Source organism: Xiphophorus maculatus, chromosome 20 (assembly GCF_002775205.1).
Source record: "Xiphophorus maculatus strain JP 163 A chromosome 20, X_maculatus-5.0-male, whole genome shotgun sequence".
Lineage (NCBI taxonomy): Eukaryota > Metazoa > Chordata > Actinopteri > Cyprinodontiformes > Poeciliidae > Xiphophorus > Xiphophorus maculatus.
This window is the reverse complement of record NC_036462.1, coordinates 28,646,890-28,700,671: the sequence shown is the minus strand read 5'-3', so window position 1 is coordinate 28,700,671 and position 53,782 is coordinate 28,646,890. Positions and strand designations below refer to the sequence as shown.

Here is a 53,782-nt window from a genome sequence, read left to right as displayed (position 1 = left end):
CTGCATCGACATGGCATTTTTTAGATTCCTAATACGCTGCTGCGATGAGAAACGCGTCTGGGCTCTAAGCTGGTCACAAAAGAAAATCCTGACCATTTTTCCTACTTGCGGCCCGGGCCAGGCATGTGGCTTTGATTCGGCCTGCGAAGGTTCCCGAGACATCGGCTGCAACTTGCGTGCACATTTCATGTCTGCGTTTGATCTGGTTTCTACCTCGCTCCCCGCAAAAGCAGGTTGTTGTGACAACGGTGGAGGGCGAGACACGCGTTAGGTTTAACATGAAGAGCAAAGGGGGAGATTTTCCAGGTTTTGCGTGTATCCGGTTGAAACCAACGTATCTTGTTTTGTCAGAATGAGAAAAAAGATTTTATGTTTATCATTTAGTAAATGAAAATCATTTTGACCGATCTAAAACAAGAGATTTAACTTGAGACTGGGGGAAAAAAACATCTTTATGTAAACTTTAGGTTCCAACTGTATGTTAAAATGTAGTTTCTTATTTACAAGTTATATATAAGCACTTGCTTTGTTTACGTTCCGTTTCTCCAAACTCTGATATTGCTTAGTTCAAAATAAGAGCAACAAATGTGTCCTGTGCGTCAGACGAAGGAAGGGGCGTGGTCACGTTTACATGCAGGGAGACGTTTTGGTGTTGGCGCCAGAGGTTTTTTTTTTCTGTCTTTCACGCGTCAGTGTACAGAAAACCAAAAGGACGTGAAAGACAATCAGAGCGTCACTGTGCTGCTGAGCAACAGTAGTCGGTGTGTGATTGGTGGAGGCCACAGCCTGGAGTCTGTCAATCACCTGGTGACAAATCATCCATCTGGAATGCACATCCTGAAGTCAACCTGCAGTCAAAAGCAGGAACGTCCAACAGGCCGCGGCTAGGACAGGGTACAAAAATAAAAAAAAAACACACAATGCCTGCTGTCTTTGGAGCTGCGAGGAGCCAGGAGACATTCCTGCTGGAGGTTCAGCTTTGTTTCATGTCGCAGCGAGCGCTTCATTTGAACTGATGACTTCTGCATCACCACCGCAACAGGAGGGAGGAGATCAGGACCAAACGCCAACTCAGCTCGAAACAGGGAAAAAAAACAGGCATGACACCGGCCATCATAGCAAAATGTGATTTTATTAGACACTTAGATGCCATGTTAGACACTTCACTGTTTTTTTTAATTATTATTTTAGCTTTGACATTGGTACAGACGCTTTGCTTCAATAAATTAGTCTCAGAACATGAACTGCACCTCGCTCTCTCTCTGTCTATCGTCCCTTTAGGGTGAAGGAGGGGGGAAAAATCTCTGAGTGGTCTCCGAGGTAAAGTCACCTCTGGTAGGTGTAACAGGAGGACGATGTCCTCCGCCTTACCTCTGGTACTGAAACCCAATGAAACTGCTCCGACTGAACGTGGCCCGGTGTGTTCAGGATCTGTGGGAGAAGGCGGTGGGTGCCTGAACGCATCGATCCGAGTTTGGTTAGAGTTCACAAGCTTCCCAGCGGTTCACAGCGTTTACCCTCAAGACATGACGCATATCTGAACTGCAGTGATGGAAGTGGGTGGAATACTGGCCTTTTTCTTTTTTTTTTTTGCTACAACAGGAAGATTACAGCAGTAACGTCATAAAATGAAGCCAAATTCGTGACCAAAGCACGATTGTAACTTTCCATTGTGAATGTGCCTTATGGGCTCGACGTACAGGGGGGTGAACCCAACACACGGGACGCTGCAGAGTGGACAGCGATAAAAACTGAAAACTTTTGGGGGGAAAGATGTAAAAAAATTTTGTCGCTGTCTACAAGCTCGAAATTTAAGCGACTGTCGCGTCACTACGCTGGCTCCATAGATAATGAATGGAGAGGGAAAGACGCCGCCTTCCCTGTGACGAGTAGCGATGCACCGATACGTCAGCTGGTGACTGGAATCGGCCGATTTTCATATTAGCCAATATTTCAAAATTGCCTTTGTTTTCCCTATTAATTAACAACAGGCTGTGCTGGCAACACTCCTTGGCATGGAAGTTGATACTGACATAAGACGCAAGACTGTTTATATATATAGGTGTAAAAACAGGGTGTTCGCTCACCTTCGGTAGGAAACCGAATGGAGTTCGCTGCTTTATGGAAATCTCAGAGTTTCGTCTTGGAACTCTAAAAATGTGCCAAATATTGGCCACTGATCGGTGCATCTCCATTTATATTCGGGGTCATTTTTGGCTTTTGCGGCTTCCAGGTGATGATAAAAGTTTCATGACATTTGTCACAATGTCACTAAATTCAACCACCCTGAGAGAACACATTAATCCTAGTAGGTTCAGAGCAGCTTTGTGGCAATCTGTAGCATAACGATATCAAACGGGTGGAAAAACATTAACGGCACATGTTCTGGTGACTCTGAAAAAAGTGCTCCACCCGGAGCAGGTTCCCCGTATTCCTATTGACAGATGATGTGCACGGTCTGTTTCTGAAGAATTTCAAAAGTGCTTGAGCTGACTGACTGACCCACAAACGTACCGAAACGGTTTCACATCAAAGCTCTTCCTTCATACCGCAACAACGCACAGGAATTGTGTTTCTGTAAGGCCATAGCTGGTGGCGCTTTACAAAAAACTAAAAACATACCGTCAAGTGCAACCAAGTGTTTTGTTTGCGATAAAGGGTGTACCTGTATTATTTTTTTTTAAAAAGTTTCTTTTAAAAAAAAAAATTAAAATTAAAATCACAGGTTGAATCTTTGATCATGCAATAAGGCACTGCAGCTGGATGTTGGTAAAAGCTGAAAAAGGCGGTTTTCTTTTTCCCCTAACAATAAAAATATCACTTCTTTCTTTGCCATGCACATATATTCAAACACTCTTTTGAAAAAGTTATATAATATATAAGAAAACTCTTATGTACAGTCAAAAGTCCCACTGTATATTTCTCTTTTTGCCCCCTCTACTGCACATAATTACACTGTACAAGATTCTCTCTGTTTGCATGCTTCAAATGCAAGTCACATTATTATTTTTTTGGGCGCTACAGTTCTTTCTTTAAACCGGTCACCTCCCAAATGAAGGTTTTAAACAATGTACAGCCGATACGCTCGGGCGGGACGCCACCCGCACAAGCTCCATCTTCAATCTCTGGACTCTCTCCCTATTGGTCCTCCCCGGAATCGCCGTGTCGGTCCTCGGATCCGGGAGGCTCGGGATCGTTCCCCTCGATGTGAGGTAGCAGTTTATTTCCCAGTGCAAAGAAAGATTTTTTTTTTTTTTCTTAAAAAAAAAAAAAGTCCACATTTTGGGGCTTGATTCAGTGTCTGCTAGTCGCTGGCTCTCCTTAGGGGGGCGCTCTCATTCTGAGAGGCTCTGAGGGCGTGTCCGTTAGGCAGCAGAGTCTGCCTGAGCACAGGCTCGCTGTCGGTGTCCGTGTGCGGGCGGCTCATCCCGCCGGGCAGCTTCACCGGCTCGTGGAAGGAGTCGTCCTGCGACGGCAGACCCGCCAACGTGTGACCCGCTCTGCTGGCTGCGAGACAAAGACACACGGGAGGGAAAACGTCACGTCAACGACATCGACGGTGGCAAAGGCCAAGACAGAAGTACTGCAAAGTAGACAAAATAGATTTGTAATTGTGTTTAGACTATTAACTACATATTTTGTAGAGACGCTTCATTTTTCTCCACTAAGTAACTCGAGAGCATCCGCAAACGCCAAAGTTCCGATTCTTAATTGGATTTAGGATGACAGGGCTTTGACTAGGCCACTCTAACACATAAATATGCTTTCATCTAAAGCTCCGAAGCCATTAGTGGCTTTCTAGATTTTCCACAATGGCTACACTTGATAAATGTGTTTTAAAATACTAAATACTGTAAAAAATAGTTTCACAGTTCTTTGTGGAGTAACTGAATTAGATTTTTACAGCAGAATGACACTACAAGTACTGACTTTTTAAAGTCTTTACTGGCAATTTAAAGACAAATTTCTTCTAGTCATCAGGTTGGAAATTATACATCTTCTCCAAATATCAAAACACCACAGATGGAAGTATATCCATCTATTTTTTTCTTCTTTTTTTTTTAACAAAAAGTTGAGGTTTTTCTTCATTTTACAATACAAAATAAAATGGCGGTTCTTTAAAAATGATAACGAATTTCCTGCAGTGGATTTACTGGTCGTCTCTTCCACATAATGATCCTGGGCTGTGGCAGGGCTTGTGCATAAACCAATCATTCAGCTTCAGGAAACTAAGGGAGTGGAATGTGAGCACAGAGCTGCGCCGACATGCAGAGGTGAGAATCGGCATTCGAAAGCCAATTCCAATCACATGACTCCCCGGCTAAATCCCAGCGCAGGCCTGCACACGCAGCCGCAGGAGTCTGGCGGCGCGGGAAGGTTTTTATTTCAGCGTTTTTTGGTTGTTTTTTTTTCTCTCATGTCCTGAGGGACTCTGGTCATGCAATAATAACTCACAACCAGATGCAATTTGACAAGGACTCCTGAGTTTCTCTTCAGTTCTCTATGAGCTCACCTGATGTAAGCGATATTCCTGTGAGAGAGTAAAGATTCAGGAATTCAGCTAAATTTATGGCTTACTGTTGACTTTTTTTTTTTCCTTTTGATTTTCCTCCAAGCAATGAGAACAACCCCCCCCCCCACCCCCAAAACCCATCCCAGATCTGCACACGAACCTTTTCGCTCGTCGTGACTCCTCTCTATCGTGTCGTGATTTTTGGGGAAAGTGGATCCTTGCGTGTCCTTTCGGTTTCCGCGGGGAGTTCCGTTGCAGAGCGGAGCGGCTGCGTGCGACCCCGTGCCCCTCGGTTCCCCCGGGTTACACTGAGAGTAGCGCGGGGGCCCCAGCAGCTGCAGCTGCTGGTACTCGGCGCTCCGAGCGAGGCCGTATCCGTGGGCCAGGTAGTCGGCGTCGTTGGAGTAGCTGTTGCCGGTCTCCATGCAGTCTGTGCACACCACCGCTCCGTCGAAACCTGCAGCCACGGAGGAGGGAGATAAATCATTTGAAGGCAGTAAATCGTGTTAAGAGTGTCTGTTGGTAGTTATTTACGACTCTGAGCAGGCTTTCAGAGACACCGGAGGCTGCTGGCAGAACAAATATTTGGGGTAGCGAGGCAGCGGTGGGGGGACTGATGGGTACCTGAGGCATCCACGACATGCCCGTTGGGCTGTGGTCCACCTCCGGCTTCCACGCGGATGCACACGTCCTGCCGCTCGGACAGCGTGCCCTGAGACGACAGGTAGCTGGGGACGTCCGGAGGGACGATCGTCTCGTCTGGAGCGAATAAACGGAGACGTTAGAAACCGGAATCAATCAGGGTCCTCTCTGGTTCTCGGTTCTGAACTCACCCGTGTTGGTCACGCTGCACTCTTCACTCTTCTTCCTCGTCTGGTAGATGATGCAGACCCACACCAGCGACGTGGCCACGATGCTCGTCACCACGGCGATGACGATGATGCCGATGGTGAACATGCTGAGGCCTGCCGGCTGCGCACACGCGCCCCTGCGCTGCGTCACCGCCAGCTGGCTGTGGGCGCGCTCCGTGCCCAGTGTGTTGGACATGAGGCAGGTGTAGCGTCCGGCGTCCTCCGCCACGGCGGCGCTGATGACCAGCAGCTGGTTGCCCGGGGTGAAGTAGTGCCGGTCGGAGGGTCGCAGCGGCTGGTCGTCACGCAGCCAGGTGATGCGCGGGGGCGGACTGCCAAGGGCTTTGCACTGCAGCGCCACCATGTCGCCCACCGCCACGCTGCGGTCCTCCATTTCCTGTGCCAGATGGGGAGTCTCTGGAGAACAAGGAAGGAGGAAAGGAGTTGGAATTTGATGCAGTTTTTTTTTCTCCAGTTACCAAATTATATATGACTCAGAATAGCAGGGTTAATTTTAAGACCTTAAGTTTCCTTGGGTGAGGGTGCCGCTGTCACAGATGACAAGATATTAGTCAGAAAGCAACACAGGAAGCGTCAACATTTAGTCTCTCAGCAACAAGAACATTGACTTAAACTCCAACTTGTGGCCTTTTGGACATTTCGCAGTGGCTCTCGTTGACTTAACTAAAAACCGTGAAGAATGAGTAAATAATTACACAAAATGTCCACCATAGAATGACTACAATCTACAATTCCTTAGATCTATTTTTCCTGTCATTAGGTTGGAGACTGCACCAGCATCAACCACAGATACTTTATTTTCTAATATTTTATTCTGGAACTGAGACATTCATAAATGTATAAACAACACTTTTTTATATTCTGACATATTTCAATTTCTTATTTACTTGTGTATGATTTTTTTTTAAACAAATCTGGCAAAAAAAATTTTGAAAAATGTTCCCACATTTTTCTTTCTGACAGGTTATATTTTCATATTTAACCTGTCAACTTTTGACTGCGTAACTTAATAATCTGTAGTAAACTGAATAATTGGCGCCCCAACTGAATAATCAGCACACCACATCTGGTTTTGTTACATTTATATCAGCATGCTGTAAATTAAACTGTACCCTTTATTATTTTTGTATATTTTACAACCCTAAAGTTTAGTTTTCTCAAAAGGTCATGTAGCGTTTTGCAGCTCTAAAAAGGTTTTCTGTAGCGTCACTGGGGGTAAAATGGCTCTTTGGGCTGTAACGTTTGCAGACTCCTGATCCAGACCCCAAGTCTGCTTGAATACTACTGGTCAACTGCAGAAACTCAGCTGATTTAAACAAACGCCACCATTACCGGTAAAACATTGTGCCAGGATTGTGCCTTATCCTGGCACAATTTCTGCAGAAATTGAGCTGAAAACATTCTAAGGTTTCTGCTCCATATTATTACAGTAGAATAGTGGCAGGATCCCAGAGAAAAGCCCCGTCTCATTCAACAACGTTCCTCCTGCATCTCATCGACTGTGGCATCAGTTAACGTTTTATCACAACACACTAACAAGATTTCCTCTGCGGGAGAATCCTCTGTGGAACAATGCAGCCAGTGTGTCTCTGAGTGACTTTTACATTCTGGAGAATGAGCTGCATTGAATTCGGTGCAAGAGAGAGAGTGAGTGAGTGAGTGTGTGTGTGTGTGTGTGTGTGTGTGTGTGTGTGTGTGTGTGTGCGCGCTTGTGGGCGTGGGTGCGTGTGAGAGGGTCAGCCTCTCAGACTCGACACTTCCCCTCACGGTGGGATATACAGATTAAGAGATCTCACTTAACCCACTTCAGCCTCCCCAATTTTTCTTCTATCTATACTTTCTCCATCTCCATCAATCCCCAGTCCTCTCTTTTTGTTTTTCCCCTCTAGTCCTCCCCTCCCCATACATACCAGTTCTCCTTTGCTTCACCCCTCCTCTCCTCCCCCCATCTTTCTTTTCCAGACAGGGGCCCCTCGACTGCAGCCACCATCCCCCTGCACCAACCCAAACATCACAGATTCGGCACACAGGCTCTGTTGATTCAGTGTTTTGCGTTGCCGGGTAGATTAGCAGAGAAGGCTAACCTAAATCTAAAAGTTTGAGAATAATAGTTTTTTTTTTTTTCTTTTTTGCTTCAGGGGGCTGTATTGCTCATCTAATCACAAAGATGTTGTGTGTGCGCTGCGCTGCTTACAGGAGTGAAGTCTGTTTTGTTTGCTGAGTAAAACAACCAATAAACTGGGAGCAGTGAGGCCTGCAGCGAGGTAGTCCCTCCCACTGAGAGGAGAGAAGGGGGTGGGAATGCCTAACAAACGCCCCTCTGTGAGAACCCCCCCCTATCACCATCCACACTCTGACCCCTATCCGCGACCTCTGCCCCCTGACCCGCAGCACGGCCGCAGCTGCCGAGAAAAGAAAAATAAAAAAGCTCCTCATTCTGACCGATTCCCAACCGAGCGCCCGGCTATTTCCACACGTCGCCGTGGGAACCTCTTACCCAGGACGGTGAGAGTGGCGTTGGCCGACACGGTGCCTGCTGTGTTCTTGGCCGTGCAGCTGTACACGCCCATGTCCTCGGGCTTCACGTCCGTGATGAAGAACACGTCGTCGTCGGGCATGACGTGCATCCGGCGCTCCCGGGCGGCGGGGAAGTCCGTGCCGCCATCTTTCTGCCAGGCGATCTGGGGCGCCGGGTGGCCCTCGGCGGCGCACTCCAACCTGGCGGTGTGGCCCGTGCGGATGGTGCTGTCCCTGGGAGTCTTCAGGAAAGACGGCAGGACTGTGGAGAAAGGAATAATCAATGCCGTTTTGTAGGTTTTCGTTCCGAGATCTACTCTGAGCAGAACTTTTACTTCAGAATTTAACGGCAGATGTTAAAGATTATCGAGCGATTCACTTCTTTTTCCAGATGTTCTTGGACTTTGTACCCAAAATCTTTTAGCGGAATTCTACAGGAAACTGTTTTTCTCCAAGATATTTGTACTAGAAATGCTCCGAACACTGATTTATGGTATATTAGTGTAATAAGAACAGCATTCAAAATATTTCTGTCTAGCCTTCCTCCTGGGATCTGTCATTAATTATTAATGTAAGAAGCAGAGGTGACATGAGATCAGTCACTGTAAAAGAGGATTATTTTACAACCAAGTGATGATGGAGATAACATTTTAAAGTGTCTTTAATACTAAACCACAAACACTAAAAGAGCACGATTAGCCCAGCTAGCATAGCAAGCTTCTACCCCCTAGAGATTGTGGCTCATTTTATTAAGTTAATTCTGCATGTTCCGTTTAAAGTTAAAAGTTGGAAAGAATAACTTTTATTATTAACTCTTATCTGCTAAAAGTCTTGCTCTCTCTTGCTTTTTGGCAGCCTAAGTAAACTGCAGACGTATTTGGAAATCTAATCCAATAATACTCTTTTTTTTTTTTGCTTCTGCTGACTTGATCTTAAACTCCTCACTTATACTGACAAGAGCTACTTTTAGGGTTTCTTCACACCTGATTCAAAAATGCAACATTTGTAGCATTTTCAGCTAGCGCGGTTCGCTTTCTCACTGCAACGAAAGACCTGTTCACCTCCTTCCCTGTGGTGGTGCTGCACCAGCAACTACTTAAGAAAGCAACAGCAACGCCTCTGAAAAAGACGTGGGCTCAAAATGGAGTAGCGTCAGATTTTAGCGGTTGCAGAAGATCATGAGCCAATTCTCCCGATAGTGTTTCAGACTCACACAATTGTTTTGGTTGTCTTTAACCAGACAGAAAAAAACAAGCTACATGTTCAGCGGATTTCTAGTTTGTACACAAAGACAAATAGTACAAATAAATACTAGTGCGGCAATTCTGTAACTCTTCATTTTCAGAAAGATGGTCAGGAACCTCCTATTCAAATACAGCCAAATTTATTGATTAGCAAGTTCATGCTAGAGTAGATGGTGGCCAAGGAAGAGACAATTAATTTGAGCGAAAGCTTACCAAACAAAGATTAAAAGTATTCTACAGTTTTTCTGTGTTCTAGAAATCATTTCCCTTCCGCGTGATTAATTCTGCAACAAAGACGTACCGTTGACGACAACTTGAGCCTTGCTGGAGTAGGTGGAGCCAAAGTGGTTGGTGATGATGCACTGGTAGCGGCCCTCATCGGTGAAGGTGGCACGCCGCAGGTGCAGGATGGTGGTGTACTCCATCACGCCTCCTGTGACGGCCACCGTGTCGGGGGTGTCGCCCTGAGTGCGGACATGCGCGAAGTTCTCCATCTCGCCGTGGCGGAGCAGCTCCTGGTCTTTGCGCCAGGCGAACGTCATGGGGGAGGAGCTGCTGCTCGCCGCCGTACAGGTGAGACGCAAGTCGCTGCCGAGCACCGTCACCGTGTTCTCCGGCTGGACTGTGATCTGAGGCTTGGGAAGGTCGTCTGGACAGAAGCGGTCGTTCAAAAAGCAGGTCAGGAAACATATGGCGGCATGTGGGAATGACCAAAAAAAGCGCACACTTGAAAAACCTAACTTACCACACACAAAGCTGTTTTGGGGCGCTTCAAATATGCTGATTCCCTGCAAGCTCACTGGGTGGGCACAGGTGGCGTTTACACCCGCCTGTAGGCCATGGATGTGCAGCCAGACAGGCAACCACTGGAGCTGGCAGTCACAGAGGAAACTGTTGCTCAGGATGAGACTAGAGGAGAGCAGAACACACTAAATCACCTTTAAGATTATCTACGCAAACATTTTAAAACCTTGTCATTTTCCTTCCTTTCCATAACTGTGCATGACTTTCCATTGGCAGGGTCTTCCCCAGTGCATTATAAGCCTGGCGGGCCACCAGGCTTCACTTGCTAAGCTTTGCTTGCTTTATTCATTTTAGGGTTTTTTAAGACTTTATAGTTGGTGTTTAGGTATTGTTGGTCAAGTCTTCCAATAGCACGTAGTTACATAATGATATTTTCAAATTTCTTCTCAACTTTATACAATTTTTAACTCAAAAACACGGAAAGTTGCAGGATGAGCTCAAGCTTCCCTACCACCAGGCTTAGCTAGTTTTATGGGCAAAACCCTGCATTGGTGTATCATTAAATCTTGATAAAACATCTTGAATTTTGTTGTAACATGCAAAAAAAAAGCTCAATTTGGGTGAATTGTATATAATGTGAAATTGTATAAAACATTGCTCCCACTCACAGGCTTTTGAGGTTCCTCATCTTGCTGAACGCATCAGGCTGGATAGAACGGATGGCGTTGTCACCCAAGTTCCTGTCAACACGGAGGAAATTGGCTAAATCAGGTGTATGACGGTTTTACGCTAAGGTGGAGATATTGAGGTTTTTTTCAAATGCAGGTTAACTCTGACATTCATTTAACAAAATCCTTAAAAAAAAATTTGATAGGGATTCTGTTTTTACAGCAGAGCTCACCATATGCTCAATAGCTTGTTCCCAGGCAAGGAGGGGGAAAAAAAACAGATCCAGGCAGAGATTGAGCTAGACTAACGAGACAGAGGCAGCTGGCTGCTCTGTCTTCTCCTTTTACAAAGACCCTATTAAATTGCTAGCAACCTTGCCTCTGCCAGCTACTTTTAGGCAATCTCTGCTCCCCCGCCCTCCCTCTGCTGGTCTTTACGCCCAGTCGTTCTGCTGTGGGGTACTCACAGGTGTTCCAGGGTCTCCAGGCCGGCGAAGGCTTTCTTGGCCACCGATTTGATCTTGTTTCTAAACAAAGTCCTGCCGTCGCAGAACACGCAGGGTGTCAATTGATGGAGGGAGGGGAAGAAGAGGTGGGAAGAGAGAGAGACGCACAATTAGAGAGGGTGGGTCTGATGAAAAGAGAAAGGACTGGGGGTGCTGGAAATGTGAACTGGGTAAAGCTTAGACAGGAGGAATTGCTTTTCAAAGACAACTTTTATCTGTTTTGTAGGTGAGACCATCTTTTAAATCGATAAATTGATTCTATCAATTAATAGTTTTCTGTTTATGAAGATTGAATTTTCGGAAAACTCCCAGGAAGGATGAATGAAATAAAAGCAAATTTTTTTTTAAATATTTTCTGCAATTTCCTAGAAGATAGAAAAAAAACCATCAGACATGTATTCGATCTAGTACCACAAGTGGAACAAATCTGCTATTTGCTTTTGTTTGTTTGCATGAAAAGATCAGAATTGAGCTGTTCAGACTGCCATGGAAAAGTTGGACATGCACCAGAATATATGGGAATATATAATGTAAACGTATCTTGCTTAAAATCAAAATAAATAAAAAAAAACAATGTTGAACATTATGCAAACCGAAAAACAGAAAATGTAGCCCTCACCGCTAATGAACAACTTTTTTTTGCAGACAAAAAAAGATAGGAAAAATAGAAAACCTGGCTAAAACGGTATGAAAAAACTGGCAATTTTATTTTTAAGCCATATCGACCAGCCCTACCATCTGTCCTTTTTCGTTCCACCACTGAGATACTGAGAAGTTTGTGGCTATTATAAGACAAAATGTGGAAAGGATCAAGAAGAAGGAAGGCATTTGCAAAGCACCATGTGCTGGACACTTTGAAGTCCTCTTCTTGTTCCCCTTCTACATTTTCTTTTTCCCATGGCTCGCTTTGACAGCTTTGGGACACAGAGGACTGCTTCCGCCAACGGTACGACAAAAAAAAACAAACAAAAAAAAGGGGGCAGGGTCAGAGGGCGGGGCAGGCGAGGCGTTTGATGTTTGATGACTGAATACGGCCCTCGATTTCACCCTCTCCCGGCTCCCAACAACAGACAGTGGGAATGAGGGGAGCAGAGGAACGGAGAGCCACAGAGCAGAAATAGAAATGAGCCTATTGGGGGAGTGAACCCCTGCCAGCTGGAAGAAAAGCCCTTTCTCTCCACATTTCTTGGGCTCTTTCTTTCGGCCGTGCTCACACTGGGAACCATCTTGGCTGGACGTCGTCTTTTCATCCTGCAGGTTGATGATTACTTGCCTAGCGCCACAAAGACTTCTGTCTCGCTCCAATTTCACAAATCACTAACTTGATATAGAACAGCTCAGTTATAGGCAAAGAAACTCACACAACTTTCACACTTAACTAGAGAGATGCACCTGAATGTTATGGCTAACTGAATTCCTCGGCATGCACTCGACATCTACAGCATCCTATCGACAATCTAATTATTCAACATCTCTTTGTTAAAACAGATTCACACCCAGAAGTTGCAGGACATGATCCCTCGAGGATTAGAGCTCCACAGGGCAGTCGCTGGCACTGAAGCCAAACATCAGTCAGCGGCCTTCTCCTGCGATTATACTGTTCCGCCATTATTACACCAAGGAGCTAATTACCAGAGGATACTCTGAAAGGAAGCTCTGGAGCATCATGATCCAAATTGTGGAGGATTACACTCTCGAAGTCCTGAACAAACCAGGAACCACTATCATCACTTGGATATCTCGTTTGTTTCCAGGTTTTGGTGATAGAATAAGGGTGTTTTCATACCTGATTGTCTGGTAGACTGAGTTCGATTGGGGACCAAAGTTGTTACATTTTCAGCTGGATTGAGTCAAACAATCCAACTGTCTACCCCCCGTCTGTGGTGGCACTGCACCGAGAACTTCTCGAACAAAACAAAACAAAAACCTCCAAAGAAGACATGAGCCAAAATCCTTCTTCACAAATTGTAAACAAAAATAAGAGTAGTGCCAAATTTTGGTGGTTGTAAGATTTCTGTTTTGTCTTTGGTAAAAGCCATTTCTCCCGCTAGCGCTTGATTCTTGCATTTGTTTTGGTTGTATTTACCCAGAATGCCTTGCACTAATGTGTACTTCCTGCTTTTTTTGCGTTCAAAAGAACCGAGACCTAGGTTTTTAGGTGAATCGGAGTTTGATTGTGCATTCACACCTCCCCAAAAAAACCAGACAAACAAACTAGAGTTCAGTTAAAGTGGACCAGACAGGGTTAGTGTGAATGCACTCTAACGTATGAGGGTTTTATAGTTCTAAAAAAAGTAGATGGAAGTGAAGAGTAAGTAAGGACTTGGATGGACACTTTCGATTTGAACAGAAACATTTTTTCTGTTCTCCTGTTTTCAAAGAAGAGCAGAGAAAGTCTCAGGACAATGGAGTGAAATGGAGGGGGTGGGAATGAATGTGGGGAAGCTACTCACAGCTTGTTGAGCTTGTCCAATCCAGTGAAGGCCCCGTTGGTGTCCTCTATTGTGCCAGAGATGTCGTTATGGTCCAACTCCCTGCAGAGAGAAGGAGAGAAGAGAGGGGGGTAAGAAGGACCAAAAGGAAATGGACGAGGATGGGGGTCTCTCTACAGGGAAGAGTTTCCCAGCCCTGAATGTTATGGTTGCCCGCTCACCCACGCTCCGACCCACCTCCCCCCCATCTGCACCTGGCCTGAAGAGCCCCTCTGCTGCTCTGCTCTGCCAACTGAGCAAATTCTTTCCTTCAAGAGGGATGGAGAAGTGCATGTAAGGACGCAAGCCCCCAATGCAAGGGAGCGTATGTTTAATTCATGATGGCATGGAGGGGACTGGCGAGAGCACAATGCCTTGTCGGAGGCGGGCAACTGGGAGTAATGGTGGCAGGTAGGGTATGACCAAGACTCTTAATGGCGGTAGGGGGTAAGCTTGGCCAGGGTCAGGCAGATAGACAATAGAATCAATAGAAAAGAGGGACTTCTTTTACAGCACATTGGGAGCTTGTGAATGCATCTGTGAGGTGCAACAAACTCAGATGAAGTCATCGCTGAGGAGAAGCCACGACTTGCCCCTTCCACATGACGATCAAGCACATCAAACTTGGAGAACTCCTCTGAGTCGACAAAGGCCTTCCTCCGACTTGAGAAACCCCTTTGAGGCTGATGGTCAGCTGCACCTCCTTCTCCCTTTACTATCCAAGCATCTTTTATTCATCCCTCTCCCCCCTCCGTTTCTTTTCAGCCTCCACTGGCTGCTGCCTTTGGTATGGGGCTCGACTAGGCCTGCCAATTTCCAACACTTTCTGGCTGGCTGGATCTGAATCGGCGTTGCCTTGTTAAAGCAAAGCCAGGGGTGGGTGGGTGAGCCGTCGCGGAACTGAGGGACCGGTAGAAAAAGGGGGTGGGCCCCAATGAGCCAGCGACCCCCGTGGCTGAATTAGAGGGCAGGCTGGCTTGTTCAGAGCTTTCACACCCCGATGTGGGCTCCAGCCCCATGCCAGCACAACCAGCAGCACATACCCAATTAAAGCTCCCCCAGCTCTTTTTCAGAGTCCTGCCTATGCCTGTCCTCCCCTGCACTGATTAGATTAGGCCTGTCTCAAGAGACAAAGAGGGCAGAGGTTTGGACAAGGAAAGGAGAGTCTTCAAAAACATCCTGCAAAATTAAAAATGGAACAGAAAAGTATTCGTAGCTTTGGTATTTTCTCCCACTTTTTCATGTTACGAGTGCAAACTTGTATTTCAATGGGAGGTTTTTGCGTAACACCTCTTTTTGCTGCATCAGCTCGTTTGGGGTATGTTTTCACAAGCTTTGCACAGCTATGTACTTTATGCCCATTCATCTTTGCAAAACAGCTGTAAACATCAATTCACATGTTTGCATAGAACTGTATTTAGGGGTATTGCATTAAAAAAAGGGACTAAATGTAGATTTTATACATATAACTTTTTTCTTACACTTCTGAATAATAGGTCTATAACAGGGGTCTGACACCTACGTGGCTTTTTAAACCCTCTAACTTTGGCTATTAGTAAATTTGGCCAAATTACTAAGTATTGAGTAACTTTTAAAAATGTATGGGCAATAAATATATGCCTTTGCAGGTTTTCAGATGCATCTCTAATACATCTCTTATATGTACTGAATGTTTATGTGAAGTAATTTTTTTTCCCTTTAGGTTGCAAAGTATAAGGAGTATTATTTTTAACATCTATTTGAAATTTGAAGGTTCTATGAAAAAATGCAATCGTTTACTTTTATGGAAACATTTGACAATTTGTAAAAACTGGTTATTTTGCTTTGAACGGTCAAATATGCAAATCGAATGCAAAAATGACTCAGTGTTGTAAAGGGTGCTGACCTCTGCCTGTCCTATGACGTAACACCCTCATAAAATATATTAAGATTTGTGGCTGTAATGTGGAAAAGTATATGGGGTAGGAATACTTTGGCAAAGCGCATTAAGTGTTTTTCATGAGATAACATGCAGGGATAATAGCACAAGCAGAAGATAAAAAAAACCCAGACAAATAAAGGAAAATATGGGTGATTAAACACCAGAAATAAAAACATGGGAAAAGAGCCTAGGGCTCATCAAAACTGCTCGTCTCTTCCCTCTGTGACCAGTAAACAAGCCCCCAGTGTGTCACAGAGAGAAAGAGAGAGAGACCAGTGTTTGGCAGATCGGCCTGCTGTGAGAGAGCTCATCTATGGGGATCTGGCTCTGCTTTTTGTGTTGTGTGTGTGTTTTTTTTTCCTAGCTTGGAAAGCAGCAGAGCCAAGTAAACTGTAGTTAAGAACCAAGACCCAAAAGGCTTTGAAGGATTTATCCATAGACTTTTTCTCACTTTGCTTCTCTCCCTTTATTTTATTTTGGCACCTTGTGCAAAAGGTGGAAGAAAAAGTCTTTATTCTCAAGTTCTAGACGCAGGGAGGCATATCAACAAAGCAACGCTTTCAAGTCCAAGCTTGTCCACCAAACCGGAGAAAAAGAGGAAAAGAAAGGCAGGAAAAAGCAACAAATGGGAACAGAAAATAAAAGAAACAGGCATGAATATACATGAATGCTAATCAGTCCTTCCAGGATGTCGCAGTGTTGTTTTGTGAGTATTGTGGTCGACTTTGTGTGCACCTTTTTCAAAAAGTTGCAGTTTTTCTTTTTACTTTATTTTTGTCATAACATTGTCTTCCAAAAAAGTTGAAATCGCTGCACGTAACCTTCCTGAAAAAGTCAGGATTTTTGTCAATATTAAAAGTGCAAAAAACATTTACAATACAAATAAAATCAAGTCCTGAGGAGGGTTCAAAGTGCAAAAGAAGAACTTCATATTGGTCATCCGAGGTAACATGAAGTGTTTAGACAGTATAAGCAAGTCCTACAAAATGTCTAAATGGATTTAGCAAAAAAAAAGTTTGAGTTTAGCATCACACATGCCTTATCTTGCAGGTTCGACTTTCAAAAAACGCCATGAAACAGGAAGTTAAATTGAAAGAGGGCCAAGGGGGATTGGTCAAAATTCAGCCCAGTTGCAGTGGTTGGTCAGAAAAAGTTCAGATTTGCAGAAAGGTTGTGCAGACTGTTGGACATTGCAAGTCTGCACAAAATTATCGAATCGTGAGTGAATTTGCATTAATATTTGCGATCGCAACTTCCTGGAGCGACTGACTGATAGGACGCTTTGTAAAGGGAATCCTTGAGCATAAATATCAAATATCACACAGGCAACACCGATATTTAACAGCTCAGCTTTCACTGCTCCCAAGTGGAACGTCTAACCTTATCTCTTCATGAGGGACGAGAAAAAGAGAGAGAGAGAGAGAGAGGGGGGTGGGGGGTTATTTGGGGTTTGGTAATAACGGGTGGTGCACTTACAGGACTCGTAGAGCCTTGAGACCCCTAAAGGCCCCCTCATTGATGTGACTGATGGAGTTGCGGCCCAGCCGCAGTGTGTGTAGATCCCCCAGCATGGCCAGACTCCCCTCGTCCAGACGGGTCAAGTTGTTGTACGACAGATTCCTGGACAGAAGAAGACGCAGACAGAAAAAGATGGGACAGACACAGACAGACAGGGGGAAGAAAAAAAAGTTTGCTGTGAGGTCTGGAAGGAGATGACAGGTTTACAGAACACAAAGACAGCTTGCAACATCATTAGACTTAAATTTCATGGCTGATTTGAAAGCGCTTTGCAAGCCTGTGATGTCTTTTTCCGTGGTGTAACAAGCTGCTAGCAGAATGGATTCAGCAGACATGGAAGCAAAGCTGAGATCCAAATCATTAAGCAGGGAGGAAACCGTCCTGGTTGGGACGTTATGTGTCTACAATCTACATTTACACACCAACAAGAGAATGTGGTAAACCGCAGAAAAAAAACCTCAGTCCTAAGAGTGGTACAGTTAATGTGCTATTTGTTTACTCGGAAGCCTGCAGAAAACACACACACACACCCACACCCACGCCCGCACACACACACCCCCATGAGATAAGAACGCTGAATGAATCAAAGTTGTTTCTGTTGGTTTTGGAAAAACTGGATCTGATTTCTGTGCATTTCAGAAACAGGCGCACCATTAAGCCGTGTCCTGGCTGACACAGTTTTCGTCTGAGAACATGAACTCATAAAAAAAAAAAACTGAGTTGGTGATTCTTTATTAGGATATTTAAACAGATTCCTCAGTCCTTTAAACTTAAATATTCTTAACCATACCTGACTCGCATCTCTAGTTGTTTTAATGGAATTTTTATGATAATCTGGATATATATGTACAGAAAAAACAACAAAAGTGCCAGTTAGGACTTTTACTAAAAAAAATGTAAATAAAAAACCTTTGCAGCACTTTTCAAAATGGTAGCTTTTCAACGATATTTAATCTCTTTTAACAATTGTTGCCCAAATGGAAATTATTGTGCTCAATGGAATATTTCAGGCAATTAATTGATTTCTCATTTTGACAGCCTTACTGGTGCTTCTTTTCAGGTTTTTTGGGGTGTATTTTTTTTAATTTTTTACATTTTGTCTGTTGGTAAAGTTGCATCTGAATTATCATCATGAATCCTCCAGCAGGAACCTTCCAACAGTCCCTCAAAGACATTATTGTGCATTTTATTGCCCTCTCTGTGGCCCTCTCTGTGGCCAGCCCTCAGGTCTGCTTGACCAGCCATGTGTGCAGAGATTCCCTCCACCGATGACCAGCTCAGCCAGGCACAGTGGGAATGCAATAACAGCCTCCTCATAAAGACGAGTCACTCGCATCTATCAGCTGTGAGGCTCATCGTAGCTCTATAGATAATAAAACTCATGCAATCTGGGGTGGGGAGTGCAGAGCACCGGGAGCAATCTACCATTCATAAGATGTGCACACAGGAAGCAGCCCCGAGATACACAGTGCAAACTCGAATGCATGCTGTCCACTACTTTATCCTCTCAGACCGCTCGGCGTAAACAACCCGCGGCGCCACGGACGGCTGAGGCTACCTCACGGTTCGCGACGCCCCGAGCCGAGCAAAGCACTTTAGAGCGGCGTTACGACACTCGTGTCAACAGCGCAGGGGAAAGAGAACGAGAGAGAGAGAGAGAGAGAGAGAGAGAGAGAGAGAGAGAAACCTGCGGATAACAACTCGGGAGACAAAAGGCTGTAGAGGCGATCCTCCAGCGTAATTACCACAACACAAACAACAGGGGATTACATGGCCATTTGCCGAAACCTCAAGCTTCAGAGACAAGCACAAAAACTCTTGTCGAAGGGCTTGTGTCCCGTTGAGCCCGGCTCTAATTATGGGATAAACAGGCTTATCCTGAGAACGACGTGGAGTATAGAGTGTTAAAGGAAAACGTTATCTAACCCTGGGCGAAGGCCTTGACAGTGAGCGTTGGGTTACTGAAAAAAAGAAAAAAACACTAAAGCACAACTCAATCTGTCCTCCAGGTATCCAGTTTTTTTGTTTTTTGGGGGGATTGTCTTTTTCTAAAGGTTCAGGCTCGTTAACCTGCGAGGACTTACAGTTCCCTCAGCCTCTGGCAGAACTTCCAGCCGTCGGGGTTGATGCGGGCTATCGAGTTGTTGCTGAGGAAGAGCTGTGTGAGGGAGCTCAGGCCGTACAGGGAGCCGCTGTTCACCTCCGTCAAGTTGTTGTACTCCAGGTGCCTGCAGGAAGTACATTTTAGGAGAAAACTGAAACAACAGCAGTAGGCATTTCCTCTCCAACAGGTTTGAGCATCCCTTGTCTCAAATTTAAGACGAGGAATGCAAATTTGTTTAACTTACAGGACTTTCATTTTGGACAGGTTCCAGAAGGCTCCGTCAGTCAGTTTGCTGATGCTGTTCCTCTGTAGTTTCAGCACCTCCAGACTGGACAGACCCTGGAAGGTCAGACCCTCGATCTGAAGGATCCGGTTCCTGTTCAGCTCCCTGCAGGGTGGACGGACAGACACGGCACCTCTAGTACATCACACACAGTAAATATTTTAAATCAGAGAAACAACTCCTTGTGTTTTCGTATTTCAGAGTGATGTCAGAAAAAAGGACAGCCATTGTGCTTGACAAGCATGTTTTACAACTTCTGTTTATTAGGTCATTGAATTCAGATCAACTCTATGTCAGAGTATTAGGGCCAGGCAACAAACTGATTCCTTATTACGAGATTAAAGCTGTAATATTAGTAAAACGAAGTAGTAATTTTATGAGAACTCCTACACAAATAATAACAAAAAGTTCAACAGAGGGATGTTGAGCATCTTGTGAAGTTAGTATGAGTTTTACAGATAATAGAAATAATTAATCTTTTGACACACCAGCATCAAATTATCATCAAAACTTTGAAACGATTGTGTGAACAAACGTCCATTTTGAAAAAAGAATCACACAGAATGGGCTATTCATGTCAGATTTTGATAGCAAAAAGCTTTTTCATTAAAATAACTTTTTTTCTCCTAATTTTAAAATGTTTTTCCTGGTAAAATTGTGTCTTTATTCTGAAAATGTTTTTATTTTATTTTCGCAATTAAACAAATATTTCCGTAGCCTGGCCATAATACTCCGTCGTATAACTCACAGAAGAGACGATTGAAATAAAAACAACTGTTTGAAAATATTTTCTGTCATTTGAAATTTTGTTTTTAGCAAAAACAGCACAAAAAACATCAGAAAATCAGATCTGGTGTATAAACAAAAAAATCATCAGATTTTATTTCTAAGCCATATCGCTCAGCCCAATAACAACTTTATTTTTCTTATTTTTTTTCTCCAACATGTGCTGTCTTTATTCTAAACAGACATTCAACACAACCAATTTGAACCACTGAATCCATCAAGGTACCAGACTTACTTTTGAACTTAGCTGTAATAAATAAAGTTAGCACAAACAAAAAACAGCATAAGATGCAGAAACTACACATAGTCTCCTCTTGTATGCAACATTAAACGGTGCAGCTGCTGTGTTTGAAGGCTTTAAAAGCCCCCAGAGCTTCCAGAGACAAACATCCATACAGGTTCTTTTATGTCTCGCATGCATCACCGCTAGCATCTGGAGATACAGTGTCATCCAGACCACCTGTCCAACAAAAGGCACCTGAGGAACCCCGGGGTGGGACTCCCATTACACGAGCGGCTCCAGTCTCCGGAGTGAAGGCGTTGAGCAACGAAATGGGGTCGTTACGCTGGAGGGAAGTCGGACGAAGATAATGGACCATGGCGCTGGGATTGAGCTAACCACTTTGGGGATATGGAGGAAGGCAGTAAATCACTAATAATACAACTCTGGTGTTTACCTTGTCAGGCCTTATCCACCCCTGGAGGTACAGCTCACACTAACAGCGTTCTAAATGTTAAACACACAGCGCTCAATCAACAGACACCAGGAAGCCACTCCTCGACCCAAACTCTTAAATCCTCTCGGTTCTCTTAAGTCTCCGAAGGATACACAAGGGAAGCCCCATTCGTTTCCCAGCCTGACTGTGGAGGTGAACTGGTCACGCAGATTTAAACCCAAAAGACCTTTCAACGCACAAACTGTGATTAAAAAAAAGAGAGAGAGAGAGCGGGACTCACAGCTGGGTGAGTCTCGGGAGCTGGAAGGCTCGGATCGGGATCTGGCTGATGCGGTTTCGGCTCAGTCTCAGAACCTGCAGCGTTGAACCCAGGTGATCCAGCGCTCCGAGTTGCAGCGTGCTGATCTTGTTGTTGCTCAAGTATCTGGAAAAAGAACAAAGATTTACAACAAGCAATGGCAGCAAGCAGTCTTCTGCATACCGATGAACACACAAACACACACACACACACCCACACAAAAGCAGAACCGTCATACTTACAGGTCTCTGATTTGAAGTCCGGCAGGAAAGCCGTCCCCTCGCAGGTCGGTAATGTCGTTATTGCTCAGGTCCAGCGTTTCCACGGAAACCAGCTCCGTGGTTCGGCTGCCATCGATAGTGAGGATCTTGTTATGATGTCTGAAAATAAATTAAAAAAAGGGAAAACCTTTAGCATAGGGTGTGTTATGAAAATGACTTTGCTTAACCCACGGCGTACAAATCAATCAAGGCACTCCAATCTGCTCCGAGTTCCTTAAGCCCACTTAGGCACGGCGAGAGCAGGGTACACAGAACCAAGTGGCCACAAACCGAGTCCTCTAAGAGCTTCCAAGCAGAAGCCGGCCTTCTGTAAACAACTCCAAGGACACAGAAGAGGCGGTCACCGGGCGTGTGTTGAAATGTACTGATGGCAGCATGTTTCTGGACGCAGGGAAGTATGAGGGCGGAGTCTGGCTTTTTAAAGTTGACCCCAAGAAATAGAAACTGAGAAGACAGGAAAACTAAAGCGAAGGACCACAGTGGAGATTAGCGACACGGAAACGTTCCGCCTGGCTTGCCGTATGTTTGGTCACGCCGCATGTGTCTAACGGAGACGTGTTTCAGCCATGTTCGGGGGTCTAGTAAAGAATGCTGGGGGTCATGTCTCAACAACTCAAATTTAAGAATTTAAAAAAACCATTATGAATGGAATTTGAGGCCAATATCCCAAGAAAAATGTACGAACTTTGTCCAGCCAAGTGGCGATAAATTTACAGTTACTGAAGATAAATGCAAAAAGCTAGCTAGCTAGCAAAGGTACGTCAGCAGTGAATGAACTCTGGCGTCAGTTACTTGCGCGGTCTTGTAGCATGAGTGTCCTGTTGAAAATCGCAAACCAAAGAAACGCAAGTTGAGTTATTCAAAATGAAGTGTTTTTGTTGTTAGTTTGCGCTTTTGATTTATAAAACTCCTAACTGACTGTTCTCCCTGTCTGAGACCATTGATTCATATTTTTGGAACAGCAATTTTCTGTTTACAGAGACTTCAAGATCCATTTTATGGTCTGTTTCGGTTGTCTTTAGGTTTTTATATCCGTTTAACTTATTGTCTTTGGCTGTTTTGCTTACGTCTCATGGCTATTTAAAAAGTCTCCCGTTTCCAGTGTTACATATTCTTTAAAAATTACGGTGGCATTATATGAGTCGGAAATCGTCTCAAGATGACAATATTATTGTTTATTGCTATAATTTCGGTGACAATTTGTCGTCAGGCGAGATTTGTTATTGTGACAAGCCTAGAAGAGTTGCAAATAGACTGCATTGAATATGTAACCAATTCCCATAATCTTTAGAGATATAAGTAATTACATAGTAAAGAATATATCTACTTGCAAACTTCATAATGATAATGGCTGCTGTGTGTAAGTTTGTGTGTGTCAAAATGCAACAGAGAGCAGGTGCTCCCTAAGGAAAACTCATAAAAACAAAGTTAGTCCCTACTTCCTCTCTGGCTCTCTACCAGCAGATGAACACACACCAACAGCCACACACACTTTCTGGTGTGCGTGAGTGTGTGTGTGTGGGCTACATCATAGTGGCCCACCTGAATAAACAGTGGCAGAAATAGTTAAGGATGAGCACCCATGTACACACACACACACACACGCACGCACGCACGCACGCACGCACGCACGCACGCACGCACGCACACACACACACACACACACACACACACACACACACACACACACACACACAGGGGACAGAGCTACAGACAGTGGCTACAGTGAGCCAAAGCCACAAAAAAAGGAGGGAAGGACTGGAGAAGAAGAAAAGGAGGGTGAGGGAGGAGGGGGGAGAGCGCTGACGGGTGAGGTGGGGTCAACAGCTGGTGACCTCTTGCTGGGAAAAACAGATCGGTCTCAAACTCTCATCTCTCTCTCCACATTAACCACATTCATTCCCAAAGCCGGGTTCCCAGCTGTGTGTTAGAGACAGATAGCGTTTGAAGTCCACGTCGCTACAATGGCGGCGTTTATAAAAAAAAACGGTTCTCATACGGCCGCTGACGTCTGCGATAAAAGAGGAAGCCCGGTTACCTCTTGTTCTCCTTTGATGTCCGAGGCTCTCATTCGCCCCAACTTCACTTAATACCAAATCTCATTATTGCCCTCTGACCGCCTGATTAACATTCGGCCGGATCATTTCGACACTCCTTTTGATGTGCGGAGAGTTACACTAGCAGGGCTGCCCTCCCACTCTCCAGCCACACCTTTGAGGTCCACCGTTTGGGCAGTAACGTTCGGTTTGATGCCGGCGCTCTGGACAAAAGGAGAATTATTTGAAAATCAGATCATCCGTTTGATTTTTATCCCAAACTGTTCTAAAGAGCCTCTTTGAAGCTGACTGCGGACAAAGAGAAAGTTTGTGCTGCTCCACTGTCACTTTGACACTGTGTTTTTAAAACTTTTTGTTGCTTTCCCTCCCCCCACACCCCCATGTCACCCTGCTGTGGCATTCTGGGAGTCTGCGGGACCTCAATAGGCCTGCCAAATGCATTGTGGGAACTGTGAGAGCCTGGCATCTGGTGTGTAGATGGCTCGGCGTTAGTTCCTCAGTCAAGTCAAGCTAACTTGTTTATTTTATGGATCTGTGCCCGGACAAGGTATGGGGTTGTTTACTAGCCTCGAGGTGAACCAGGGCTCTAAAAAGATCCGGTTTGGAAACTACAAAAAAATTTCACATCGTTCCAAATGTTCACTCTGAAGTTGGGGTGGGTGATATTTACAAGTAATATATTACTATAGTGCTAACAATAAAAACTACTTCTTACTTCTTTTTTATGTCTCCATTTTAGAGAGCTAATCTGACTCCACACTGCTTGGTAACCAGACCCAACAGGCTTTCTGTCAAAGCTGCCAAATTAGGACACAAAAATGAAAAAGGTATTTACACCGTGTTCCAAATTATTATGCAAGTGATATTTTCTCAGATTTTCTTAAATGCAAATGATGATCAGTATAATTTTCAAGTCATGAACAATTACAGTATAAATAAAATTTTACTGAACAAAGCTCCCCATGAGAACAGTATTTTTTTTTCAAAAATAAAAAACTCAAAATGCACTGTTCCAAATTATTATGCACAGCAGATTTTCTAAACATTTTATGGATTATAAAGAACTGCAAACGGTCATTCTTTGAATCTGCAGCATTAAGTGGTCACATGTACTAAAATCAAAGCTATTTCAATCAAAAACATCTTAACAGACAGAGTTACATGTTAACATAGAACCTTCTTTGATATCACCTGCACAATTCTTGCATCCATTGAACTTGTGAGTTTGTGGATATTTTCTGCTTGAATTTCTTTGCAGGATGTCAGAAAACCTTCTCAGAGCTGCTGGTTTGATATGAACTGCATTCCACCCTCAGATCTTCTGCTTGAGGAAACTCCAAAGGTTCTCAATAGGTCAGAGGTCAGAGGAAGATGGTCACCACACCGTGAGTTTCTCCCCTTTCATGCCCATAGCAGCCAATGACACAGTGGTATTCCTTGCAGCATTCATTGTCATGCATGAAGATGATTTTACTACTGAAGGTCTGGCTCTTCTTTTTGAACCATAAAATAACGTGATCAGTCAGAAAGTCCATATACTTTGCTGAGGTCATTTTCACACCTTCAGGGACTCTGAAGGGGCCGAACAATGATTCTCTCCTCATGATTTCAGCCCACAGCATGACTCCACCACCTCCTTGCTGACTTTACAGCCGTGTTGGGACGTGGTAACCGTCCACCACCAATCCACTACTGCGTCCATCTGGACCATCCAGGGTTGCACAGCAATCATCAGTGAACAATTAATCTTCATGTACGGCTGGGCCCACTGCCACCGTTTCTGCTTGTGAGCTCTGGTTAGGGGCCCAATAGTAGCATCATGCACCTCAGGCCTCTGGAGGATCCTCCACCTTGAGGTTCCAGAGGCTCCAGCAGCTTCAAATAACTGTTTGCTGCTTTGTAAGAGCATTTTAACAGCTGCTCTCTTAATCCAATGAATTTGTCTAACAGGAACCTTCCTCATTCTGCCTTTATCTGTACAAACCCATCTTTGTTCTGAATCAGCCACAAATCTCTTCACAGTACAATAACACTTCAGTTTTCATTAAATATCTAATGTTTTCATATCTTGTCAGACGGCTCTACACTATCTGATGATTTTCTTCAGTGTGCCGCACTGTTTAGATATTTCCTCTCGTCAAAATTTGGAAGAACAAAAGTGAAACAGCTAATTTTCCCTTCCTGGAACAGTAAGAAAGAGCCTCCCGTAAACATTCAGACTATCAAACACTGGATACCTGGGGGGCCGTCGGATCATCGGACGTTAGCAACCGCATATTTGCAGCTCTCTGGCTTTTTGGAGAGCTTGCCGTTGTATGAATTTGTCTGAAGGCGGGATGTTGTGTTCATTTTGTCAGGAGTGTCAGCCACTGTCTCACTCAGACTTGCAGTCAGACGACATTCCTGACAAACTCTGGCCAGAGGCAAAAAAAAGAAAAGACACCGGCACACAAACGTTCTCTCTTTCTCTCTCCCTCCAGCTGGCTCAATCGGTGCTGAGCTCCTTTGCGCTAGGTCTGCTTTCAGAAATAAACGGCTGACCCTGGTTTCACTTCATTCCTCCGCCTCTCTGCGCTCTCCTCCGGACTACCTCACTGCTTCCCCTAATCTCGCCTCTTTGGACATGTAATGATGTCACCCTTGATCTGACACCGTTCAAATCCCTCATCCCCCTCGCTGCCTCCATGTTTTCTCCTGCCTCCCTCCTCCCCCTCGCTCGCTGTTGCCCGTTTTACTGTAAGTCGTGTGACTGACAGCTGCAGCTGTGCAGCGCGTCGACGGGCCCTCGCTTCAGCTGCGTAGCTTTGTAAAAATCTGACCCTCCCTCCAGCCTCTACTCCCATCAGGACAGCAGCCTTTCCTCCCCAGCAACAGGCTTCGAGTCAGGCCAAAAAAAGACAGACCCCGGCCCTTTTGGATGAGCTTCCACTTTCCACACTTTGCGGGGGAAGTATAAGGTGAACTCGCTCCAGTCTGTTTTGGATCAGAAGTAAAAGGATCGACAGAAAACTAAACAAGGAAAAAAAAAAAAAAAGAGAGACACCTTTTCAGAGAGTTATTACAGTTGGCGTTGCCTAATCTAACTCAAACTCCCCCCTTCTTCCTTCTTCTAAACCAACTACAGCTCACAGAAATATTCTGACCACATTGGTGCATTATGATGAATTCTGAGAAGCAGGCAGATGACACACAAGGGAGAGGCGAGTGTGTGACTCCTACAAAAGCTCGGCGTGGAAAAACGATACGCCGATGACCAAACATGACACGGAGCAGCAGCTGTGTGCTTTACTAGCGAGTGGGCAGCCGGCGAGCTGCAAACGTGTGAACGAAGCTAACGGCTAGCAGCGAATGAGTTTGAGTGAAATTTCTACCGAGATAGTAGTGAAAATGGTTTTGTTGTTGCTATTGTTGAAAGAAGACAGCTGATTCGTGCCATTCTGAAAAATGTGTTGGAGGCTAGAATAGTTAGCATTAATAGCTTCCCTAGCCACACCTTAACTGTAAAGTTATCGTAATGGATGCCTGCATTACCAAATCCGGCATGTTGCAGGTTGATATTTTAAGCTCAAATGGATAAAACAACTTTTCGCTTATACTTTATAGTTGCAGTATGTAGCATTTATAAACAATATGTTTTTTTTATACTTTGTCATGTTGTGACAGCATAGTGTGAGACAGATGATCTGTGAAAAAATAAATCAAGCTCTTTTTCTTTCTGAAGAAAGGACAGAGAATACAAAGGTCTGTCAGAAACCACCAATCAGAGCCATGAGGACAGTCTTAGCACTGTCAGTCATAGCTCTCTGATATGCTACTGCTAGTCCTCCACGACGTAGCCTGACATGACTGCTAGTTAGCATGTTCATGATTAGCACATTGAGCCAGCATGTACACAAGCCTGATTAACAGCACTAAGACACTCCTCTGATTGGTTGTGTCTAGCAGAGCGGTGCAATCTTCACGCAGGCATAGCAGCACAGGGAGGAGGTGGAAGAGCTTGATTTTTTCACAGATTATATGTCTCATACCATACCATAACAGCAAATTGACAGTTTAAACAAATATGGGGAAAAGTTACATACAGTTACATACAGCAGCGTTAAGCCTTTCTGTTATGTGCTGAAAGTCTCGTTCTCTGCCTGAATGAACATCAAACATGTCATAAAAATGACTGTTTCCATGCATCTACGCTTCTTTTGATTGAAACAATCAAGAGTTTTCTTCACTCAGTTAAAGCATCTCATCAAAGAAGATTAACGTTTATGCAACCCAGTAGAGCTCAAATAAGATGAATTCACATAAAGATGTGATCTCAAGATGCCCAACAGACGGTCACCAGTCAGATCCAGTCATGCATTAAATTAGCCCATATTGGTTACCCACCGATTTTCAGTAAATCTCTATAGTTTATCATTTTCAGATTTTCAAAGCTTGACTCTAAACGTCTGCCTAAGTTTTTAAGATTTGAACACACAGCCGGTTTGTCTCACTAACCATTTTAAGCCTCAGAGAATCTGCTAGATTTAGCTAAATTCCAACCCGCAACATGTTCGAATCCAAACTATAAACACGAAGCACTACTGTAAGTATCCTCAAACTTTACTCGTTGTTACCTGATCACATCACGAATCTTTCAACTGTTTTGGATGAGAGACAGAGCGAGAGAAAAAAAAAATAAAGTCAATCTGCTGATGGACTGCTGAGCTCACATTTGTGACACACACAAGGGTACACACGCCCTTCCCAAATACGGCTGTAAATCTCCAGTGAGATGCCAATGCAGGCAGTCCTCCTCCCCCCTTCCAACCCCGTCAGGCACGGTTTCACAACCGGGAGTCGAATCCATATACGAGCCGACACTCCAAACAGCCAGCGCTGCTCGCTGTAGACAGGACCACATAGCAGGCTAATGAGAGCCGTCGCTCGCTATAAACCGTTTGTTGATCTCTCAAGACATGACTCTGTGTTGATGGCAATGGGGCTGAAAAGAAAAAAGGGGGTTTTGATCTGCTTTGGCGCAGCTGGGTTGTATTAATAACAATCTTCACATTAAATCAACATGACTTCTGAGGACTGGAAGTGTCTCTAGTCTGACCTATGCATGCAGTGGAGGAAAACATACTTCTGCAGAAAGTAGGGCAGTACTCACAGGTAGAGGGATACGATGTTGGAAGCGGCCCGTCCTAAATCTGGTATGGATGTAAGCTCATTGTGATCCAAGCGCCTGCAAGGGACAAACAGTAGGTTAGAGAAAAACAGAAAACATTTAAGCTAAAACAAACCCAATAACGACCCACAGAAACATTTGAGTTATCAAGAGCTGAATTTGTAACAAGACTCCAATAAAAACTTTGCTTTTCTCGAGATCACACGGACGCTTTTGAGCCTTTGTGAGTTCGCTGAATTCGATCTGGACATAAATCAAAGCATTTCAAATACTACTTGTCACGTCTGCCGCAGAGCAAGCGGCAGGTCATCCTTGTAAAAACCCAAAAATAACACGGGAGTAAAACAGATGTCCAGGAGCGTATGACTGGTGGGCCGGCCTGCCAGAGATGTCACCAGTGCGTGTATTATCTGGCCAGTGTGTCTCTGTGTGTGAGTGCGCGTGCGTGTGCTGTGCGCTGACGCTGAGTGACACGAAGCCAAGCCCCTCTCCTCGCCGTATAAAATATTTACAAGGCCAGTGCTGGCCACAGTATCGGGTGGTGGAGGGGAAGGCTTAATATAGAAAACCACCACTTAATTCTTAATTGGACTTAGTTCAAGGCAAGACACAGGAGGATGCTGCTGGAAAGCACGCTGACATTGGTCAGTATCGAGTCATTTACAGAACAAAGTCTCACTTTTTCACACTCTGTCACCTTATAACTACTGGCTTCAACATGTTTCATGTTTTATAACACAAAGTAGAATGCTGCTCAATACGAAAAGTATGGAGTATTTAATCCCTCTTATCTTTGAAACCCCACAAATCTGGCCTTTACTGAAAAGGAAAAAGTTTCCAATTTGTCCATAAGACAAGCAGAGGACACAACATTTTGTTGGTGAAACACGGTGGTGGTAGCATTTTGCTGTGGGAATGTTTTCTTTTCTGCTGAGGTTGGAGTTGATAAAGAAAGATGGTTGGTGTGCTTGCTACAAACACACACACAGTAAAACCCATTACTGGCATTTTCTGGATTATCTAGAACGTTTGAGACAAGATTTAAAGTCAAACTCAGGGAGGAAATGAGAAAATAACTGGATTTTGAAGGAGATGTATAAGAATCTAGAATTAAAATGTTCATTTGGAAAAGGCTAGAAGCAAGATGCATGTTTTTATTTTTCCAAAAACCAAACAACCACCTGTCCTTAAAGTCAGATTATTCTGGCATTAGCCAGACTGTGTCACTGAATATGAATACTTAGGTAAACAACTAATTTCCTCGTTAACACGTTTGTATCTTTTGTGCACTCTTCTCTCTGCTAACAAAGCTAACAAGGTAGAAAAAGGTGTTTTGAACAGATAAACTCAAAATGTACATTTTTTCTGATTTTTAATTGCAGAAAATGTTCACCATGCATCCTTTTCCTTCCGCTTTGAAAGTTATGTAGTACTTTATGTTGGTTTACACATTAAACATATTGAAGCTGTGAGAAAACTGGAAAAATTTCATATAAATAATGTTTATGATATAGATGATATAAATGTGACATAAGCACTAATTTGAGAAAATCAGCTCAGTACTTACAGTTCACGTAAGTTAGGAAGATTGGCAAAGGCTTCGGCGCTGAGGGAGGCCAGCTTATTCCGTCCAAGATTTCTGAAACATGGTTAAAAAAAAGAGAAAGGTTTTAATACAAAAAGCAGATCACAGCTACATGCGGTATCACATTTTAGCTTAGCAGCTGTTTAAAACTTTTCTGTCGAACCTATCTTTTCTGACAAAAGGACTCTGATCAGTTGCAGTAATTACAATTACATCTCCCATTTGACAAGCAGCCTCATCCGTACGTCTGGAAACACTGCAGTACATAAATCCGGTTGGCCTTCAAGGGAAAGCTTCGGATCAATACTGTCGATACAGAGTGCCTCTCTCCTGGCTCACTTTCCAAACATGACCCGCGGGCCATCCATCTGCAGCAGTCAATTTGCACTTTAGGCTAACAGCGTATTTAATAGCTGGCACTTGACTTGTAAGGAGGCTTATTAGAGAACGATTTGTCCGCTGATAAGGCGATACTGTCAAACAACAAGTGAAAAGGACTGCGTTTGACATCCCAACACCTCATGAAGGAAGAAACACTGGTTTAATTCAATTTATTCTGACAGTTGCACGTTGCCAGGGCTTCTGCAGGTTTCACCAATTCAAGTTTAAGCCTTTTTAAGACCTTTTCAAGACCATTGGGAATGAGATTTAAGATCTATTGCTCCACAAACTGCGTCCAGCCAACTGGACATAAATGTGGACTTGTACGTGATAGACGCAAAAAGTTAGCTAGCTAAATAACAACAGTATGTTAGCAGCTGGTTACCAGTATCTTCAACTGCCTCAAGTCACGGGCCACAATAAAGATGATTGTGTGTGATTCAAGCTATTGCCTGACAGAAAAAGTCCCATGAGAAATCCAACTTCTTCCAGCCAACTTGTAAAAACGTTAACTAGCTAGCTAGCAAGTGTATGTTAGCAGCTAGTAACCGATAAACTCAACTGCCTGGAGTCGCACAACGCAGTGAAGATGTCTGCATGCGACTCAAACTTTTGCCTGACAGAAAAAGTCCCACGAGAAAAGAAAATACATAGAATATGTGAGATTAAATAGTCCTGCCAAGACAAATATTTGTAATTAACATATTAAAAGCCAACTTACTTTTTTAATGAATTTAAGACATTTAGAGGTTTTAATGTTAGATACATAAATTTAAGACTTAAGGGTGAATGGACACCTGAGTGAAGTTGACCCCCCTTTCCTCAAATCAGCCGCAATGGGTGTCAATTAACTCGACTACGTTTGTGCAGCAAAAATTGTCGTTTGTGCTGCTTTGGCTTTGAAGATATTAATGAAAAGTTATAGGTGAAAAGGTCAACCAGCCCTCCCACTTTTATGAAATCAGACGAAATTGTTGTCAAACGTATTGCACAAACCAGCACAAACAAAGTCGAGTTAATTGACACCCATTTCGTCTGATTTGAGGAAGGTGGGGGGGCCAACTTCACTCAGGTTGCATGGACACCCTGGTTATGAGATATAAGAAAATGAGGTGCTGTCACCCAGGAGAGGTGGGGGTTGCCAAGGCGACCGCAGATTCTGCATGTGTGGTGAGCAGAACAAGGCTGAAGCCTGAACTTGCAATGTAAAGTTAACATTGTATTATGCAGAGTGTGTTGGCAGAGAGAAGCCCACAGAGCGGTGGGGTTAAGGCGGGTGAGACAAAAGCAGCCCACAGCCGTGTGCCGCTCTCCCTCCGCATAGACGTGACAGACGACAGGAGAGAGTTTCAGAGAGATGGCAGAGACTGGGGACACTTTTACCTGATGCAACACATTCCTCGGTCTCTTGTGTCAGCGTGGCCTTAAAAGACAGCGGCAGGAGGCGGAAACGAAGGCAGAAGCTGTTACTTCATGCCAGACATTTTAGAGAAAGTCGAAGGAGATATTAAGGAAGCTAATGTGTTAAGGGTGGGTTAATAGCAGGGTGCATGCTGGTTTTTAAAAACAATCTGTCTCAATCACCCTCTGACTTGACAGATTTGCCTTTATAATCGTCTGTGCTCACTTGCAGATAATGACAGCTTCTTTGCCCAGTTTTGTGTGTGTGTGTGAGAGACGAGATAATAGCAGAGCATGCGTCTGCCCTCGAGGCACGGTACACAGAACCGCCTGCGTCCCGACGATCGTGTGCTGGGGATCCTCCTATTGTGGGTTAGTTTGCCAAATTGTCATTCCCCCCATCTGCAATAGGGGCCAATTACAGCAGAGCTTAAAAATCCATGTTCACACAAGCGGCCTCTTCCTGGAGGTCCGTATAATCAGCCAACACGTAAACACACTCACACTCTAACAGGGTAAACTACGGAGAGTGATTCATACGCTCCAGGTTCAGACAAAAACTTTTCTTAGCCCGATTTTTGACTAAGAAATAGGGCAAAGCTTCTCGTCTAACGTATGAACTCTCTCACGACTGAAGTTTGAAACAAAAAGAAATCCGCAACAAACAAAAGGGTGACTCACAGAAACAAAAAGGAAAGCATGTTTCAGAGCTCAACCTGCCATGCAGGTGCCAAAGGCCACAGCAACAAACGAAACTGGTCTTTTGTGTCAGCACACAGGCATGCGTGTGCCTTTCTCTGAGCCACCTGTGGTGTTTACACAACTGAGGCTTTTTCCCCTCCACTTGTTTCAGACAGATTTATTCTCTTACCTATCAGATCAGATAAGTTTCACAGTGTTTTAACACCTACTGTGGCAGGAGATGGTGATAAGGCCAGCTTTCCTGCCTCAATGACTCCCCCTTTAACTCCTCCTTCTCCCTCTTGAGGAAAAAAAGAGGGATGGTATTTAGTGCTTTCCAGAAAGTGACCTTAAACCCTTGGAGGCTGTTTTGTGGAAGAAACTGCTGTGACGGAATCAGAGCTACTGGCTGATTAGCAAGCGGAGAAATGAACATATAGATGTCGACAAAAACAAACTAAATCTCAGGAAAAATAATTCCTAAATTATCCTTTCGGATTCTAAGGTTTATCCACAAGGAATCTCTGCCACGTAATCCAAAAATGCCATGTTTAATTTCGCGGTACCGCTTTTTTATTAAGCAAGACTAACTGGATCTGACCTGGAACCAAAAACTGTTTTTCCCCACTGTTTTCAAGCCTTTTGTACCGTCTACCGACATGATGTATTATTATTTTTGAACAAACTGTTGGCAATCAATCAGCCAAAGGTCAACATAACTTGTCTCCCGTCAGCAGAAGGTCCAGAGATCTGATATAATAAGAGTAAAGGCTCATCTGGGATAAAATCCCACTCAGCTGGCTGAACTCAACTGCTGGAGAAAAATATTGCCTTCACTACACCACAAATTCAATGACATTTCTAAATATCCTGTCAAATTTTGGTAAATTTGTCTGTCAATCCATTCTTGGCTTTTCCCATCCTGGCCCCAGCAATATTCTCGCACTCATCTCTGGGGACTCCAAGGTGTTCCTAGACTATGAATATATGTAGTCCATCTAGCAAGTTTCTCCTCACACTAAGATATATCCAGAAAGCATCAAACGAAAACATCGCCTGCCCTTTTCAGATGCCAGAACTTTCTCTATCGACTCCTTTCAGAGTAGAAGAGCAGCAGATCTATTCCTAGTTACCTCCAGACAATTCCGTTGCGAGTCTCTAAAGGCACAAAGGCAAAGCTTTTTGACAGCGTAAAACTTTGCATGTTCTGTGTCACACAGTAAATTGAAAACTGTGTTCACATCAAACTGTTTTGTATGCAACACCAAACTTATTAGGTTGAGAGTTGGCTCAACAAGAGTATGTTGGATGCCCTGGTGGACAAGAAAGGGGACTAGGCACCAAACTGGCTCAGCAAACTTCCTAATATTAGTTTGTATTGTGGGAAATAAAGGAATTTGTCACGAGAAAAGAAGGCAATCAGAACACTCCACTATGAATCCCAATCATCCGCAGAGAATGTGCGGAGAATTCGTGCGTAAGTACACCCGAGAATGTTGGACCCTTAACGCTACCTTATGGTTTACTGCAGACAGGATGATAATCTGCCAATCTGTCCACTGCCCCATCCAGTTACTTGCGAACAAGGCATTACGGGGTAACGTTGAGACGGCTGTAGTGCATTACGTCAACTTATACGTGTCAACTCGAACCTTTAAGCACACATGGATGCATCGTGACCAGGTGTTCTGAATTGAACAAGTTAGGAAGGGATCACAGAGCAACTTCGCCACTGGTTTAGAGGAATGTAACTGGACCAGATCCCTCATTACTGTAGGGGAGGCCATAGTTCATCAAGCTTTCTCCATCCTCCCATCGAGACACAATTTGTACACCTCTGGGTCGAAGCCATTCATCTGTCCCTCTGCTACATTGGTTGAAAGTTAACATTTAACACCAGGCACCTTTCTTCAATCCCAACCAAGTTGAAATAAACTTCTACAAAAGACAAATTACAAAGCTCATAAAAGCCACATCCTGCTGAGTGATTTTCTTTAGAAGAAAAGCAGATCTCAGCCTGCAGTGGACATTTCAACACTGAACCATTCTGCTGATGTCACACCAAAAACTCATTAAGAGGTTTGAAGAGAAAAAACAAATAGCTGTGGTCCGGCTGCTGTGGTCATACAGTAGGAGTACCAGTGGTGATGTCACAACATATGATACCAGGCTTGTAAGTCAGCGGACGGTCTGTTTGCGGGAGGACATGGGGAAGGAGGGAGCAGGGACACTCGCACATAACAGGCATGCATCATCATTATTTCTCCCGTTTCTTCAGTAGATAAGCGGGGAGTGAACTTTGCTCACTGAAAGTGTGAAGTGATGTCAGTGATGAGTCGAATACGAGTCCCCGCTGCGAGACAAAAGCCCTTTAATGTGCTCCATTTCGGAGCACCATAAAGCTGGTCAAAGAATAACCTGCGCGTCAGAGAGCCAGACGCACACAAACGCACCGCTCTTCCCGTCATTAAGGGGCCGCTTTATGGCTCAGCAACTGCAGTGAGAGTGTACACAAAGCTAACACCCGCTGCAATTTGCACACAAGTCGCGCAGCGAGGGAGCGGAGGGAGGATGGTCTCTTATCAGCTTTGATGAGCATATGCCAGCCGACAGCATTTGCTATAATAAAGATAAAACTGATGAGCTAAATTTTGGTCAAAACACTAATAGGCGTAAAAATCCTGGAAAAGCAATAAGAGATAATATTTAACAAACACATTCCCGCCCCAACAATACACCAAACAACAAAGCAGAGAGAGGCTTTGAAAAACAGTCGGCCTGGAAGGTTTGGCTCCGATTCTGAAGGTGGCCCACATCTTGGAGCCACGTGTTCTTCCTTGCTGCTGCTTTGGGAAAAGTGGGGGAGCAGGAGATGGGAGGAGAAACAAACAGGCGCGAGGCAGAAGAAACCGTGCGCTTACCCCTGAGGCGCAGGTTGAACCCGTGGCCAGACCCACCAAGCCCGGTTTGGACGCTAAAGAGGTCCACAAAGACTTGCTAAGTCCCCGCTGCACGCATGCTAGCCCCACAGGCACACCGGCCCTGCACTAAACCCCGGGTTCAAATTAGATGACAATGTAATTTGTTACAAATGGCGCCAGACATTATGAGCAGAGGGAAATGAGTGTCTCCAATTAATCTGAAAGAATAACATAAACACGCTATGTCTCTTTAGCTAGGCTATTGGTACAGTACTACAAGCAAGGCTGACCTTCTGCTCTTATCTTCAAAGTGCGGAAAAAGATTGTTTTGTCCAATTTCTCCCACCCCCCCAATGTTGTTTGTTTTACTCACAGAGCAATAATTACCAGTGATGGTAATAATTTCAAGTGCAGATTGCTAAACACAGAGGTTTTACAGCTCTTTTGGAAAAGATAAATGGAAACACAGTTCCTGCAAATCTGTCATTTCAAAATCTCTTTCCTTCCCAGTATCCAATTCGCAGGTTTTTCCCTGATAGTTTATCCGACATTCTGGACACCTGAGAATTAAACATTTACTTTGGGTTTTCGGTACCTATCAAAAATAATAAAACTGAAATAACCAGCTCTATTACTAGTGCTCAAATATTTAGAAAATCTGGACTGCGTTATGGATAACCCTACCTCAAAAACATCTGTCAAATTACAGTTTGTGCTCTGTAATATTTGTGTTTGTAAAATGTCCAAAAGGAACCATGTCAACACTTTTTTTGTTACCAATACATAGGCCTGTCATGATAAACGATAAATCAATTAATCCTACGATAAACTAAAACTATCGACTTAATTATCGGCATTATCGCCTCTTCCTGCCCTTTTCTCTTTCTGTTAAGGACACTGAATGAAAAAAGGCTCAACTCCGGTGCTCTCCACTGACTCCTCCCTCCCACATTTCCTTAGTGTAAAGCCCAGCACACACGACGCCCATTTTCAAAACCTGAGAGACCACACATTAGCCGACAGAAATCCTAGGTATAACAGTTTGATCGGGTTCGTTCCTGCTGTGTGGTGTCCAACAATGGGCACAAAATAATGGCTGCAAGTTCAGTTAACTAATTTTAAAACCAGGCATTAATCAATGCTTTACTACAACCTACCTGCAATGCATGTGGCTAGTGTCAGTCCTAACTGAATAAAAATCATTATAACCGAAGAACAGCTGAAAAGTTACCGGGTTTATCAACTGTGGTAGCAATTTCACTCCAACTCCTCCCCTTGTCATTTCTATATTCTTTGCATGTTGAATAAACATTAATGTTGTTTCCATGTATCATCTGCGGTTGTGTCCTGTCAGCTGTTTGGGATTCCCCTCCGTAATTTCCCTCAGAAAGCGCTGAGGAGAATCCCCGCTTTCTGATTGGCTGCCTGTCACATACAACAGGCTGCTTTAAAGCTTCCAGTGGGGAAAACCCCTGATTTAGATCGGAGCGGCAACAACATCTACCATAACACACCACACAATCTTAGAAAGACCAACGTTTTAATATCGTTGTAAGGGGAAAAATAGGAGAAAAAAAAATTCATGTAGTGTGAACTATTGCATCACTTAGTCGATGTGCCCATCTTCTCTATTTAAATCTAATTATTACTGAAGGGCAACATAGTATACAAACTTCATAATCTGCACTCTTTTGGTTGAATGCAGTATTTATTTCCACTTTGGCTTTATGTTGTTTAGTTTTTTTTCAAGTACGTTTTTTGTTAATGGAGACTGAGAATCCATTGTATTTTTGGTTGTTTTGTTAATTTTGTTTATCAGTTCCAGTGTTTAGTGTTCTTTTGAAAATAAAGTGTATCTATCTTTGGCAGGAAATCGTATGCATTATTACGTCATTTCCATTAAATCAGTGTAAAAAAGTCTTCAAACAATATTATCGTTTATCGCAATACTTTTTGAGACAATTAATTGTTCAGCAAAATTTGCTATCGTGACAGGCCTACCAAAACACATCAGATCCAGTTCAGCAACCCGTCCAATTTTAAACACTGATTTGATAGGATCTAGAGCCCAAAATAATTAAAACAAATGCTGAGATGTAGAGTAGAGAATTAGGGGAAAAAAAACATGTTTCAATGCAGCAAATCAAACATAAAAGATTTCACTTTACATCCTATAGTTTACATGGAAACGATGACACACAAAACTCACCAGAAAGTATAAGACATATGTTTTAAGAGAACAAGGCAGGCTTTTGTTCAATTTTATAGGGAAAACTAAAAAGGATGAGTTAATGTGTTCCTTTTTTAGATGCTTTCAGACAGGTTGCATTTGAGTGGTTCCTTGATTGTACAGGTCTGTGGAATCAGGTCAAGTACAGTATGGCTGCTGAAACTCAACTCAGCTTTTCAAGATGACGGTTACAGGGCCTTTTGATTTCCTCGATGTGGAAAACGCCAAAGGAATCGTGGAATTTAACAAACATAATGGAAGAAATCCCAGAAGTCGCTGATATGGGTGAGTAGTAAAGGATGTGACTTCTGTAGTGTAATGTTTCAGTGTCTTTCAAAGAATTATAGTTATATGCTTTAAAATAAACTGTGAATGTTCTGCTGAAATTCAGCAATTTGTTGTATTTGTGAAACTTGAACTATAGTAAATGTGGACCTCTTTTTTTCCGGTTGATAAATAAGGGTTAGAATGGGAAAAAGTAGAATTTTACTGGATCAGTAAGGGGATCTTTACTGATCCCCCTTTTTATTTATCATTAAAAATAACTATTTTTGTTGAAATTCAGACATGGAATAAGAAAACTCAAATATTTTTCCATGTTTAATTAATTCTTATATCAAACTTGAAAGTGACATCAACTAACTCCAGACTTTAAAGACTACATAGGAATCCTTCAGGAAGGCTAAAAAAACCCAAAAGGATCCAGGGTCCAAAATAAAATTATTTGGTCCAATTCTTTCCTCACCCTTTGAAGCCATGTGTGTTTTCCAGTCAGAAGTCGATCTACTTTACGTGGTACCTCTCACTCTCCCTCCAAGTCACGCTGTCGTCCCCCACCTCCCCCCTCCAATCTCCTCCAGATTTCCAAACTCTTACCAGATGTTGGGACTCCACAGATGATTCATTGATCAACTTCCCTTTGTAGACACTGACTTTGAGAGAGAGAGAAAAAAGAAATCCCCAAAAGACTTGGCACTGTATGCTGTCCTCACAAAAGTGCCATCTATTCTGCGAAACGGATTCCTCCAGAATGACTTGTGGCAGCAGCTGTTTGATTATCATCAAAGCCAGAGCGAGGCCAAGGGCTCATCCTGTATCTTCGTGTATTTGTCAGGCTTCATCTCACTCTATCAGACTTTATCAAAGAGTGGGTCACCCTCGACTGTTTCTTTCTAATTTATTCGCAGCCAACTTGTTGCATGAGTTGTCTCACATAATCAAAGGATAACCAATAGGGAAGAAAAAGAAACTGTCTGCGTTTTTTGTTTTAAACATTCCTAATGGAAACTCCTGATGCCTTTTACTGACAGCTAGATAAGAGAGGGGAAAGTGAAGAGCAGCTGATAACAATCAGTGCCAGCGATAATAAACTCTCCCAAAGCCTCGAGTTGGGACTTTAAAATATCCGCCAGAGGACATGCGAGTCATAAGGCTAGCAAAACTATGATAATAAACAAACCGGGTATAATCACTCCCCAAACCACAAAATTACAAGGCTGTGGAGTGAGAAATGCCCCAGAAACCACAAGGGGCTCAGCCTTACTGAGTGGTGCTGCTGTTGCTGCATCTCTGCCCAAACCGCTGAAATGTTCGTGGAGTTTTTTGTTGTTTTCTTTCTTTCTTTTTTTTTCCGAACATGACTCGCCGCGCACAAGTCCGCCCCCGTCCGTCAAGCTCAACAGCTTGCGTATTTACATATTTTCCATACCGAGCAGTGGGTTGGAATAAGGCATAAACAAAAACCCCACACTAGGACGATGTTGCGTCTCTGACAGCGTGTGGCGTTAAAACCAGACTGGCCTGTAACGTTTCATTTCCTCTGGCTTCACCCATGCATGTTACGACGTGGGTGACGGTGGCTGAGGTTTCTGACCGCTGACATAACTTTTCCCAACAAGTGGAACCAGCCCGAAGGCAGCGGCAGACCTTCACAATAATAAAACACTTCCCCCACCTCCACCTCAAATACCTTGACATTTAATCCCCCCTTGTCGCTGCGCCCCCCGTCCCCCTTACCACCATGCCTGTCATGAAACCACCGATTCTATTTCCTGAGGGTAGCAGCAGCCAAAGCCAGCTGCTTGGAGGTGGTGTAAGGTTTTCCACAGTGTGGTTGAAGGCGACAGTTTAGGGCTCACTTGCAACACATCGGTGTGGCTGGCGGGCATGCGCCAAGATGAGATTTAAAGAGCATGAACAAAAATACAACAGCATTTACACCAGAAATTTAAATGAAAGCGCATAACCTCATTTAATGCTCTCATATTTAAAGCAGAGAAGTAACAACTGCTAAAATTATTACATCATCTTTAAGAGTTATTTTGGACGACATTTCCAATAGATAAATTGGAGGAATAAAAAACTTTAGAGACATTTGTTAAATGAAGAAAAATATAATCTCTTTTTGCTTTTCTGCTCTTTACAAACTGGCTGACTAACAACTTTATATTAAGTGGTTAGTTAGTCAAAGTGGCTGTAGATGTGGGTCAGTTACCATTACAAAAGGTACGCCAAGGCTTTCAAACCCACAATTTCAACCCGTTCGTCCTTTCATTTCTCCATCCATTGTAATCCAGACAAATTTTGACAAAAAGTAAAAGTAATAACTTTGACTAATTTTAAAATGTAATATTCAATGTCCTATTCTCACAGCAGTAGGAGTAATTGTTGCTTTTATTTTGGATTGAAAAGGAATTTGATCTTGTTCATTTGTGTACACTTTTTGTTTGAAATTCTGGTGTAAATACTAAGGTTTGTTAAGAAATTAAGAAAAAAAATGAGATAATGCAAGAACTGTTGAGTACAGTTCAATCCAACTGGCTGAAATACATTATTCGGCAGGTAGTGTGTAATTACAAGCCACGTGAATCATATTATTTTATCACATTTCCATCCAAATAGTCCAATATTAAACAATTGCGTTGATATCTTGTCTAGCTCAATTAAATACCACAATACAGATTGTCAAAGTTATCCAGATGTGAGAATATTAAAAAAATAGAAAAACAAGTTTGTAAAGTATCAAAAAGTTACAGCAGCTCTACTTGGCCACAGAAAACTCTGGTTACTTCTTCTGTTCTCTCAATAACAGAGCCGAATGAACGACATGACTGAAAAGTTTCTCAAAGTTTACGAAATCAAAGGATACATTGATAACGACAAGTGGCTTGCCAGAGGGAAATCTTTTTTCCTCTAACACTTTACAAGCAGAGAACAACTGCGTGTTCTCCGAGAGCAGAACACATGGATGAAAATACATCCAGACTGCATTAAAATCTGTAGCCTTTCATGAGGACTTTCCTGAGCCAGACACAGTGACAAACAGACACCCGGTATCTGCTTCATCTCCCCTTCTCTCTCTCTCCCCTCAACACAGCGAATCCGGGCCAAAATCAGCAACACTCAGGCTTTTATTTACTCACTGAATCCCATTACGCCAGTGGCACTGTGGGTAAAAATGCTTTTTGCACACATTACACTGGCTGCAAATAAAATAAAACGCCACTCCTGAGAGGAAGTACGCGACCGCACGAGAGACTACTTGCTTTGTGTTTTGTGGGGCTATTCATCAATCATTAAGACGAAGCTGAACTTCTGAGGCTGATGGTCAATTTGCTAAACGCAAAGGAGCTCTAATGAAAAACAGCAACACATGTGGTTGATGAAGATATGCAAAAGTACAAGGGTATGTTTAAGTAGTGTAAAAGAGCTGTGATTGAAGACAGAGCCGGACAAATCGCCGATGATGTAATAGTAGACGGTTAGCATTGTTAAATGAGGCTACTTAAAGTAACAGTGAATAAAAAGGTCCGTATGGTGGTGTTCCCCAACACCTCGGCCCCCCTAGGTCAGTCTGCCCTGCAGCGGATGTGCCAACATGTTTGCTTGCCTGAATTCTCATCAAGGCCCTTTGTTCACGGAGGACCGTTACAATCAGGGTCCTGAGGGGTGATTATTTTGACAGCTGGAAAGCATTACTGTTTTGTTTTCTTCCACCAACAGTTGTGGCCTTATTTGTGCCAGTGATGGATGAGCTGCAGGCTAAAACCTGCCCTCTGGGAACCCATCTTCTCCGCACAAATACTCATCAAAAGCTGCTTTTTTCCCCTTATTTTGTTTGCAACAAATAGTCTGAATCGATCAAGTTATGTTAGAAAAATAAAGAGGTGGTTAAGTTTCTAAGAACGATTCATAATGATACACATTTAACCTGCAGAGGAGTCAGAAAACGGCAAGAGGGTTTAGGGTTAGTCAGAAAATTCATGATGTTTAAAACAACTTGAACCAGGTTTATTTTGATTTTCAATACCGACTAAAGAACTGCAAGCAAGTTTTAAAAGAAACTTTATTCTTTTGCAAAAGACAGTTATTTCACTTTAAATTTTGTGTTTGTCAAATTATTATAATCATAGGTAAAAGGCAATGCTGAAATGACAACATGACACAGTCACTCCACCACACTACCAGGTAAGGAAAATGTTTCTTTTGCAAGATGTACTCCCTCCTTCTTGAACAGTCCCAACCATCTTAAAATAGCAAAAACAGGAGGTTCATTTAAAGTTTTTAATTATTTTTGAATGATGAATACTTCAGTCACACATAGTTAGTAGATAAACATATAGTTCTAATAGATAAAGAAAGTGAGTGAGACTATAGTATGTCAGTTTCAATGGATTAACACAAAATACGAGGTCAAATGTGTTTTTTTTTTTTGCAGTCCTGCTGTTCATTATCAGATTTTGTTTTCTTGTCAGTCTTGAAAATGTCTTTAAGTTAGAGTCTCTTGCAAATAGTTTCTTTGTTACTAGACACTGGCAACATCCCTTTGCTCAATCTAGACAAGAAGAAAGTGAGGAAAAGTGGAATCAATACCATCCTTCCTAGCAGCCATACGGCTACGGCTAACCCCTCCTCTGGGGCTCAGAGAGATAAACGATTTCACAGTGAGGTCCTCCGTTCTTATTGCTGACTGTGGAAACTGGAAATCGCAGTTCATATGAAACTAAGAATTAGACACAGAAACAAGGGAACTGCACTTAATCGCAACCTTCTTGTAGAAGATTTTTGATAGCATTCTAGAAGATAGACTTGTGGAAGACTTGATAATCGGCATCAAAAGTCCAGCCATCTTGCTGCTACTAGGCATGACAGACACAAAACGTCACAAAAATCTTTCTGAAGAGAGTTAACAATGAGCAACTTTATCAGTTTAAAATTGTTGGCCAATATTCAAAACCTGAGAGACCCCACATATGGCGATAAAAGCATCATAGATTTGGCGCAACACACCATACACAAACCAATTTTCACTCGCTAACATTCAGATGTCAGGCGGAAAAGTCTCGCAAAACCTCACAAGACCAAACGTGAGTCTTGGTCTTGTGAGGGAAGAAGCGCTGGCGATAGATTATGGGTTATATTTAGCAGAGGAAAAAAAACAATACAAAGTTGTTTTGTCTTCTGTGCACTTTGGGGTTTCCCTCCATGTTTCCGTCACCTCACTTTCTGATTGGCTACACGTCACATTCAACAGGCCGTGTTCTCGTTTCTCCTCAGGGAACACTACACATGCTGTAGTATCGGGCCAAGACAATCCAACATCCCCTGATTCTGAACGGACCAGATCACTCTTAACACACTACACACTTAAAGAGCGTCTCTTAAGACTATCTTAAGAGCCATCCCAATAATTTGGGTTGTCCTTAAGACTGTCACAAGGTCAAAATCTGGACACAAATCTGCATAAAAATGTTGCAGTGTGAAGTAGGGATTAGTTAAAGCACTCCAGATACCTGGCGATGGGTCAAAACGACTGTACTGGGGTTTCTTTGGGTTTGAAGGAACCATATAATAACTGTTTCATGCACCGACTCCAGAACAATGGCATTTTCTCCCTTTGAGCAGCCTGCCAACATGAAGTTACTATCTCCCGTCTAGCTGAAATGTGCAACTCTAGGTGTTTCAAGAGATAATCCACAGCCATAAAGCCATTCCCTTTGAAAACAAAAAGGCTGCGGCCGCTTAAATCTTGACTGATAAGGTTAGGAGGAGATAACAGAAGAAGAAGGCTCGGAGCGACGCTTGGACTCACAGCAGCTGTTTTTAAGCAGAACATTTGTCCCACAACAAGACAGCCGCCGTCCACCATCCAAATCTGAGCGCGTGCATGATAAACTGCTGCTTTATTATTCACGTTTGGAGAGAGCTTCTTTTTTTAAAAGAAAAAGTTGCATTCCTCACTTCACAGGGGTTAAAACAAACTGCTGCGAGCGGGAACCTATAGGAGCCGGAGCAGCGCTCGGGTCCTTTGGTCTTGAACCTCAGGTTTCCGGCAACGAACGGGAACCAAACGCAAGCAGATGTTGGAAAGCCCTGGAACAAGACGCCTAATTGTCACCGATGATTATGCTGGAGAAGACGCTGCGCTTCGTGCTTCGGGGGAGGATAGAGAGCGGTGTTGTCTTTGGACGAGTTGTCTCAGTCAGCAGGATGGTAGCTGAAGCACCCAAACACACTGGAGGATGGCTCGTAAAAATGTCCCAAAGTAGCTAATGTTCCTTAACAAGCTGAGAGACAAGGTATCGACTGTTGTCAGTGGTACTCCATCTGGGAAGCTGATTTATTTACTACAAATTCAATTTGTGAGCTATGGCTTCCAAGACAGAAAAGGAAATGTGGATAATACTCATCATTAATCTCAGGGGAATAATGATGAGGGTTTATTTGTTATGACATGTTTGTTTGCCCAACCCAAGCAAACACGTTTGCTCATTCTATCTCCAGGAACAGATATATATTAGACTTTGGAAAAGGCAATACGTTTAGCAGGTCAATTGATTTCAAGTGAAAATATACTGCAGAAATGTTGAAAAAATAGAAAAAAATCGTTGACACTTCTAAACAGGTACAACAGACAAATAAATGTTAACAGCAATCTGAAATTTTTCAGTGCAAATCTGTAAAAACGCCTTTTTTTATACATAAAGTGTAATGTAGTTATAAAGCTGACACTAAACTGCTGTAAATAAGTCCAAAGGAATAGGCAAAAACCATAAAGTAGTAAATTGTCCTCCGCCAAATGTGTGTAATTATGTCACAACCAGCACTAGAGAGCCACAGAACTGTTCTTTCTTTCTGGAAGATATTGTTTTCCAGTTTTCTCTGAGGCATGGCCCCTAAAAGAAGAGAAGAGATGTAGCAGTTTATTTAACAAAAGTAGCAGACTAATTTCAGTCATCCCAGACTTGTACCTACTATAGCAGCTGCACTTACAGAGCCGGCCCAAAATGTCCTGAGGGCTTCAACAGAATCTGATTCAGGGGCCTTACGGCTGCTGTCACCCACGCCTGCCCAATGGATATCTCTATTATATCATCCATCTTTATACATTTGTCTCTTTTACATCAAACATAAATAATACAGTTTAGAAAATCAAAGCATTTCAAGTCAATTTACAAATTTAGTCGAGAATGAGTGATGATAAATAATGATCATTTTAATCTAATTGCACTTTTTACACCTCAATTATGTGACGTTTCAGGGGCTCTTGGGGGCCCACTACTACAGGGAACCTGCTAGTGTGATTAGGGTACATTTAAAACCATTGTAAGGCTTAAGATTTAAATTTAAGATGTAAATGAACTGTTAAAAACAACCAGAGTTAATGTTCTTACTCAATCCTTTAAAATGAACATAGTAATTTGAAAGTAACGTGAAAATGTAACTATGTCAACTTATCTATGTAAGTTTTAGGCTTCGATATGCAAGTCAATTCATTTTTCACTTAAGTTTACTAACTTAACACCTATACAGTGAGGATTGCATTTATATTTCCGGCTACAGGTTTCAGCTAACTATTGCAATGTGTGTTCCTCAAACCAGTTAAAAATTTACAAGTAGCAAATAAGGTATCACAAATATTTTAATTTCATAGACAAACAAGAAGGACAAGCCAGTTTAAGGAACAGATTTCTTCAGAGGAGTTTTTCTCACCATAACCCATACCCTACTAGCCAGAGCTATATTCACTAAAAACTGCTAACGGAAGGCGCTGAAACTCGGTGTGTGGGCCCAAAGCAGCTGCTTACTTTGCTTATGCCTTCGACCGGCTGGGTATGGACAAAAGCAAGAAATTCTTTCTCCAGCTAAGATTTCTAGACAGAAAAGTCCCTTCCCTAATGCGTCCTCTGCTTTCCATCACAAGAGGATCTTTATCTAGTTGCGAAGTTTTTTTCCCCCCCTTTTTAAACCCGCTTACCCCGTTATGGACTGGTCAATAAATAGTTTAGGGGGCACTTACAAGGAAACGGTCCAAACTGGTAGGTCCACAGGCGGGACTATCAGCTCCAGGCCACTGCAGTCCACCGAGTCCCCGCTGCAGGTACAGTTCTGAGGGCAAGGTGCGTCCGAACTCAGTCCAAAACAGCTTAAGAGCTCCAGCGACAACATTAAATAAAAAACACAGCGAGAAACACATCCAAGCCGTCCCAGGGACGCCGCCATTTTGTATCCAGTATAGCAGCGCGGCCGCGGAGCTCTCCCGGTGCCCACAGACTGGGAAATGTGTTATCAGTCTCGGTTAGGGGAAAGTAAAAACCCTTTGTAGCTCATTAACTATCTTTTTGTGGCACAAACGATAGTAGAAAAACCGTCTCGGCGGAATTCATCTCTGAAACAAGTCTTCACTCCCAACTTTCTCCCCCGGAGTCCGACGCAGGAGGACAATTTAAGAAAATTCACAAAAAGAAACTAAGGTGGACTGTTGGAAACATTTAACTCAAATAAAGTAGCAAAAAAAAAATGTCCGAAAAGGGAACAAGAGTTGGCTTCGCAACTACGTGTGAAAACACTAAGGAGCCAAATGTTAAAAGGACTCTCCGTCTCTAAATCTGGCTACAGCACAAACTTCAAGAGGAGTTGGAACGGCTCGACACCAAAAACATAAAAAGGTAAAGTAAAAAAAATAGATATTTAGTGAATAAGTTAGAAACAGTGGTTAAAACTCTCAAGCCGAGCGCTGCTCCGTGAGCTCTCCTCCAAATCTGAACCGCATACATCCAACTTTGAAACACGGACTCGGTACCATCCAGAGAAACTCCACCAGCAGCTCGTCAGGTGCGGTCTGCGCTCACCAAACCCAGAGGATCCGATAAATAACAAAACTGCAACCCCCTCCTCCTTTCCAGCGTGCTTTTACCACCATGAGTTTTCTCCTTTGCCGAGTTACTTTTCCCTTTTTTTTTTTTTTGTGGGCGATCGCTCCGTAGTCCCACGTTGGAAGCACAACAGCGATCCCAGGATCCTCCCGTCGCTCGTTCTGATTGGCTGTTGGGATTTGCTGGGTGGGCTGTCTAGCCACGTGATTGGTCGTCGCGGTTTCTCCCCGCGTATCGGAGCGTAAGAACCCTTGAGCGGCTGTCACTCAATGCCCGCTGGGCTCCGCCCATGTTTCCCACCCGAGGGTGTGAAACCGCACCGCCCCCCCCGGCCACTCTCACTGCTTCTTAAAGAGACAATCAGCCTCAGCTCAGTCCCTGTAATCGCATTATAACAAGCCATAATAACATAATTGGTTTGAATGCCCCCAATAACTCCATTCTGACACCAACATTTACATGTGAAACAAATTGGAAGTAGTAAACAGGGCTCTGTTGCGCAAGAGCATTTGAAAGAGAAAGAAAAGCTTTAGATACATTGACCTTATTATTCAAACCCTTTCAAAAGGGCCATTAAGAAAGTTTCAAAAACTGATTTTACTCCCAGTTTAATGCTTTGTAAATGTGTTACAAAGTCATCCAGTAAATGCAGACTTGACTCATCTTCTTTCTGATAAATTTACTTCGCTTACTTTCTGAGATGCATCGCTAGAGTTGAAGTTAGAGTTGAAGCTGCCTTTAATCCTCTGATGATGTCAGCTGACGTGACATCAGTACTCAAGATTGCATTAAACTACAATGAGTTTCAAAAAAAAAAAAAAAACAATTTGGTGTGGTAAAGATATGTGAAAATTTTTTATTATCTACTCCTAAATAGGGATTACATATTCCACAAATTAGAATATGGATTCTGATTGGACCCGTATGTCAGATAGAAAAAAAATAATTAAAAAAAATAGTAATAACCAGGTATCAGTGAGTGAGTCCTCATTTCAGTTTTTTTTTTTTTTTTTGGTCTGATGTAATATTCAAATATTAATTATTGTGTTTCATTAAATGTAAGCCGTAAATTATTATAATTAACGGAAATAAAGGCTTGAAAACATCAGCATGGGTGTAATTAATTTATGTGTTTCACTCAGGAAATTGAGTTTACTGAATCATGTGTTTGTGTGTGTGAATGTGTAAATAAAGAAAGATTTTTTTTTTCCCCCAAAAAAACTAATATTACTTTACTGTCTTATCTTTTAGGGGCTATCTGTCTCATTTCATATCAGAAACAAACGTCTTGATTGAATAAGATAAATACAAATCAAAATCTATCAAGGGTCTCAAGGGCTTATTGTACATTAATAATAACATGTAATAATGAGCCCCTCTCATAGAGTCATCCTGCCAAGTGAAGGAACCTCCTACTAGAAGAAAACTCATCCACACAACCAAGAGTAGTTTACACATGTACAGTTTAAAGTCTTTTAATGCTGGATGTGAGAATCTTAAGTGTTTCTTTCACTGTCTGCAATGCAAAAATGCTGCAAATATTTTGCCCAGGTGTGTCTGAGCATGCACATGTAGACCCTGAGTGTATCCATGTGTTTTGTCCATCCGTACTGATCTTTCTATTTGAACTTGCCCTGTGAAAGGCCACATGAAAGCCAAAAATTCTTCCCAAATGCTAAAATCATGTTTGCCCGTGGTCTCAGAAATGCACATCTGTGATAAATCAGCAGTGCTGTCAGCCAGCCTGGCCTCATGAGCACTTCCCCGCCCCCCGCCCCGTCCCTCTCCGTCACATTTTTTCTTGGCACTGACAGATTGTTTTGATTGACTTTGTCAGAGCTATTGTGATCACTTTGTGCTGGGCGAAGACCCAGGTTTCGTTGCCATTAATCACAATAGCCGGGACACAGATATTCGCACCTGCAGCACTGCAGGCAAGTTCAGTGGCACAATTCCTTGTTCCATTTCCAGTAAACAGACAATGGTTTCACATTGCACCGGGTATGTGTGCACATTCGCCCACAGGTGAGGCCTCCAGCTACTGGAGGAAGGGAAAATAAATGAAAAATGAGACTCTGTTAAAACATGACTACAATAATAAAAACGAAAAAAATAACAGCTGACTCTCATAGTGTGTGCTCAACCTGTATTTCTTTGGAACGTGGGAAGTGTTTGTTATGAAGGAATTTTTTAAAGAACGGCCTCTTGTCCATCTCTGGACTCTCTTCAGAGATCTCTTTTTTTTCTTTACATTTTGAGACATTAAAGCGACATGTCCGTGAAGTTTCAACCAATTCCGTATGAGTTTAAGGGCATAATTATTTCATAAAGTTCTTACAGCAGCTTGACACAGAGCCTGATTTGATGATAAATGTGTTGTATGAAAGCTAATTGAACCTCAAATCCTAGAAAATCCATATAAATAGAGCCCTTATGGTGCAGATATTATGAGAACATAATATCCTCAGTCTCATGGTGAATTTATGCTTTCCAGCGGGCTGCACCATATTAGAAAACCTTGGATTGGTGATAATATTAGCAAATATTGGGGTGGAAAGACCAATGCACAGATTTTACTCTTTCCTCTACATCTGTGTTTCCTATGCTCTGTGTCCTTTAGCATTTTGAGCACTCTGTCCAACTGGCTAAATATTACGTTAGAATGAAAAATGCATGTTCATAACACTTGGAATATGCCAGCCAATAATTATTGTGCTCCACGCAGATCTTGTCCTGGTTGCACACACCAGTATTGGGATGTCAAGATATACTGCCAATTTACTGTGCAGACTAACTTGCCAGTCTATCAAGTGTGACACTTACATTATCCATATATATACTGTATATACACCAAGATGTCTGTTTTTAATTTCTTCACTGTGTACTTCAATAATGACATAAAAACTTACATTCAACAGGTGGTGCCAAACACACAGCAGATGTAGCAAAACCTTGAGAGAGAAAAACAGTTTTGCTTGTTTTGGAGAAACAAGTCAGTTCACCCCTTTAACAATTCCTACACATCACAATTTAGGCCTTCCCAGCTTCCATTTCCTACCTGTTAGCAAACCATTTTATAACCATGTAGCTTAAGCATCACATATAAGTTTATTTTTGGTTCGCTCTTAAATATGACAGTTCATGCGAACCCCTCAAATCTAACATTTTACATATTTTTATTACTGTTCATCCTTTATATTAAAACTCCCCTGTTCAATGTGACTTTCAGACCTGAAATTTCAACTCGGCCCCTTGGTTCCATTAAAAGAAACTCTTAAAACTTCCGCATACCAAAGCATTTTGGACAATTTTATGCCGACCTAAATGTAATAGAACTCCTTTTCGTATAAATTTAAATGAATACAGACCACTCCTTCCATCCAGCATCAATATGTGACCTCAAAAATGCATTCCTGGTAAGATAAACAGAAGATTTCCATAAACTGATTCGTAAACCTTGTAGATCCCCAGAAGAGTCGAAGCTGTTACTTTTGGCAAAATAGTGTATATAAATGTCCACTGATAGCTATGATAAAGTTTTACTTTCTTGTTTCTAATCTGTTATTCCACAGCATTTGTTGTGTGTACACACATTTTCAGCAGGTGGTGGTTTACCGTCACAGCTATCCCAAGTATGCCCAACCTTACATTTTGATGTTCCTTCAACAGGCACGGTATGTGGACGTAGGTACTTTCGGGGGTCTATTTTAGGAGGACCACTGACACGTCTTTTAATGTGATTTACTTGATGGATGACCTGCTGTAAATGACCTGGCTTACAAATAAGTTTAACAAGAAGGGCACACCATGAGGACAGTCATCTCTCAAGGTTGGACATTAAAAAAAAATAGGTGAGTCAAAGTTACATTATGATTTGATGAATATGGGGTCCAATATGTGCACCAAGTGTTAAGATTTCCAGGCTGGTTATTTATATGATGCAGAGAATAGCAAATACAAACACCTTCCATATCAGTTTGTTTTTGTGAATAATTTTGAGTGAGGTTTATTCTGAAGGTTCATACTCTTTAACTGACAGAAATGTCAGTCAGAAATGCTTGACAGAATGACAGAATTGACAGAAATGCTTTTTATTGATTAGGACTATAAAGAATAAATCAACATTGTCAGTAGGGAATCGAGAGTTTCACTACTTTAGCAAAGTTTCATTGTTTACCCGTATTCGTTTTTAAATTGTGTCCTGCTGTGTGACCGAAGTCCATTATAAAAAGATGGAACCAGGTGAGTCAAAGTCTAGGTCTGTTTTTTTTTTTTTTGTATATGCTTTGAACGGCATCTACTTTGGTGTTGCAGGCAATTCACAAAATGTAAGGGAGCTCCTTCAAAGGGTGTATGAGTCAAAGACATATTGATCACATTTCACTTTCTTTAGGGCTGGGAAGTGTAACATGATGGCGATGGTGGTGTTAAAGAGGGGAGGTGGCTCCGGCCTGGAGCAATTCATCATGCTCATCTTCCTGGAATCTTCAAAGATAACAAACCATCTGCTGCAGCCATTCATCAAGCGTAAAATGGAAAGGCGTGAAGCCTGGCCAACTCATCAGACCGGAGCTGGATGGCTAACGGGTGTTGCAGGAGTGTGGAAATGCCTCAGTAATAGAAAGCAGAGAATGTTAGGTGGGATTCGGTCGATGCCAACACGCCCGCTACCATACATGAGATTCATCCTCGGGGTTGGAGTGCAGATGTTTAGAGTAAGAAAATGCAAAATCTCACGGGCACCAGCCTCACTTGAAAGACGAATTCAAGTCCTTTCGCTCGGCTCGTTTTGGACCCACGTTTGGCACAATCGCTCTTGTTTCTTTCTTTTTTTTCTTCTTCGTGTCTTTAAATCTTAAATGCGATATAAACACTAAGAAGAAAAAGTAGCTGTAAAACGTGTGAAGCAGCACATGAGAGCAGAACGAAATAACAATGCTCTTCATTTGAACTGAGGAACTCAGACTTTTCAGGTTTCTAGTTGGGGAATTCAGTATGAGGCCCATCGGGAAAAAAACTAACTCCTATCTGGGGAGGTCAGGGAAATTATACAGGTCTTAACGTTAAAATCCACCATGACGGCGCCGTGCATTCAAACCGTGATTTCTGCTGTTTCGAGTTTTGAGGTTTTAAAAAGTTATGCTTTCAAAACAAACGCTTACGGTCGTTTTAATCCAACAGCATGAAAACCGTCAGAGTGGTTGGCGCATTTTTTTTCCATATTGACTACAGAGTGAATCGCTACTTACCCCTCTCCCACCTGTTGCTGCACACAGTGAGTTGCTCCTATATAGGCTTGGAAAGCTGTGGAATAAAACTAAAGGAGCTCTACCCAAGCAGCTTTAACGCTTCAGTTGGTAAGTAAATAACTAAATAACCAGCTATTTCAGTTTGCTACAAAGAGCAAAAGGGTGTTGAATTCTGCTCAAGCTAAATTTAGTATTTGTACTTTAGAAGTCAAGATAATAATACAAGAACAATTTAACATGTTTGTTTTTATTATTTAGTTATTTTTGCACCAGTAGATGCTCTTGTTTTTCCTTCTCTGTATGTTGTCCATATTTTTGTTCGTATGCTGAAACTATAAAACTGGCACTTTGCTCAGTGCAATATTACTTGGGTAATCTAACACAATCCAATACTAATCCACTGTAATAAATTATTTATTGGAACTTTTCTTTCTAAATGCCGCAGCACTATCCAACATCTCTCACTGAATAAGTTGTAATAGCCTTTTTCTATTAGCAAATTACAGTGCATTACATTGTTATCAGTTGTGTAAAATGTCCAAAACGAGGTAAAGATAGAAAATTCAATCCTAGATGGCCGACTTCCTGTTTGTTGTAATGCAAGAGTCCAAGGGAAAGTTTAGGGAAGTTCTACAAGTGTACCAAATGTCACATTTTTAAGATAAAGTGACGCAAATGAACAGGGTGCTTTGAATATTTCAAGGGGCAATTCAATCCTTTTTGTACATTTTCGTAATCAGCTCAGTTTGCATGACTGAGGGTCTGACTTCAGAGATGAAAAATGCAATTTATGGACTGGTGAAGTTGTGGAATATAGTTTGCAAGACACAGACTCGGATTTAACAGGACTTTTCAGAGGGAGCACACCAGCTAAAGTCAGTTGGTATTAATGAAAATAAAACCAGCAGGACTGTGCATTACAAAAGGATCGGTGAGACATATTAGATGTTTGCTTTGTGACAAATATCTGCTGTTGAAAACTATTTAGAAAAAGAAAAATGAGGATTACACTTTGTTTAAACTGTCAACATGTTTCATCATGACTTTAATGTCTCCTGAAGTTGTGAAACACTTCAGGGTAAAAGCCATAAAGCCAGTCCTTATGACTTTTTCGTGACTGTTTTGCAGCCGGCAAGGAAACCAAATAATTTCACCTTCACTTGGGAAATCGATGGCAGCCATCAAATAAAATAAAATAAAAAATCTCCTACTAAATTCATTTAACCACGTAAAATCTACTAAGTAACTTGTAATTAGTATGTGAATAACACGAGCCATAGAATAATCTGATACAGTACAGACCAAAAGTTTGGACACACCTTTTAATCCAATGAGTTTCCTTTATTTTCATGACTATAGACATTGTAGATTCACACTGAAGGCATCAAAACTATGAATAACACATGTGGAAATATGCACTAAACAAAAAAGTGTAAAACAACTGAAAATGCCCCTTATATTCTAGTTTCTTCAAAGTAGCAACCTTTTGCTGTGATTACTGCTTTGCACACACTCTGCATTTTCTTGATGAGCTTCAAGAGGTCGTCACCTG

At 42.7% G+C, this 53,782-nt stretch overlaps 1 protein-coding gene across 1 annotated transcript; it reads right to left on the bottom strand.

The window, feature by feature from the left end:
- Positions 1 to 1,111: 1,111 nt before the first annotated feature.
- On the bottom strand, positions 1,112 to 47,074 carry lrig1 (leucine rich repeats and immunoglobulin like domains 1). The gene is made up of 18 exons (XM_023324632.1): positions 46,126 to 47,074; positions 30,195 to 30,266; positions 28,610 to 28,684; positions 21,365 to 21,502; positions 21,105 to 21,248; positions 19,323 to 19,466; positions 19,059 to 19,202; positions 16,933 to 17,076; positions 13,518 to 13,598; positions 11,026 to 11,097; positions 10,559 to 10,630; positions 9,892 to 10,055; positions 9,448 to 9,795; positions 7,883 to 8,164; positions 5,347 to 5,781; positions 5,138 to 5,272; positions 4,674 to 4,970; positions 1,112 to 3,507 (listed from the first exon to the last, which is right to left on the bottom strand). Exons 1-18 carry the CDS (start codon positions 46,326 to 46,328, stop codon positions 3,305 to 3,307), a joined length of 3,153 nt encoding a protein of 1,050 aa, XP_023180400.1. The 5' UTR covers positions 46,329 to 47,074; the 3' UTR covers positions 1,112 to 3,304.
- Positions 47,075 to 53,782: the final 6,708 nt, after the last annotated feature.

Coding starts and splice junctions, on each gene's coding strand:
- lrig1 (XM_023324632.1), bottom strand. CDS start 46,328: ATGGCGGCGTCCCTGGGACGGCTTGGATGTGTTTCTCGCTGTGTTTTT. Junction 21,249..21,364: donor GGACTTCAAATCAGAGACCT/GTAAGTATGACG, acceptor TTCTTTTTCCAG/ATACTTGAGCAACAACAAGA. Junction 17,077..19,058: donor TGCCAGAGGCTGAGGGAACT/GTAAGTCCTCGC, acceptor TCTTCTGTCCAG/GAATCTGTCGTACAACAACT.